The sequence below is a fragment of the Gastrolobium bilobum genome, unplaced genomic scaffold (genome assembly GCF_033153095.1).
Source record: "Gastrolobium bilobum isolate Gb01-03AN ecotype WA unplaced genomic scaffold, APGP_CSIRO_Gbil_v1 utg7917, whole genome shotgun sequence".
Classification (NCBI taxonomy): domain Eukaryota; kingdom Viridiplantae; phylum Streptophyta; class Magnoliopsida; order Fabales; family Fabaceae; genus Gastrolobium; species Gastrolobium bilobum.
Genome location: NW_026898898.1, coordinates 21,068 through 78,891, shown reverse-complemented (window position 1 = coordinate 78,891; position 57,824 = coordinate 21,068). Strand labels below are relative to the sequence as shown.

Genomic DNA, 57,824 nt, shown 5'->3' with positions numbered 1-57,824 from the left:
TTATCGATTCCGATTTTTAAGAAGATTGTAAGAAGATTGTAACAATAAGATATATCTTATCTTTTGCTTCCAGTAAAATCAAATGGGTTTGCAGTAACGGATTCAAATGTGCGAAGATTAATAAGCTTCAACAATAAAATTGGTTTTATATTGTTCCTATTATTATATTATTGAGTAGCATATCCACGTTGTATTTTAAATATACGCTGCATATATTATTTGAATGGGACACGTTACAGTGTTATATGCCTTCTTCATAAAGGTCCAGCCATAATTTCATGAATAGTTTAAGTCTTCAATTTATTATTACTGCAAGTTTCCCTAGTGGCTAGTTGGTTTATTGTTGTGTTTGATAAACTCAAGAGTACTTGATTCGAAATTTGTGTAAAGGCTTTTCTCAACCTGGATTTCAAGCCACGTGAATCGTGTAGATCATTAGTTTTTTTTTTTCTGTTGTTTTTCGAGCTGTTTCGTACAAACCGTTTACAATATATCAGTTCCGCTTTGTTAAGAATATATTGTTCCGATTTATTTTGTTTTTTATTTATTTATTTTCACGATTACAAGTGTATTTGTTATCGTGGGCACGATTTACAAATTTACCAGTTCCGTATTTTATTAAAAATATTTGTTATCGTGGGCAGATTTACTGTTTATTTGTTATCCAACAGAAATATTACTCAAAGAATATCAGTTCCGGTTTTTTAGTCAGTTCTGATTTATATAATAATTATTATTCAAATCGTTTCAGTTATATATCTCATAGATATATCTATTATTGTACCATGCGCTAATGGATGACAATTTTATTTTTTATCTTTTTGGTCAAACATGTTCTATTATTGACAATTTTTTTTAGTCAAACATGTTCTATTATTTTACAGCATTTTGTATTACGTGTATATATAATGGTTATATCCCACCATAACCATAGAGCAATGTTGGATACACTTGTAATGATTATAATTATTGACGTCCAGTATATATACACTGCTCTTGTTCTATTCATGTTCGCTATAAATGTTTGATTAAAAAATATATATTTCCTGTACTTACAACATGTATAAAGTCTAACAGAATGGGGCTTACATCCTCATGACCCACTATTTAGATATATATATATTTTTACAGTTTTTATTTATTTATTCAAAATCTGTAAAATATTATTTGGATACACAATTTTAATAATTGTAGTTGACAATGAGTGGAATTCTTCTTGATTGACAAATGCTATAATTTTTAGAAACACATGTTGAAGAAGTGTTTCATATTGTTTGAGCATGTTTGGTTCAGGAGTTATTATTACGGTTGAAAATCCTAGATTCCTAGTTGAAAATTTCAATATTGTTATTGAAAGATATTTAAAAATCATGGTTGCAGTTTCCATCTTTTACTGTTTAAATTTTGTTGTTGTTTAGATTCTTTATATTACATAGGCCTCCAATATTGTTACGATTTTGATATATCTAAAAAGATATTTTTGTGCTGGCCTTCAGTATTGTTACGATATTTTTTATTTTTTATGGGAAAAGATTTTTTTTGAGTTCATCTACCACCGATCTAATTAATTTGAGATAAAGATGTAATTGATGTTGATGTTATGAGTGTAAGTTATGGGTATACTATATCATCATACTTTATATTTAGAATCAAACCTTAATTTTGGGGGCTAAGTTCATCTTCTTTGTGGCCTTGATTTGTGCACAGATCTATAAGAATGTATGTTTCCTATGTGCAGTAATGTCAAAAATTGGCTTAGAATTTGAATACATTGTAACGATAGGAAAATGATAGAGTTTTAATCTATTCCTATCCAATATTTCTAATATTATAATATTACGCGATACATTCAATGTTAATATACATGTGGTATTATTACTTAAGTTGCTCTCGGTGCACAATTTTAAAGTTGTGTTTGATATTGAATGAGAATTTTTTTTGGATTATTTTAGAAACACATATTGGAAAAGTGTTTCATGTTGTTTGAGCATGTTTGGTTCATAAGATATTATTGTTGTTTAATAATTATTATATGTTAATTATCTGCCCAAAGGGGATTTTTAATATATAATAATAAATTACATGAAGATAAATATTATTGATGGGAATATCTAATTGAAAATTATTTATCTGTCCAAAGGGGATAAATTTTTTGAAAATTAAATATGATGCATTTATGTTGGAATTAAGGAGATATATAATTTATAAAATTTATCTGCCCAAAGGGGATAAATTTTAGACAATTGTATATAATTTTCTCCGTTGTTAAATCTTCATGTGATGAAAAATAATTATATATTATATACTCTGCCCAAAGGGGAGTCTATGATATTTAATTATTTTTGTTATTGCTCATGATTAATTTATTACATTATGTGTATAACTTTTGGTGATAAAGATTAACTTGTGTTAAATTCTATCAATTATGAATTTTATTTTATTTTTGGGTATATTTTGGTGCAAAATGTATTGAGAAATTAGCTCTCATTTGATATTGTTGTATAATTTTGTACTCTCAACCTGTGTTGCATGTTGTAATATTTTGTTTATTGGATTGTATGCTTTCGCTTGAATTGTTTACATACAAAAAAATTATTGAGGAGTGCTTCTAGTTATTTCATGCAATTTCCTGCCCAAAGGGGGTTATTGTGTGTTTTAATTGGAAGCTTAACTGTAATAAAATTATTGGAGGTGCATTGGTCTAGGTGATCTATCTGCCCAAAGGGGACAGATCTCTGAAGCCAGTGTATGCTCATTAATTGATTCATCTACATGAAAGTAAGTGGGAGTAAATATATTTTCTTAGTACTTTATGTAAATGACATTTTATTTGCTAGTAAGATGTTGATTTATTGAATAAAACAATAGCCTTTTATCTAAAAGCTTTGAAAAGAAAGACCTTAGAGTAGCTTCTTTTGTATATAGAACACGAGTTCTTTAGAATCTTTTGATTCCCTTAATTAGTGGGAGTAATACTCAATGCTTGCTTTTGAATATTTTAGATTTTTTTGATTCCTTTGGTTAGTGGGAGTCATATTTAGTTTGTTTCTTTTCTATGCAAACTGATAATTATTTTGTGATATTTGTTTGAATTTACGTAATTGATGATGATCATCATTATTATTATTTCTCCTGTCGACTAAGAAATATATGTATGGAATAATATCTTTAAGCATGATGTGAGCTTAAAGGTGATTGGATGTCACAAATTTTGAGATCTCATGTTGTACTATGACATACTGGCTTATTTAAGCAAAGCAATTTCATGTTGTTTAGAAATTGCGGTGATGCGATTTCATATTGTTGAGAAATCGTATCAAGAAGTGCAATTTCATGTTGTTTAGAAATTGTGGTAATGCAATTTCATGTTGTTGAGAAGTTGCATTACAGAGTGTAATTTCATGTTGCTTGGAAATTGCACTAATGTAATTTCATGTTGTTGAGAAATTACATTGAGGACCGATAAGAATTAGTGTGTCACATTGTTGATCACATTTTGGCACTAATTCTTACTACACTACTAGGCCTTGATTCATGAAGATATAATACTCATTGTATGTGAGTATGGAAGGTCATATGCTATGATATTTTCGGTATATTGATCGCCATATTCCTATGAGGAGATTATCTTGGATTGAATTGTGTTGAGATGCTGAAATTGGAATATTGTTTTTCAAAATTGTGGCCACGTAAAATTATTTTTTAGTTATTTACCCGATAGAGTCGTTTTCGAAATAAAATGATTTTCAAAATAATATTAAATTAATTAATATAGCCCAAGTGGGAGAATGTTAGAATTTTATTTTATGGGCAATATTAATTAATTAGTTTTGTATTTAAAATTAATCGGGTTAATGAATATTTCAATATTATTATTGTAACTAGCTCATTGTGATCACATTGAATTGAGCTTCTGGCATCTGTTGTTATTGGGCCTAGTTGGGCAGCAGTGTAGGCTTTAGTGTGACCCTGGTTTTCCATGATGGGTGGACCCAGTGGACACAGACTCTTTTGTTATTAGCTAGGTCCCCTCTCTAGCCTATAAATATTGGAGTTAAGCTCCATAAGCCATCATGCTCCCATCGCTGAGGCTGCCTTTATCGAAATAGGTGATAGAGAGGAAGATCTGGCATGTAGTCCCTTTTCTCTTTCGACTTTGTGATGATCCAATAAGGTACACACAATCTCAACTTTGATTTCATATTGTTTAAGTATTTTATAATCATATACATGATTCAGGGTTAAAATATTTCTATCATAATTTACATGGGTGTTGATCGGACCAATACAATATGTGCAAAATTTAGTTGAACTGGGGAATTGGGTGAAAGCTTGGAGTGATCAATTTCATTAAATCGACCCACTTTAAAGTGAACCGAAGAAGCCTCTGCAATATTCATAGACAATTTTTACCAAAGTGACATTTGGTTAGAAAATTGGAAAGGATATAGGGTAAGGTAAGAGCAAATGGGTTTCCATACACAGCTTCTTTTGCCTTCATTACCTTCAACATGCATGTTCTCCTCTGCCAACTTATACCTTCAAATGTTCGAGGTAACAACAAAAAATTAACACCTAATGGAACGTGCAGAAAACTGAACTCTATACTGTGCTAGCTTAAGAAGCACCGATACTCTTTAAAAATTTTTCCAACGTATCGAATACGCATGTATCGGAAACGTATCGGAAACGTATTGTATGGTAATCGACATCCTATATCATCGAAAACGTATCGAAAATGCCATATCGGTGCTTCATATGCTAGCTAATTATTTTTATACAAATAATTATATTTACCTCTCAGCAGACCATCTGTCAATTGAGATTTTTCGCTTGTTTTTGCTGTAAACAACGAGTTGCTGCTTCTTGGAATCATTCTTTGCTTTCTTAGATTTTTTTAACCCCACTGCTACTCTACTCACATTTTGATTATTTCTCTTACATTGACGACTCATCCACATCACATTAGTGCCTTGGCAGCTTCTGTTTCTTCTTCACCTTTTTTTCTCTTCTTCTCATTAAGTCCCTTCTCCGTGTTCAACATTAACCCCTTTTTCCTTATAAAGTTTCGGTAAAGATTCAACCTTTAGCTCCTCATGACGGCCAAGGAACCGAACTTGACGGCGTTGGCCCCACATAACCTCCATGATTTGCTCAAGTGCCTAGTGACAGTAACTAATTAATTTCAGCACAAAATTAAAGAAGCATCAACGAGTACGCTAAGACATATATAAACTTTCATATTAAGTAAGAACAAGCAAGCTTCACTGCATATCAAACTATCAGACCAAAACATATAAAGTACCTTTTATATATACTAAAAGGATACGGTGAATTTGAAACTATCAAGTTCTTAACATATATAGTGAAGAATTAAAAAGAGAGGTACAGAGAGAGCGAACATATGTTATGCGTGTAGCTTGCACAGTGAATCTTTTTCAATGTACGGAGGGGAAGCAAAAAGTGATTAAGATTCTCTCACACATTTGGTGTGAGACAAGGTTACTTGACCAAGTTCCTCTGAGTGGACCATTTCAAAAATGTAAACAACCAATAGGATCTTGACACATCATCAAATTTCTTCAAATAATGTTTTAATTATTGTAGTATCAAGATTCAGTGCATCCCACTAATAGGAGCATTACACATCAGAGGAGGGAGAAAAAATTTGACAGAGAAAAAAGAACTTTTACTGACATGTAATATTTCTATTAGTGGAATGTACTGAATCTTTCGTGCTAGAGTAGCACCAAAATTTATTCTAACAATTGATAGAGAGAATCATAATTACTTTTTGCTTCCCCTCCGTACATTGAAAAAGCTTCGCTGTGCAAGCTACACGCATAACATGTTTTAAACTTTGAGATTCATAATTTTAATTGTTTCGTAAATTATACACGTTTGTTTTTTTATGAAAGGAATATTATTACCCTATTTATGTTTATCTTTTGATTCTTATTGAGTGTTATTGTTGTATAACATATATATGCTGAGAATTTAGGAACAATAGCATTAAAATGTTAAAATAATGTAACCGGTATAAAAATAAAAAAATTTCAAATTACTGAAATATTGTAAAATTAGCTAAACATTTTGGATGAAAAATTATTATAAAGATATAATTAATTAATTCATTCTTTCTTAATAATAAAATACATCTATTAAATTATATCAGTCGAGTTGCTTCCTTTTAAGTCCTCTTGAGGGACTAATGTGATTCTTTATTGAATTTATGAGGGACCACGATTTCAACTAAATGGGTCCATTTTGAATTTCTTAGAAACCACGAATAGCCTTTTTATTTGCTAGGGACTAAAGCGGACATCGTGAAATTGGTTGAGGACCAAAAATGATATTTACTCTTACTGAAAAGTTTTACAACTCTTATTACTAAACTAATCATCACTGATTTTGATCAATTTAATTATTATAATTTATTGGGTAAATTTATTAATTAATTATTAATTTTTAATAAATTATAATAATTAGATTGACGAAAATCAGCGATAATTAATGTAAGGGTAAAGGATTTCTCCCGTCACTGGAGATAAAGTTATCTCCAGAGCTCAAAACGACGTCGTTTTGGGGCATAAATCAAGGTGTTTTTGTAATTGTAATATATTGCAGGGTTATATTAGTCTATGTCATTATAATTTTTTAATTTTATAACCAAAAAATAACATTGTTTTGAGCTCACTGAAAATAACTTTATCTCCAGTCATTTGGAAAAATACTTTTTCGTTAATGTAATAGTAAGAGTTATAAAACTTTATAAAATATGTGCAAATAGAAGTCCTGTGAATTGATCTGTGACGCCATGTGCCAAAATACGTGTTGTATTAATCTGCGGTTTCATTCCTAATAAAGAATTCAAAATTCAAAATTTTGTCATATCACCCATAAACGCATATGAAGTTGAAGTCGCAAAATTCTACCCAAAACTAGTTTTATCCACCCTGTTGTGGATCTTATTACTAAAGTCTTAAAATGATAACCAATTATCATTCTTAAATCTTAGGCTCCTTCCAGTTACAAAAAAAAAAAAAAAATCTTAGGCTCCTTCCCTAGAAGATTAGAGAAGTAAGGAATAATTGCACCCTAGGTAACCAAATCGACCTTAAAATTTTGTAAATGTCACACTTTTTTTTTTTAAGTTGTAGGTTAATATGTTAGACTTATAGGCTCATAGCATCTAGAATGAATTGGTTGATACGTATCTTCCTTCGGAGGCTTGGCAAAGTTGATCGAAACTTCAAGGTCTTGCCCACTAATAGTCTTTTCCATTTTCCACATGTTGGATGATTTATCTGTATTTTAGGGTGAATCAAGCTACAAAGTCAACGAGTCAGTTACTCTTTAATACTGTAACACCTCGTTCTAAAATCGATTTGTTATCATTGCTTTATGATTTTAAGCACAGTTACAATCACATTGGTTCAATTAAAAATCCGGATAAATTTTTCATTTTTTTTTTAAAACTTACTTATTTTTTCTATTTAACAACACCGAGTTTAAAATAACTAATTGAGTGACCATAACCTTATTACATTACGGAATAATCAAAACTAAGCTTAACATCATATTCTTATTCCGTTCAAGTTCAATGCTAAACTATCTTCACTTTTTATCAAATTGGGAATTATATACTTCCTTTATAGTTCTCATCTCACACTATGTTATACATCTCTCCGCTAGCTTCGTGTGGGTTCAAATCGCGCTCAAATCAGAGGTCTGTAGCTCGAGTATGCCAATTTTAGTAAACTAGGTTGGTGCTATTTTCGGGATTCGCGCTCGAGCACTAAACTAGGCGCTCGAGCGCCCAACGACAGCGAATTCTGCCATCTTCATGTTTTTCAACGCGCTTGGGCACGCACTAGCGCGCTTGAGCGCCCAGAGCCAGTGAATTTCACTATATTTCACGCATATAGCGCGCTTGAGCGCCCAAATCAGCGCTTGAGCGCCTAACACCTGTGACAAACTTGGTCTCCCCTGTTTTTGGTGAGTTTCTTGGGGAAACTTCATTCTCCTTTTATTCTTCAAGGGTTACCGCACCTAATTGACAAGGAAAGGCCAACCATGGTCACACACCATGTGGCACCTACATCCCATAAACACTTTACCAATTCATTATGCAAATCAAAATGAAAAACATAACTACATATTCATAAATATGTTAAAGTCTCAATTACATCAATTTTCTTCCAACTTTCATATACATGACAAAGGACTTAGCTACAAAATGAACATGATCAAAGCTATTAGCCATATACAACAAGGCATTCACCACCACAATGATCATGCACTAAGTCCCCCAAAATACATCATGTGTCTTCAAAATAAACATATACATGTGGCAATGTAAATGACATATACATCTAAAATCCTATATGAGATGCAATCCAAAATGACAGGCTATCAACATAAGACCATTTAGTCCAAATACGACCACTTGCCACCAGAGGCTCCTGCAGCATCTGTACCTGAAAGGTGGTTCCCACAACACGGAGTGAGATGTACGAATACATCTCAGTAAACCAGGGGTCCTTGGAGCATCTCTCCACCCTATAGTTCACTTCACAATATAATAGCAATAACTGTAAATAATACAGAAATACATATCCATACAGTGTGTAAAACATCTCCAGGAGACATCCCTCGAGCTCTTGTTGTCCTAGGGATACTCAGATGCAAATAGTCCTACTGATTAGATAATCTACAAAGTATGATTTACGCATCGTCATGCAACATACAAACATAGGGAAACACCATCTTATGCCACACCCAAAGCATACACATACGTATAACAAAGCATTAAACTACTTTATTGCATTTACATACACTATCAACGACCATTATCCATTCAGGGTTTGGTGGAACAATAAAGAGATTTACACCCAAGGTCCGAAGGCTTACCTCAATGCTCCAATTCAACCTTTGTTCACCAACAAGTTTGCAACCAATCAATCTTTGAATTCAAGCTACAACTTTGCAAAATACACACCTACAAGTTAATGAATATCAACATTCAACAAAGCAACAATTTCACACCACATCTTGGCATGAACTTACCTATCCAAATGAGCTAATCAAGCTCCATAGCTTGCTCCAATGTGTGGTCACTCAAAGTTGGTCCACTTGCCTCAATCATAGTAACACAAGGGACACAATCAATCACCCAACTCACTAATTGCTCAAAATGCTAGAACACTCACAAGCTCAAGCATGAATTTTCCAATATATTGGACATTAACCAAATGACTATCTAAACTCATTTCTACCGTTTATTCATCATTTCTAACAACTTTTACAAAGGGGTTAAGCTTAAATCAAACCCAACTCTACCACCCACAATGACATTATTCATCATCTTCCTCCATCTTACAATCTCCATGAAAACAAAGTTTAAGGAGTGGAAACTTACCACAAAAGGTCACACAACTAAGGAATGTTGATCTCTTAAGCTCCCATAGAAGGAAATACCTCAAAACTCCTCTAAACACCATGTAGGTCGAATTCTTGGGAATGAGATATCTCCATCCACAAAGCTTCCCACTCCAAACCAAGCTTGGATTCACAATGAGAAAAAGATTCCAAGTGATTTTAGCTTTGGAGTTGTTGGATTTGGTTAAGAAATGGAGTGGTTAGGGTTTTGTTCTCCAAAATGGTTTCTCCCTCCCCTTCCTCTGTTTTTGGTCGACGAAGGAGATGAAGAAATAAGGCTTTTTCTTGGTTTTTTCCAACTTAACATAGTAAAGTTCAATTCAATCGGGTAATAACTTATCTATCAATTTAACTCTGTTCTCTTTCAAACTTTATCCAATGGTCAGAAATATTTTTCTAGGAACATTTTTAATTTTAGTTTCATATTTTGGATACTTTTGCCTACATCCATTTTTACCTCATAATTTTCACTCACAGCACTTTTTTACCTCCAAAGTGACCCTAATTTATATAATTAGGCCTTAATTTAATTTTACCCACTAATACAAGATTAATTGTCTAATTACATGCAATTAATTAAATCTCATGGTAAGAGATATTATAAATACCTAGTTTCTTTTTCATTCTAAATCCTCTAAAGTTTCGTTATTAAATTTATTAAATGATGTTAACTATATTATTAAATAAAAGTATAATTTTTCACTTATACTGTTTATTTAATTTTTTTGGCAGAAATTTTGGTTTAATATTTAGTTATTAATATATATATATATATAATCCTTTATCATTCTAACATTTGTTAAAGAAAAAATAAATTATCAACTCTCTTCCTTGCATTTTTTTTATCCAGTATTTTTAAATTTAAGGGATTATTTTAATACATTTATATATTTCATTTTTTTTACTTTATTTTAAAAGTTAATACTTTTATAAATTAAAATAACCTTCTCAAGTTCAATTTTGGTGATATATTCATTGAATACAATGTTTATTTATTAGACGTCATCGAAAATTCTAATCTTTTAATATATATTTTTTTCGTAAATAAAAATTAAAATACATTAATTTTTTATATATATCGTTTTTCAAATTGCAAATTCATACATAAGAGTAAATTTAAACAAATAAAAAAAATATAGAGATATAAGAGTAAATGGCCTCTCAGCTTGTATAAATTAAGTGGCATGGTTAGAAAAAAGACACCTTTTATATATTCCCCCGATAAAGTCCCTTCCTTACTCAATCCAATCATTCTCTCTCTCTCTCTCTGGAATTGGAATTAGATCTCACTTTCTCTCTCTACAAACAAAACAAAACAAAGAATCCCAATTCATTTTCCTATTCCTGTTTCCATTTTTCTAAATGCACACATAATAATGCCTACTCTCCACAAATTCAAGCTCTTAGCCACACAATGCGCCGTCGCCGGCAGCCCCACCCGCAGCCCTACCACCAGCCCCGTCATCCACCTCCGCCGCCGCAGGACCCTCCGCATGTTCCTCGCTCGCCCCCTCGACCGCCGCCGTTTCCATCCCCCTCCCCAAGATCCGCCCGAAATCGCCGACAACGAGGTACGAGTCCGCCACAAACTCAAGGACCTCTTCGTCTCCTCTCCGCCGCCGCCGCCGCAAGACGACAAGAGCTTCCAAGAACATCAACAGCAACGGCAGGATCAGCAAGAAGAACTCTTCCCTGCCTCCACCATCGGCGTCCGGTTCCGGACAGGATCTCCGTTCCGTCGCAGCGCCGCCACCTCTCTCCGGCCGATATCGTCGGCGTTCCGGTACCGGTTACTGAGAAGAGCTTGGCGACCGGTACTGGTCACCATCCCTGAGTAGTAGTTTCTCTCTGCTGTGATAACTGTACGGATGAGTTAAGTTCCTAATTTTTTTTCTTTTGTTTTATTTATTTATTATTTTCACTTTTGGAGAAATAATAATAATAATAATAACAATAACAAATAACAATAATAATTTTATGTCATGGACGCTAACGTGCGCGGTGTGCGTTTCAGCATTTCTGGTAGAGAGGTAACGTAACTAACGTTTGGCGCGTTGCGAGTATGACGGAACAGTGATATACGTTATGATGCGACGTCGTTTTGTGAATTTTGTACGTTTTGATGATTGTTTTTAGTATGGCGATGGAATTGGGTTATTTGTTTTGTGAAGAGAAGAAAATGCACTGAGAATTATTAATGAAATAATTGGTAAATATAAAATGTAAAATAATGGTGTTTTGTGTTTTTAATTAGATTGTGGTGTGGATCAAAGAGGGACAGGGATGAGACATAAGTGGGTGTGAGATAACCATGATGTTTTTTTAGAAGTCTGTCTCTATTTGCAGTTTCCTTGTGTTTCTGTTCAGAGATGTCTTCTTATTATCTAAGTTCTTCTATTTTTGTCCTATCATGCGAGATCTAGAGATACTTTGTCACACTTAATCATTGCTTTATTTGGGTATTGATAGATAATGTGAAACTGGAAAATAATAAGGTTATCCTAATACATCAAGATTTTAATATAGTTTTTCATTTTTCATTTCATTTTTTTTTTTTTTGAAAATATTCCATCGGTTCATCGCTTCGCGATTAGTCCGATTCGGGGTGGGTCCAGGATTAAGGCTTTAAACCCTTCCCAAAGGTGGTACTGGAGAGGTTCAAACACATGCCCTCACCCCCACCTGCTTAGCTCTCATGCACCAACTGAGCTACCACTGTTTGGTTCTTTTTGCACTACTTAAAAGGGTAATAATACGTTACATTGGTATCGAAGTCACGGAACTATAGAATATTCTTTTGTACTTATGTATGCTTAAACTCTTGATATGGTAGCCCCCGATGTACGTATGTTGATTCAATGCGTAACGTGGGTTCTGTAACTGGTGTACTTTTAGAAACTTTATACTCAATTATCGGGTTCTTAAGTAATGATGTTGAGCACAATGTTGGCAAAAAATGATGCTAGCTACAGATTTGAGATCTGAGACTTGAGAAAGTGGCAAGCAAAGGTCTTCAAAAGGGAATAGAATAGGCGTGCCTAATTATCATTGTGTTTATTTTTAATTGGTAGTTTATCATTGTCTTTGTTGAACAGGGACAAAGTTAGATTCACGACCAAAGGAAAAATAACAATCTTATACTTGCCAAGAGAGAGAGTTTAGCAATATCTGTTCAAGCCTTCAAGGAATCTAATTGTCTATATGACCAAAATGTTCAGCCATTTTTGTATTGTCTTGTTGAAGTCACGTCAGAAGGGTGCATTGTTGTTGCTGTTGTGTTCTGTAATATCCGTTTAAGTATCTTCACAGGCCCACCACGTGCATCATTGAGATACCTTCTCTCTAATAAGCTTTTCTATTATATACACTTTTTGGGGGGTACAAGACAATGTTTTTTCTTTCGGGATACAAGACAAATTTAAACATCATAATTATGATCTTACAGAAGAATTGGATCCACCCAGATACTTAGAGCTCGTTTGGATGGATTTTTTTTTTCAAAAGCTATTTTTTTTAAGAAAAAAAAGCACTTCTCGAAAAAAGTCTGTTTAGATGTCTACTTTTAAAAAAGCAGAAGTCATAAAAAAAAAGCCAAAAATTTACTTTTTTCGAAAGTTAAAATTTTTAGCTTTTACAAAAAGCAGAAGTCAGAAGTCAAATATTTTTTTCAAAAATCAAATATTTTTAAAAAAATTTAAATAGCTGTAACTTTTATAGAAAGTACTTTTAAAATAAGGAAGAAGTGATAAAAAAGACTTTCTTCAAAAGTCAATACAAACGATCTCTTACTTCCAGGTATTGTCAATTAATTGAGAGATACAAATTACTATTTTTAAATATATAATGAAGTATAAAAGTCTTTCAGTTTATAGTAGTAAACTATATAAATAGATAGGAAGATTGTACTTACAACTTTTTTGTTTTACAACCTCTTACAATCATATCTTAATACTGTTGATTTTCGCCAATCAACGATCATAATTTTCACAAATTAAACTCATTAATTAATTATTAATTCACAATAAATAATAACTGTTGATTGACGAAAATCAACGATGTTAAGATATGATTGTAAGATGTTTTAAAAAAAAAGTTATAAGTATACTTTTTTTTTATAAACTTAAACTGGGATTTCTGTGCCTTACATTATAATATGTCGGCCTTTCTTAATAAAAGAATAACTCCTCAATAAATAACATTAAATTCTCTCGAGTTTTCAACAATTTTATCAAGTCAAATATGAGTAACAGACTTAACAGTTTGATTTATGCCGAACTTGTCTGTTAATGATTTTAATTGTAACTTTTTAATTTAATTTAAAATGTGACCCTTCTTATAAAAGACTATAATTTAATTTAAAATCTAACAGTTGTGTGTGTCTATTGAATTATTTTATTTGCAAAAAGAGAAACATGGAAATTGGTATATCGCTTTGCCTTCAACTTCAAGTCTACAATCGATGTGAAATCCTTTTGGACACGTTAGTAGGAATCTCTTTCCCTGCTGGACTAGATAGAAAAGGCAAATGACAATCGATGTTTTTTTCGTAACAAATTTTAGAGTTTTAAGTCTTTATCATAGTTCAGAATAAAAACACGAGGCAAAAGAAAGAACAATATAATATCATCATTGAATAGCTCTCTTACTCATGACTAATGGCTAATGCACATCGCATATGTGAATTTAATAGAAAACATTTACATTTACCAATTGTAAAAAACAAAAAAAAGGGTCTATACTATTGTTACAAATTTACGGAATAGAAATTTGTACTGTGTATATACATGCTAGCATGTATTACATTGTATTTTATGGGTGTAGTCATGTCATGACGTGCGTTATAAATTCTATCAAATATATAACACTATAGATAGGGCTTTATCTAACCATCACTCTCGACATAAGTAATAGTCTCACAATTATAATTGTAACCGAAAATGTAGCTTAATTGATTGACAAAACTGAAGAATGATAAGAATAATTAATTGGTATTGAAATTTGAAACAATGTTTCCATTTGAGATAAATCTCGCCTTCTTTCTGGTTGTTACAACTTATGATTACTTTTTACCTAATACTTTGACGAAACCCATCACAGTTCGAATACCTGGGACTGTCTTATTGATTGCCCGTTACTAGTTCCCACCTCCTATGATTGTTAATTACCGACATCAGAGTTTGATTTATTAAATCATCTTGCACTTCCTATAGCTAACAAAACATATATGTGGAGGGCAGTACTTCTTGAAAAACTGCATGAAGAAAAGTATTTAACGAAAATCAAGACAAGTAATGGATATTTATTTTTATTATTATATTTTATATCATTTTGTGTTTTTGTTGCCTTTGTATCATAAAGTTTTCTAACCAGAAAAGCCCAAATTAAGGAAATCTTTGTTTAGATCTCCATCACCCTGACAAAGTATATTGCGCAGGTGGCTTCAATTTTCTAATGAAATAATACATTTACGATTTGCCGACCCCACCATTTAAGAAGTTATTATGAATGAAAGATGTCGAGTGAGTCAACTATTAAGGATATTTAGTGTTTTGATAAAAAAATTTGTGTTTAGTGAAGGGAAGGGGCAAAGTGAAAGAACAAAAACTACACAGAAAAGTGACAGGCAACCTCTTTAAGTTTCTAACTTATAAACCATAAGAAAGCTAAAGAAAATCCTCCATCTTACTAGCAAGGCCAAGTCCATGCTTTAAAATTATCCTCTTATACCCCGTTTGGATGTGCTCCAAAAGCCGCTTTTTTTTTTCGAAAAAATAAAAGTACTTCTCACTTTAAGTTCGTTGGATATCTGCTTTTAAAAAAAGTAAAATTCACAAAAAATCAAAAATCTGCTTTTTTTAGAATCTAAAAATTTTAGCTTCTAAAAAAATCAAAGGTCAAAAGTCAATTTTTTTTCAAAAACTAAATATTTTTATAAAAATAAATAGCTTTAACTTTCATAAAAAACACTTCTAAAATAAGGAAGAGATAAAAGTTACTTTTTGTAAAAACCCAAACAAACGAGCTCTTCGGTAGGTCAAGGAAGCTCATGGCACTGATCATCATTAATGGGTTAAACTACTACACCAATAGTAGCAAATGGAACTGATATTATTTCTCAACTCAAAACCTTAAAATATTGAGTTTATGGGTTCTCTCACTTATATGAACTTCACTTAATTAGCTCATTACCAACCAATGTGAGATTATCACATATGAATATCTCAACAATATCTCTCTTAAGTGTGAAATCCCACATTAGTATGCTCCCTCTCAACGGAAGCATCTCTGAGTATTGTAGGTCCAAGTACTCAATTCACCTCTAACCAAACACTTGACTAGTTCGAACTCAATACGACTGTGTTACTACTGTCACGCAGGCTAGAGGAAGCCCATGGCCATGACAAGAGATCATCATTAATGAGTTAAGCTAAACCAATTATAACAACTAGCATACCCCAAAAGGGATTTAATCAAAAAAAAAATTCAAAAAAAATGCTTCCTTGTATTCGTTTGACATATTTTATTTCTATAAATGATGTTATTTAATTCTTATTCTTATTTCTTATTATCCAACAATAGTAAATAAACGTGACTCATTATTTCAATAAATAATGGATAAGAGATTATATAAAATTTATTAAACTTGTCATAATGCATGCATTTATATCCCAAAATGGATGAAGATGGCTGAAGACGCACATCAAAATATACGCAACACTGCAACAGGCATTAAGTTGCCTCAAATGCGCAACTGGTTGCAATACTTTCATGAATATTGTCAAATAGTTATATTTTCATATTTTTTTTTATTTAAATTACAATCATTAAATTTTTTTTTTCAATTGAAAGGTATTCTTTTAAGCAGGTTCATGGTTTCCAAGAAAAGATCATATAGGATTGGTACAAGACTTTTCTCGTGTCATATATAAAATTTTCACAGCTTGAATGTACGTACTTGTAAATTATCGTAACCCAAAAAAAAGACAATTTTTTTTCTTTGTGTGAAATGTTTTTTTTATTTAACATATTAGATTGATGCAATTTTAGATTTATCTCCTCTGTGTAAGTGGTCTTTTACAGGGTTCCTCCAATCGTCCATATGCAGCTTCAGGTACAAGGTTTTGGAGGCCAACCCAGATGAGCATCCGTTGAGAATCCCCTTGGTAGACTACTTGCAAGGCCAGCCTTGACACTGAGCTCTTTGTTTATGGGTCAGAGTCAGACTACAATAATCTTACCCTCTTCTATGTTATATATTTATTCCCATTCTACATATTTATGTTTAATATTTTTTTTTCTGTTTATTTTTTTTTTAAAATACATACCGATGTCCAGAGTCCTAATTAATCCTACACAAATATAGATATAGAATAAGAGCGAAAAATTAATGTTTAGGAATTATATATTTTTATTTCATTGAGCAATTAATACATGCTTCTCCAATTTGTCTTATTAAGTTAGAATCTAACAAAATTATTGTTGTTACATAATAATATAATGTTAACATTAAGCACTAAAACTTTTAAGTGATTTTAAAATATTATAAAGAATCAATTCAATGATTCAATCCAATAACTTAACTAGAAAATTAAATGAAAATTCATTAATAATTTTATATTATATTTCTCTAATAAATATGTTTGCGGTAGCTATAAAATTTTAAGAGTTTTATAAGAGTTATGTTGTAAGAAAAATGTTTGTATTATGTTATAGAGATTCGTTTTGCATGCCGTAATTTTTTTTTTTTTGTTCTTCAAAACATGCGGGTTTCACAAAATATTGTGTGTGTAGAAAACTTTTTGTGGTCATGTTAAATGATGAATACACACCCCAAATTTTAAATAGATGTAAAAAATAGAAAAATAATGAAGTTAATACCTGGTGTTAATTACCTCCTATTCAATTTTTCAAGAGACTTAAGAGTGGTCAGGTCAACGAAGGGCAACTTTTTTAGAAGCATACTTTTCCTAGAAACATCCCTGTGGAAATTGGTTACTCAATTCCCAATATAATCTTCTACAAATCGGTTCAACCTTGCACCCCATTCTTCTCCCACACTTGTCTTTTGCTTATTTTTTTCTTCCGTTGCAAGAATGAAACCTCTTCTTCTTCTTCACCAATCTTCCATTTTCATATTGTTGCTCATCACTTTCATCATATCATTCAATATTCCAACATCACTTCATGCGGATGATGATAGCAGGTATACAAACTGCAATAAAACTTTTAGTTGCGGAGACACCATCCCTCCAAATGTTAACCTTGGGTACCCTTTCTGGGGAGGAGAGAGACCACAATATTGTGGTGAGCCTAACTTTGAGCTCACATGCGACAACAACACTGTACCCTGTTGGGTATGGCTCATACTTCACATGATGATGTTGGCCCTAATTGTCGGGGTCAGCAGAAAGGCAACTGGGGTCCCGCTCCCAGGTGAGCGGGCGGGGGTCCGGGGGAGCCGCCCCGGCGGGGTCCGGGGGCAGCTCCCCCAGGCCCGTAGAGGCTAGGTAATGTTTAGGCCTCTGTTTCTATTGTAATTTTCTTAGCAGTTTGGGCTTGGACCCATGAATAGTGCTGTTAGGGTTTTTTTGTAATCCTATTTATATTTGCCCTGTAAACCGAGAGACTTGTAACGAGTGGCGGTGAGGTGAATATAGTACAGACAAGCTGGACGTAGCCTATATTGGGTGAACCAGGTAAATCATCGTGTCAATCTCTCTACTCTTATCTCTTGTTCTGTTTCCTCGATTCTGTGTGATTGTCGATTTCCAACATCCCAAGATCAACATCAGTTCTGTCACATACCGGATTCTTGCTTTGGACTTGGCTTCATGGAATCTCACTCTCGCGAGGGACGTTTTCCGAAATTATGATACTGATTCACCATCTACAATATCTTGTTCAAATGATTACAAGAACAACAGTACCTTTGATCCCTCTGTGTTTAAATACGCTGATGGGGTTGTTCACGCGTCGCTGTTATATGATTGCGGTACTGTTGTTCCAACAAATCCGGGTATGGTTCGAACCTGCAATAACGATATACTCTACTACGCTCCACAGTTTTCGTACTTGGGAGTTTGCAGCAGCGTTACTGTTCCCATGTTTAAAGAACAGGTGCAAGCTCTATCATCTGTAAATTCCAATACAAATCAGGCAGTATTAGATGCAGGTTTCGCGTTGCAATGGATCGATAATAATAATGAGTGCAGCACATGCTTGAGTTCTCAAGGGGAGTGTGGTTCTGATGGGGATCAATTCAAATGTTTTTGCAATGATGGAACAAATTCGTGTACAGACTCAGGTATATATAATATATGCACTCATGGTTGTTGATTTCTCTGAGTCCTTTTTCTTTTTTTACTGGTAGTAAACACTACTAAATGTGGTTTCTTTGTGATTGAATTAGAAGCCGTATTATATATAATTATAACAACAACTGTTTTGCTAACAAGGCAAGAGAAGAAGGTCGAATATCTGATCTCTGAATTGTCTTGATGGATTATTTTAACCTTTATCACTGCAAGCAAAGGGAGGTAGAGATGAACACGTTCTATGGAACAAAATTGGTGTGCTAGATGATTTTACAAAGCAAGCTTACCTGATGGCCGTCATGTGGCAGTGAAAGTAATAAGTGAGTCCAAGGGAAATGGAGAAGAGTTCATAAATGAAGTTGCCAGCATTAGCAGAACATCTCATGTGAACATTGTCTCACTTTTGGGTTTTTGTTCTGAGATGAATAAAAGAGCACTAATCTATGAATTGATGCCCAATGGCTCATTGGACAAGTTCATCTATAAAAGTGAATCTCCAAATGCTATTTGTAATTTGGACTGGAACACATTGCACCAAATTGCAATCGGCATTGCTCGAGGACTGGAATACTTGCATCGAGGATGTAGTGCCAGGATTCTGCATCTTGATATCAAACCCCAAAATATCCTCTTGGATGAAGATTTTTGCCCAAAAATCTCTGATTTCGGACTAGCTAAATTATGCCAAAAGAAGGAGAGTATCGTGCCCTTATCGGGCACAAGAGGAACTATAGGATACATTGCACCAGAAGTATTTAACCGAATGTATGGTGGAGTTTCTCACAAATCTGATGTATACAGTTATGGCATGTTGGTTCTTGAAATGATTGGAGGAAGAAAGAATTATGAGAGTGGAGGGTCACAAACCAGTGAAATGTACTTTCCCGACTGGATTTACAAGGATCTTGAGCAAGGCAATATTCCTGCAAGTTGTTTGGCCATCTCAGCCGAAGAAAATGATATGATAATGAAGATTACTTTGGTGAGTCTATGGTGCATTCAACCAAATCCATCAAATAGGCCATCAATGAGTAAAGTAGTAGAGATGTTAGAAGGTCCACTTGACTCAGTGCCATATCCTCCAAAGCCTGTCTTGTATTCTCCTGAATGGCCACCCTTACAAATTTTGGATATATCTTCCAGCAATATGCAAGGGACAAATTCAATAACCACGCAAAATGATGGGTCCATCGAATGAAATGACTTCATCAAAGACAAAAAGGTAAATGCGAATGTCATGTAACTTACGTTAATGGTTCTTCAACAAACTTAGCATGACTTTTTGTCAAACACTTCAAAACCTATAATATACATGTAGAAGGTAAATTGCGAGGAACTAATGCCTTTGTAGATCTCTGATTTTTCTTCGGGTCTTTAATCTTTAATGTAATGGATCTTTAATCTTTGAAATCAGCTTAAAATGGAATAATTGATGCTATTAATTTTTCTTTTATGTTAAAGGAACTAACAACATACCACGTTTGTTCTCCTATTGATGGATCCTATTAAAGGAACTAAAACAGACCTACAAATGTTAATGTTGGTTTTATTTGTGGAGATGGTTTCTTTGACTATGAATATAGCCAGTATAAATCTCTGGAGAACCTTTAGAGGTCAACTGATGATTGCATTCTGGGTAAACCACAATAGCATCCTTCTTACTCCAGACAACCAAGCCTCCAGTCTTTGTCTATTCACTCAGCAAATGAACACCAATGTAGCCATCAGATAACATGGAAGGATAATATAATGAAACGTATATAAAATGTAACAGTAACAATTATCTACAAGTCAAAGCGCTTTGGTTAACATAAGAAGATTCATACAACTAATACACATATTGCAGTATATCTGCTTTAGATAGCAGTAACAAGACACTCTAAAATATTAGATGCCAGTAATTAGTCAAACAGGCTCATATCAATTTTCAATATTCAACAACATCCATAAACATACTAGCAAAATCAGTGTGCTTTGAATACTTAGTTTTTAAAGTTGGAAATTCTATTAAACCATAACAAATGTTTAACTAGCCAAAAAATACTAGAGTATATGTTTAACATGGAAGAAAAACAAAATTCTACTTCAAGAAGCAACAGTTAAAATAAAATCTATACTTCCTTCACGAGAATACTAAAAATGACAACAATAGGGACAAGTCTAACCTCAATAATTTCTCGAGCTCTATCCATATTCAGGCATAAAGGGATATCAAATTTAACCATTGCAAGTTCATTTTTTTTCTCCCAAGTCCGTTTAATTTCATCCACAACAACTTGTGTAAAACCAGCTTTCTTAACCTTAACCCAATTTCTCATTGTTGCAGCCTCATCCCTCAACCTTCTCAGCAGCACCTTATCAAGCGTCAAATCCGCAGCTATAAAAGCCTTTTCCTTTTTCATCCTCAGAGAAACAACACTCTCATCCTTCTCCCACGGCATTCTCTCCCTACTTCTAACCTCCTCATTTTCCTTCAAACTTTCCAAACATCCCCCAAAGTTTTCAACTTTAGCAGAACCCATTTGAGTCTCAGCTAAATTCTGGGTCCTGTGAAGCTTTTCAACTATTTGAACAATTTTCTTCATGACCTTCTTCCCTCTGACCACTTTAGCTTTATCATTATCAGTAGGTTCGTGTTCGTGTTCGTGTTTTTCTACCTTATCAAGGCCCTTGTTGAATCTCTTGGGGTTGGAGAAGTGAAGAAGGTCATGGAGTTGGAGAAGAATAGGACCCTTCATCCATGGAGGTGTGGGGGCTTTGATGGCAACATTGCCATCAGAATGGACCTTGGGAATTGGGTTGGTATCTTTGTTGTTGTTGTTGTGGTTTGGGAGCAATGAAGAAGAAATGCGAATGTGAGAAAATGAAAACGGTGAAGAGTTAGGGGATAGAGGAGAAGGAAGGGAAAGGAACAGCAACATTGCTCACAGTAGCAGATGAAGGAACTCAACATTATTATTCACCATATACATATTCTTATTTATTTTTTTATTTTATTTTCTCCAACGCTTTCCTTTTATATTTTCTTAGATAAAAAGTAGATATAATGGGATTGATGTTTCTGATGTGATACATATAAAAAGTGTATAGGTTTCATGTGAGGCCATAGGAAGAGAGAAAAAATCGGTTTAACATATTTTTATATGTATTAGAGATATAATTATATTTTATAAATATATCTGCAGTAAGCCTAATACGACGTTGTTTTGAGATGAAAATTATAGTGTTTTTATAATTTTAATTTATTTCAGGGTCATTATAGTCTTTATAATTATAATTTTTTAATCTTTCAATTCAAAACAATATTGTTTTGGGAGTAAACACAGATAACTTATCTGCATTAACTGCAGAAATATTTTTCTGATATATATATGGCAAAAATATTTCTTAAATTGTTGAATGTTTCGCTAGTAATCTTAATCATTGATTCTCATTTATTCCCTACATTTAATAGTTTATCCACTTATATATGGTTATGACTCCTAACTGGATGTCAAACAACTTGAGAAATGATAACTTATATATATATATATATATATATATATATATATATATATATATATATATATATATATATGAGTTCGTTTTTTCTACCGTCAATGTAAATAACTTATTTACATTGAGACCAAAACGACGTCGTTTTGAGGCAGAAATCAATGTATTTTTGTAATTATAATTTATTTCAAGGTTATAATAGTCTTTTTCATTATAATTTTTTAATTTTTCAACTCAAAACGACGTCGTTTTGGAAACGAATGTAGATAACTTATCTACATTCATTGTAGAAACGTTAAAGCCTATATATATAGGTAAAACTAATCTTATGTTGCATAAGATAGTGTACCTCATGTTGTGAAACAAAATTAAGATGATCTCATCTTGATTTTTTTTCTTTTTATTTTTTAGTGGGTCCCACCTTGATTTTGTTTCACAACATAAGGTACATTATCTTATGCAACATAAGATTAGTTTTATCCTATATATATATTATCACAAAATTACGTCATTTTGCGAGTTAAAGGAATTAATAAATGGTGCTTTGATAAAATTCATCCAAATAAAATAACCTTCAATAATATTTATTCTTTTTGGAAACAACCTTCATCAATTTTTTTTATCTCCCTAAACAATATAGTTTTTAGATGACATGACATAAGTTTATTTCATATGATATGACAAATAATAAATCATATATAAATATATATTGAGTTTGACCAATTAAAATTATTTTTAAGAAAATTGTGTAGGGTAAGGTATAATAAGGCGAGGTTCGGTTGGGTTTTATGAAAAAATAAATAAAAGAAATTAGTCCAATGAGTTATGGTTTATAGAAAATATAAACCCCTTGTATTTTTCAAGTCAAAGTTTGAATATTATTTTGAGTTGCGTTGATTTGGTTTAATTTATTATTATTTTTAGAATTAATAGTAAATTATAAGACTAATTGATTTATATAATATTTATTTTACATAATACATTATATTTTTATATTGATATAACTTATTTTTAATACATATTATAAAATATATTTTTTCATTTTTTAAAATTATGACTTAGCAATATTATTATGTCTAGTTTTTTTTTTTTGAGATATTTCAATTGGTTCATCCCTTCACTGTTAGTCCGACTCGGGGTACGTCTCGAAATTAAGGCTTTAAACATTTTTCGAAGACGATATTGGAGAGTATCGAACGTATGCTCTCATCTTGACCTGCTGCTCAGTTCCTTAATGTCAACTCATCAGCTACTATCATTTAGTTAATATGCCTAGTTCTAGTTCGATCATTTGCTAGGTCATAATAAGGTTGTGTTAAGAATTAGAATAATGCCCGAACTAAATATTAAATTGGATTTGAGACAAGTTAAACCTAGCTCGAACAAACTTAAATATTTATTTTAAAGAAATCAAAATTTCCTGGTTCAATATTAAATATCAAAGATTGTCACTATTTAAATGTCATATATATCTTACAATATCAAAAGATTATCAAAGTTCTATTGGGTTTATTAAAAGTTTTGATCAAACATTTACGTGCTTTCTTAACAGTTTAGATTTTTGAAAAAATTGATACATGACACTTTATAAAAGCTTTTTCAACTAATTGATCAATGCATGTTTAAAATAGCTTTAAAAGATTTTCTATCTTTGCTTAATAAGCTTAAACTTTTAAAAACCCAAAGTGCCTTGCACATGGCAAGAAATTTAGTCTTTCATTTCAGGACAAAGCACGCAATATCATTTTATTTGTGAAGTGGTAGAAGATAGAAACATGAATATGCGAAAGATCCACACAAAAGAGAACCTAGCGGATGCACTAATAAAACCAATCAATATTAACAAATTTGTATGGTGCAAATCTTCATTTGACCTTGCAAAAACGTAGAAAACATGGAGATGTCAAGATGGAAAGAATTGCGTCGAGATTGATTGGTTTTCATCATTTCTCCAAGTGGGAGATTGTTAGAACTATAATCCCACATGAGTGGGTATAGTTTAAGACTTTGGGTGAGGTCAGGGGTGACAATATGGATTAAACCCGATGGGTCAACCCGTTAAAACGGGGCGGGTCGGGTTACATATTTCAACCCATCAACCCGCCTCGTTGGGTTGTGGGTCAAAACGGATTGGCGGCGGGTCGGGGCGGGTTGGCCTTTCGGGTCAATTTTTTTTTTTTTTACTATTAGGTAATGTTTTATTTGTTTTTAAGCTTTTGTGATATCCAATTTTTTGTTATCTTAGTACTCTCTAGAAAAAATATAGAAGAAAAACTTTATTTATTACAAAGATAATTTATGTATGGATATAAAAACAAGTTTGTAAAGAATATCTAACTAAATATTAGCATACATTTAGATTTAAGATTAAAAAAAACTAAGGGGAATGTGATATATATTATAATATTAATAAAATATAATTTATTTTTTATTTTTTATTTTTTAAACGGGTTGACCCGCCAACCCACCATAAAACGAGACGGGTTGGGGTTTTCAACCCAAATTCAAGATACGGGGCGGGGCGGGCCAACCCACTTTTGACGGGTTGGGAGCGGGTCGGGGCGGGGTGGGGCGAGCTGACCTGTTTTGCCACCCCTAGGTGAGGGGGCTATAATATAAATAAAGCCTCTCTCCAACCTTTGTATATTACACCAAATCTTCTTCTATTTCTTTATATATATTTCTTGAATAAATTTTGGGAAGAGTTCTTTTAATTTAAGACGGGATAAAATTGTTCTTTCTTTATAATTAAAGGGATATGGTAGTTTGGGGAAAGATATACTAATCACCAAAAAAGTTTATCATCTTTACAACCAATTTAATCACCGTTAGTTTTCGTCAATCTAACGGTTATAATTTATTGAAAATTATTGGTTGCATTTATTAATTAATTAATTATGAATTCTCATTAAATTATAACCGTTATATTGACGAAAAACAACGGTGTTTAGGTTGGTTGTAAAAGTGATAAAAAATTTTGGTTGTAAGTATATCATGTCCCTTGTAGTTTTAGTTCCCATAGTAAATTTTTTCTACAAGAGCATGTGTTTTTTTCATTTAATTTGTTTGAGGTTTTTCCACATTAAATCTCTGTTTCATTTATTGCTTTCAGTTTCCTTTATCTATTGTTATTGTTGGAAATAAGATGCAATTGATGTGAAATTCTTACGAGGAATCTCTTTCCGTTCTGGACTTACTAATTATAGAAAAGGCAAAAGACAACCAAAAAAATTCTGGCTGCTCTAAATACATTTGACCAAAGCAAGATGTTTCTTTCGTAACAAATTTTAGAATTTTAAGTCTTTATCATAGTTCAGAATAAAAACACGAGGCAAAAGAAAGAACAATATAATATCATGGAATTATTCTCTTACTCATGACTAATGGCTAATGCACATGTCAAATGTGAATTTATTAGAAAACATTTACATTTACCAATTGTAAAAAATAAAAATAAAATAAAAAGGTCTGTACTAATAATTGTTACAAGTTCATGGAATAGAAGTTTGTACTGCATATATACATGCTAGCATGTGTTACATTGTATTTTGTGGGCGTAGTCATGTCATGACGTGCGTTGTACATTCTATCAATTAGTCAAGTTAGACAAATTGATTAATGAAGAATGTAAGAAAATGAATGGCAATTACAAGGTACTCCTTTTAAGTAGGTTCATTGATTTCCGAAAAAAGATTAAATAGAGATTGGTATGAGACTTTTCTCTTGTCATATATCACTTTCACAGCTTAAGTGTGACATGTTCTTTCTTCACATAAAATTTTTATTTGGGAGTACCGTATTCTTTATTTCTCTTTTAAGAAAAGAGAAATATTCATCCTCATTTAAATCCATACCTTTATCTTTTTTCCATCTAAATCCTAATTTTTTTATCCTTTTTAGAAAGATGTATGGTATTATGGGAGTACCAAAGATTTGTTCCTTCACATACCTGTAAATTATCATAATAAAAAAAAAATTCTCTGTGTGAAATTTTTTTTATTTAACATATTAGGAGAAAAGTTATTGTAATCCCGGGACACTATTATTAGGTGTTCCTTTTTCCTAAATTGAAAAATTTGTATGATATTTTTATCCTTGTCATTTTGCTTATTTTCATCTATGTCCTACTTTTTTTCTACTTTTGGCCAAGGACCCGGTCCACTATATCTTTGATGACATTAGATTCATGGAATTTCATTTAAGATTGAGTAAACACCATTTTTGGTCCCTGACAATATCTACGAAATCCTTTTTAGTCACTGACAATAAAAAAGGACTAAATTGGTCCCTAAAATTATGAAAAAAGGGCCACATTAGTCCTTATGTCAACTCCTCCGTCACTAACGTGGTCCTTTTTTATTGTCAGGGACTAAAAAGAATTTCGTAGATATTACCAGGGACCAAAAAAGATATTTACCCTTTAAGATTTATCACCTTTGTGTAGGTGGGCTTTTACAGGGTTCGTCCACAGTACCCAGTAGATGTTGTGAGAAAACCGTCCACTCGTCCACATGCAGCTTCAGGTACCAGGTTTTGGAGGCCAACCCATATGAACATCCATTGAGAATCCCCTTGGTGGACTACTTGCAAGGCCAGTGGAGGAGAAATTGTTTTTATAAGAAAAATATAATTACCGAGGAAATGATAGGAAAATCAGTTTGATGAAAAAATTTAAAAAAAGATATTTGGTTGACGGAAATATTACCGAAAAAATTTATTTAAATTTGCAAAGTCTATGTTCGGGAGGAACTTCGCACTGTTTTTCCACTTCCCTAATTATCTCAAAATACCACATCTCAAGTAGTATTTTGTAACTGTGAATTTCATTCAAAAATCAACACCAAAATCGTTTCCCAGCCATCCTATTTGCCTAGTGTATTTTTTTTAAAACTTGAACCAAACATGGTATTTTTCAATACCCACCCACACTTCTTCATCAAATCCAAAATAAAACTTGTACCAAACTTAGCCTGAGCTTTTTGTTTGTGGGTCAGACTACAATAATCTTACCCTCTTCTATGCTATATATTTATTCCCATTCTACACATTTCTTTTTTATTCTTTTTTCCTCTTTTTTTTTTCCATAAAAAAAGAAGAAGGGATAGATTAAGAGTGAAAAATTAATGTTTAGGAATTACATTTTTTATTTCATTATGCCACTAACACATTGACCATTTCTAGCTTCTCCAATTTGTCTTGTCAATTAGAATCCAACAAAATTATTGTTGTTGCATAAAATATAAAGCACTAAAACTTTTAAGTGATTTAAAAATATATTCGTGCTAGTTATAAAATTTGTATTAAGATTTAAGAGACTAAGTATGGGTGGTCAACGAAGGTCCACTCTAAATGGAAATTTGCTGTTAGACTCAGGCTTCCTAGAAACATCCCAGTGGAAATTTGCATGCACTGAAAGTGAAACATGAACGCGCATTTTATTCATATTTCAGTCTATATCTTCCTTTTCCTCTCTGTTCCACATTTTTCTTATCATCACTTCTCCTCCTCCACCTTCTTTTCTACTAAGAATGAAACCTCTTCTTCTTCTTCACCAATCTTCCATTTTCATATTGTTGCTCACTTTCATCATATCATTCAATATTCCAACATCTCTTGGTGCGAATGATGATAGCAAGTATACAAACTGCACTAAAACTTTTAACTGCGGAGACACCATCCCTGCAAACCTCAGGTACCCTTTTTGGGGTGGAGAGAGACCACAGTATTGTGGTGAGCCTCACTATGAGCTCACATGCGACAACATTGTCCCCAAGATCACCATCAATTATGTCACATACAGGATTCTTGCTTTGGACTTGGCTTCACAGAATCTCACTCTCGCGAGGGACGTTTTCTGGAATGATACTGACTCACCCTCTACATCTTGTTCAAATGACTACATGAACAACAGCACCTTTGATCCCTCTGTGTTTATTAAATATGATGATGAGGTTGTTGAAGTGTCGCTGTTATACGATTGCAACACTGTTCCACCAAGTTCAGGTGTTGTTCGAACCTGCCTTGATGAAACTCTCTATTATGCTCCCCAGTTTGCCTACTTGGGAGTTTGCAAGATGATTATTGTTCCCGTGTCTGACGCTATAGCTGCTTATGACCCCAGTTCAATTCAGATACTATTAGATGAAGGTTTCAGGTTGCAATGGATCGAGAATAATAATTATGAGTGCGACACATGCTTGAGTTCTCAAGGGGAGTGTGGTAATGATGAAGGAGAATTCAAATGTTTCTGCAAGGATGGACCTCATAAAACTTCCTGTTCAGACTCAGGTACATATAATATATGCAGGCATGGTTGTTGATTTCCTTCTCTGAGTCCTTTTTTTATTGGTAATAAACACTAAACATGGCTTCTTTGTGATTGAAGAAGCCGTATTATATATAATTATAACAAGTTAAAAACAACTGTTTTGCTAACATGGTAAGAGAAGAAGGTGGAATATCTGATCTTTAAATTTGCCATGATAGATAATTTTAACCTTCATCACTGCAAGCCAAGGGAGGGAGAGATGAACACTTCTACGGAACAAAATTGGTGTGTTATATTATTTTAGTGCAGGTCACTTGGCTTGTCAATGGGGTTGATATGACTTAGCCATGCTACTTAACCGTTATTGATTCTTCCCTCCAATTCTGAATTAGCAACTGAAGAAGACCGGGTCTTGCAACAGAACAAAGTTCCTGGTACTATTGTTTGACTTTTGGGACACACTGCCTAGTTCTCCTATTGACCATTTCCTACGTTGTTTTCTCAAAACCACCTTAACAGCTTCTGTTTAACTCGGGGGGGAAGTAAAATATTTTTTTTTTTTTTTTGATAACATTAAGGGGCGAAGCCCCAAACAAAAAGTAAAATATTTTTCCAGTGGGCAACTGATGATGTATTATTAGCTGGTCCACTTTTATTTTGTATATTTTAAGGAGATTTACTGGTTATCACTTTCTCCTGTAACTTAATTTGCAGTAATGTGAAAGTTACAAGTTCACACATTCGGTTAAAGGAAGAAAATGAGGCTTGCTGACTACATTGTTTAACATCTCTTTTCTATCCTTATCTGATTCCATGTTTTCATATTTATTTATTTTTCAGGGAAGGCTTCAGGTAAAAGCAAGTGGAGCAATCTAGCTGTTGGACTAGGTAATGTTCAGCATTGTAAAATTCTTGTTACCTTTTTCGTTTTATTCTAAAGGTCTAAATTATTGTTTTTCACTGTTCTTCACTTCACTTCTTTGCAAACATAAAGGTGCATCTATTGCTGGAGTTGTAACATGTATTGGGTTTATTAGTATAGTGGAAAAGAGGAGAAAATTTCTTGACCACAATGTTGAGGATTTCTTAGAAAGTCATGATTTTTTGGCGCCAAAGCGATACAGTTATTCGGAAGTGAAAAGGATCACAAATTCATTCCGTGATAAATTAGGCCAAGGAGGATATGGTGTTGTGTACAAAGCAAGCTTACCTGATGGCCGTCATGTGGCAGTGAAAGTAATAAGTGAGTCCAAGGGAAATGGAGAAGAGTTCATAAATGAAGTTGCTAGCATTAGCAGAACATCTCATGTGAACATTGTCTCACTTTTGGGTTTTTGTTCTGAGATGAATAAAAGAGCACTAATCTATGAATTGATGCCCAATGGCTCATTGGACAAGTTCATCTACAAAAGTGATTCTCCAAATGCTATTTGTAATTTGGACTGGAACACGTTGCACCAAATTGCAATTGGCATTGCTCGAGGACTAGAATACTTGCATCGAGGATGCAGTGCAAGGATTCTGCATCTTGATATCAAACCCCAAAATATCCTCTTGGATGAAGATTTTTGCCCAAAAATTTCTGATTTTGGACTAGCTAAATTATGCCAAAAGAAGGACAGTATTGTGCCCTTATCAGGCACAAGAGGAACTATAGGGTACATTGCCCCAGAAGTATTTAGCCGACTATATGGAGGAGTTTCTCACAAATCTGATGTATACAGTTATGGCATGTTGGTTATTGAAATGATTGGAGGAAGAAAGAATTATGAGAGTGGAGGGTCACAAGCCAGTGAAATGTACTTTCCAGACTGGATTTATAAGGATCTTGAGCAAGGCAATATTCCTGCAAGTTGTTTGGCCATCTCAGAAGAAGAAAAAGATATGGTAAGGAAGATTACTTTGGTGAGTCTATGGTGCATTCAACCATATCCATCAAATAGGCCATCAATGAGTAAAGTAGTAGAGATGTTAGAAGGACCACTTGACTTAGTGCCATTTCCTCCAAAGCCTGGCTTGATTTCTCCTCAAAGGCCACCCTTACAAATTTCAGATATATCTTCTGGGACAAATTCAATGACTACATCAAAGGATGGGTTCATCGAATCAAATGTTTCCTCCTAAGACAAAAAGGTAAATGTGAATGTGATGTAACTTTCGTTAATGGTTCTTGAGCACCCTTTGCATGTCCTTTTTGTCAAACTTCAAAACCTGTAATATACATGTAGTCAGGTAAATTGCGAGGAACTAATAATGCCTTTGTAGATCTGAGAGTTTTCTTTGGGCCTTCGATTCACTATTTAATGTACAGGATCTTTAATCTTTAAAATCGGCAGGGAGTAATATATTACTCCTTTAAGTTTTCGGTCGCAGCTTTGGGAGTGTGTCTTACAAATCCAACAAATCTAGTAATGTTGTGATGCTTTTTTAAGTGGCTGGACAGAGAAATGGTGCTGTTATTGGAAAGTCTTGTACCACCAACGATGAATGCTTTAGTTCTATAATTAACAATACAGATTCATCTACATTGCCAGTTGTTACATAATAGAATGAATTCCAGAATGATGATAGTAAAAAAGAAAATATTGTTTAGGACCAAAATTTTCATCCAAAGATTTTAATTGATCTTTGCTAAATTACACAAGAAAATATCACATCATCATTGTCAGTTTCAAAAATCAAAAATCAAAAGTAGATCCACGGTGAACATAAAAGTTTTCAAAAATCTTTTTCCTGTAAAAGGAGAAAGAGGAGGGAAGATCAAGTGTACAGCTTGATAGAGTTACTACTGTACCGGCATATGGTGTGAAAGGACATCAAACAAGGCACCGGCAAATTCTAGACAAAAGCCATGATTAATGAAGCAGGTCAAGGTTCCTCACCCTTGTTTTGATGTTTTAAATAGGATTGATAGGAGATCAAACGGCATAAAACTTTTCCTTCTTGAGGACCTATGGTCAGCGTATCTTTTGATCCAGAAAGTGAAGAATAGGAACTACAAGTATTAATTTCCCTCACCTCCTTTAATAATAAGCTCATGAAAAAAGTCATAGTCAATGGTTGACATGTGATTAATTTTCTGGTATAGGAAGTAAATAATCATTTGGACAACTGAGCTCACACAAGAAATTTTATACAATAAATATATGTGAAAATCTTACCCGAAAAATATGTATATTTTGCTTGCCGATGCCTGTTGAATTTCTCATATGTCATATCTTGTCTACGGGTCAATGAGCAGACAACATAAAAGCAGTTGCAGCATGATACATGTCTTAGACATGCATGCATTAATTTTCAAATTCTCTCAGCTCAACTTCCTTTCTCTGCTGCAAGCTTGCCTAAAATTGCAAAAAGAATCCCAGTTATACAGTTCAACAAATAAAGTTATCATATAGAAGTCTAAGTTTTCTGGTCAAATGAAAAGACAGATTTGTCAATTGTTAATATTGTTATGCACGAATGCCAACTTCAACCACACATTATTGGGATTTACCAGTTTCAGCTTCAAATCAGATATTGTCTGCTGTCTCTGATGAGCAAAAAACTTCAGTGACTGAAACAACAGTAAGCAAATCAGTTCTGAATAGGAAATGAAATGTAATCAACGAAAAATACATATAAAGGAAAAGGATATGTATTTCCCAAGAAAAATAGGAGAACTATGGATGCAAAAGAAAGCACACACTTACTCCAATTCTTTGCATTTCAAGAGATCTACGCAATGCTTTTCTTTTGGTCAGGAGATTTTTTGATATTTTGTTTGAAGGTCGCCTATAGTTTTTTCCACGGTAAATAATAATAGCATGGCCCTCTTTTAGTTTATCAACCGAAACTATAACTCCACCACTCTCTGCCTCCAGAAATTTTGCAGTGTGGATGACCTGACTGAATCGTCTCTGCATCGTAATGACCTTCACTACTTCTCTGTGTTTCCAATGTTGATGTAAGCCTTCCAATACACCATCAAAGACTCCACGCCTGCCTGCATTGATAAGGGAGGAAAAAGTTTAAAGAAGCTTTTCCAGCTAAGAGTCATAAGTGAGTACTTATATATAATAGCAGCATTTGGGAAATATTAGTAATATGGAGAAATCCTTCTTGTTGCCCTTAAGCCCACTAAAATCAGTGTACTAATATGTACATCCACTCTTATGTTTCTAAAGTAAACTACATTCTCTCTCCCTTCAATCAAACAAAAGAGAATTAAAAGCAACTATTCTGTTGGAGAGGGTCCTACTAGCAACGTGGGATTTATTTGTGGAGATAATAAATTCACTCAGCTAAAATACTACTTTGGTTCCTATACCTAAGTTTCATCTGTCTTAACCTTTTTGCTTTTCGAATTCAATACATAAATTGTCCTTAATTAGAAGGCTCTTTACATCAGGGTTATGATTTATTTATTTATTTATCATAAAGCATGTATTATACAAAAATTGCAAAGTTGATTCATTCCAAAAAAGATACATCCGGAGTATTAATTATTGATCTATTACTTTATTATTTTGGTAACTTTGCTTATGTCACATGTACATTAAGCAATATTCAATTTATAATAACATTGACATTTATATAAAAATCAGTAAAATGTATATGAAATATAATTTATTTTGGTATGATCAATTGCTCATGGGCCGAGGCTTGTGATTATTTAAAGCCTTCCCCAAAGCGGTTACTCCAGGATTTGAACCCTTGACATTGTAGGTAAGGTTCACCTGAGGTTGCAATCCACTTCTATTGCGACCAACTACCAACACTATTGGTTATCCGATTCTGAAATATAATTTATTATCCAAGTGATTGTTTATAGTTAACATAGACAAAGAAACTACCTAAAAAAAACTTTGTCAATGTACAGGCTATTTAACTAAACGAAACTCTCTTATAGCCATGATATTCAATCACTCAGCAACAAAGCATTTGATTACAGTAAAGAACCAATTCAATCCAAAAGCTTAAGCTGTTGGATGAGGTTTCATTAATGGTTTTATATATCTCAACACGCCCCCTCACACGAGAGCCCACTGGGCTTGAAGAGTGGACAATGCACAGGCCCACCTACCTGTGCGAAGAAAGAAATTCCACTAGCAAGAAAGTGGGGGGCGATGAGAATTGAACCTGGGACATGAGGCTCTGATACCATGTAAAGAACCAATTCAACCCAAAAGCTTAAGCTGTTGGGTGAGGTTTCATTAATGGTTTTATAATCTCAACAATTACAGCTAAAACAAACAACAACAACAAATAAAAAACAAATCATACAGAGACACAGATAGAGAGTCCATAAAGCCAACTAAATTGAAGTGGAATTTCTTTACCAAGCACTAAGCAACTTCTCATCTTCAATCCTATCTTTCGGAAACATTCTCTCTCCTCATCTGTCATTATTTCCAGGTCTGTCTCATGCTCAGCAGGTGTCCATGCAGCATTTAATTTTGATAATTTCCCTGCTGATATCTCTATTTTCTTGTTAAGCTGCAGAATCCATAACAATTAATTCAAGAGAGTATTGGCATGTAACAAATGCAAAAGGGGAAAAGTCAATAAATCAAATCTCACAATGAAAGCTTTGCGCTGTTCCTCTTTCAATTCCCTCTCCAGTCTATATATTTCAGCCTCCAGTTGAATGTTTGAATCTACATTGACTTCTTTTATTTCCTCAAGCTTTGTTTGGATTTTCCTAAATTCTGTTAAAGTTCCACTAGTACTAGTGTCTTCCGGTGAATCATCAACAGAAGGAAAGGCTTCAATTGTTCTCGTCCGTGCAACTTCTTCATGAAGTTGGCAACTTCTATGCTCCAATTCTCTCTTTTCTACCAAAGCAGCAACTCTTCTTGGAAGGAAATCATTTCCCCTATAGAGTACTATGTAAAACTTGTTGCGCAACAACAGAACTCCTCCAGTGAGACACTACATTTTAGGAATCAAAGTCATTTACACCTGTTTCTACATACATAAACCAAAACCAGTGCAAGAACTAACATACAAGCTATAAAAGGGTGGACCAGTTTCCGATGACTATTAAACATAAAGCAAACATATACAAGTCAATACGGAAAAATATTGTTGGTGCAACAACTGATTTTAGCTTCCTGTAGGCATTCATCTTGAAATCTTTCCCGATCACTCAAAATTGAACCCCTACTACTATTATCATTTATACACCCATTCTTGTATCAGGCTACTTTTCAAGTGAGAAAAACCAAAGTGATAAGTTCTTACCAAAAAAGTGAGTCAGGACAATCATTTAATAAAATCCGATTCAATGATACATGCAGAGAGAACCTCACATACATAATATCATCAACTAAATCTACACCTAAGGTTTAGGGGGTCTTGCATCTCATACACATTGAATAGCAAATTTTCTATCAAACTTGCCTTCAGTTCATTGGCCATCATTTCATTGTTAGTATTTGGAACTCCATACTTGATAGCAATTTTTGCTATAAGACTCTTCTCCCACAACTTTAAGATAGCAGCAGCTAAGCCCTTAAGTCCTTTGTTCCTTCCTTCATAATAAAGAGACAAAATGAATTAATTAGCCTTATACATACAAGGATAAGCACAAAATTAGATCGGCTCAGCATTTTTTTCTGAAGCTATTATTAATATACAACCAATTGCGATTATCATATTTAAAGTTATTGATTGCATTCATCATTTTTCAAGAAATTACTACTAGATACAGATACTGCTTGGCCATGCATAAGTAGTAGACCAATATTGCTTCAAGAGCTCAGCTTATTCAGGTGTGCTTCTAAAGTGGTATCAATGAGGTCATGTGATAAATAAGTAACAACTAAAACAAATTGAGGCAACTGTACTGACTATTGAGAACTGAATATGAAGTTGTTTCCAATATATTTGATGAACATACTCTATCTTTGTATTCAGTCTCTAGGTATAAAATAATTCATAAAAATAAAACATGGCTCCTCATGCTTATAAAGAAATGTTGATTGATGTCTTATGCACAACAACAAAAAATGTTGACCATAAACTACTTATAAGCTACCTGTGTACAAAACTAAGCTTATCCCTATTATATGATAATTCCTCCACCATATTTGAGGAAAGAAGGATGATGGAATTCAATACCTGATGAGACAAAAAGTGTTGTTCAATTATGGATTACATGTGCCTAAATTCATTTTAAATTACTCAAAGCAAATATATACATGTTATTATTTGCATTTAACAAGAACATAACAGGTTACATACTACATCATGAATAACTAAAAGATATGCACATATAGTCATATACCCCAGACACAGAGACATGCAAACCTTACAAATACAAGGTTAGGAATCCAGAATGGATTCTGATTTTTTAGAGATGGAGGAGAGAAAAATAAAGAAAAGAAAAGAGAAAGAATACTCATGCAGTGTTTATTGAATTACAAACATTGACCTAAGGAGAGAATTCTCCTTCTAAGGGTTTCTCCTTTCCACAACAGAGCTAGTGCTCAGTTCCCGAAGGATGACAAATCAAAATGCCCATCCTCTACCCTCTCCTCCTATTTAAGCAAATTCCCTACCTCTACAACTTTAACCACCTAAATATTCTAATTAACTACTCATTGACCCTGTCATATGAACATTTATAGTGTGTGCTGCTGTGCATCTGGTACAAGAGAGGGCTCGATTGCCAATAGCCTGTGTCACAATGGTTCCCTTCGATGACAATGACATTCTATGGTATAAACAGTAAGTGGATATTATCTCATACAGTTCCTAATTTACAAAGTCAAACAAAACCTAAGTTGCCCCATTATAACCAGGCTTTCTTCTTTAAAGGAAGATCCTCATTAACAAAAAATGAAGAAGGTTATATTCTTGATATTATTTATTGCTACCATAAATTTATTGTAAAGAGATATGAACAGCTGAAGAGGTCTCTAGAAAATAATAATAATAATATTAAAGTAATGGCCAGAAAGCCCAGAAAACAAAACCAAAGCAGATAAAAGAGAAAACATATTTCTTTTTTTTTAGCCGATTTATCCTGGTAAATATTTTGTATAAAATGCACCATTTCATTGACATCAAGAGAAAACCAAGAATAAATATGCATTCTTATCCTGAAAAGAAATTGAAGGATTACATCAAGCAGAAGGGTACCAAGGACAAAATGAGTTGGTAAAGGTTTAGCAAGCCTCCTCAAGTACGTTAGCCATTTATCAGTTAGTTTTGCACTAGCATGAGGTGGACAAAGCCTAAATGGAGGCTTAAATCCAGGAACCACTTCTGGAAGTAAGTCAGCATCTACTGGAAGTGGCTTGTGCATCCACCAATCAATGAACCGAGGTCCTAAGCCATGCAATAATCTATCAGTTTCCCTCTCATACAATGATCCGCTGACTGGTTGGCTACTCATATCTTGGATGCCAATTGATATAGAATCCTTATGATCCGCATTCCAGCTCAGCATCTCACTTGTACTGCGGTTGAATTTAACCCAGTAACCATCTCCTTTGGTAGCTGACTCCACCCAATTCATTTCATAAGGATTTTTTCTTTGACTATGAATATAGCCAGTATAAATATTTGGAGAACCTTTAGAGGTCAACTGATGATTGCATCCTCGGTAAACCACAAGAGCATCCTTCTTACTCCAGACAACCAAGCCTCCAGTCTTTGTCTATTCACACAGGAAATGAACACCAATGTAGCCATCAGATAACAAGGAAGGATAATATAATGAAACATATATAACATGTAACAGTAACAATTATCAACAAGTCAAAGCGCTTTGATTAATATAAAAAGATTCATACAAGTAATACACATATAGCATTATATCTGCTTTATATAGCAGTAACAAGACACTCTAAAATATTAGATATCAGGAATTAGTCAAACAGGCTCATATCAATTTTCAATATTCAACAACATCCATAAACATACTAGCAAATTTAGTGTGCTTTGAATCCTTAGTTTCTAAAAGTTGGAAATTCTATTAAACAATAACAAATGTTTAACTAGCCAAAAAAATACTAGAATATATGTTTAACATGGAAGAAAAACAAAATTCTACTCAAGAAGCAACAGTTAAAATGAAATCTATACTCCCTTCACGAGAATACTAAAAAGGACAACAATAGGGACAAGTCTAACCTCAACAATTTCTCGAGCTCTATCCATATTCAGGCATAAAGGGATATCAAATTTAACCATGGCAAGTTCATTTCTCCTCCAAGTCCGTTTAATTTCATCCACAACAGCTTGTGTAACACCAGCTTTCTTAACCTTGACCCAAATTCTCATTGTTGCAGCCTCATCCCTCAACCTTGTCAGCAGCTCCTTATCAAGAGTCAAATCCGCAGCTGTTAAAGCCTTTTCCTTTTTCATTCTCAGAGGAACAACACTCTCATCCTTCTCCCACGGCATTCTCTCCCTACTTCTAACCTCCTCATTTTCCTTCAAACTTTCCAAACATACCCCAAAGTTTTCAACTTTAGCAGAACCCATTTGAGTCTCAGCTGAATTCTGGGTCCTGTGAAGATTTTCAACTCTTTGAACAATTTTCTTCATGACCTTCTTCCCTCTGACCACTTTAGCAGTCAAAGCTTTATCGTTATCAGTAGGTTCGTGTTCGTGTTTTTCTAGCTTATCAAGGCCCTTGTTGAATCTCTTGGGGTTGGAGAAGTGAAGAAGGTCATGGGGTTGGAGAAGAAGAGGACCCGTCATCCATGGAGGTGTGGGGGCTTTGATGGCAACATTGCCATCAGAATGAACCTTGGGAATTGAAAGCGAATTGGGTTGGTGATCATTATTGTTGTTGTTGTTGTTGTGGTTTGGGAGCAATGAAGAGGAAATGCGAATGTGAGAAAATGAAAATGGTGAAGAGTTAGGGGATAGAGGAGAAGGAAGGGACAGGAACAGCATCATTGCTCACAGTCACAGTAGCAGATGAAGGAACTCAGCATTATTATTCGCAATATACATATTCTTATTTATTTATTTTTTATATTTTCTCCAACGCTTTCCTTTTTTTTTTTAGATAATATTTAATTGAGTAAATATCTTTTTAGATCCCTAATAAAAAATACGGTCCTCACTTTAGTCTCTTATAAAAAAAATTAGTCAGTTGGTCCCTAACAAATTCAAAGTGGACCCATTTTAGTCCTTTTGAGGGACTAATATGGGTCTTTTTTAAAATTGTAAGGGATCGTGATTTCAACTAAATGAGTCTATTTGAATTTGTTTGGGACCAACTGACTAATTTTTTTTTGTAAGGGACTAAAGTGGGGACTGTATTTTTTGTTAGGGACCAAAAAAGATATTTACTCTATTTAATTATTGAATGAATTTTATGTTATTGGAGATAAAATTATCTCCTATGTATATATAATAATAACACGTGGGATTATGTGAAAAAAAAGAAGAAAAAAAATATAAATCTCATAAGAGATAATTTTATTTTTTATAATACGATAAATATCAAATCCTGAGTAAGTATAGGAGGATCAATGTTTTTGATGTATATGATATAATTGTATGTCTTATGTAAACACATAAAAAAATGTATATCAAGAACCATGTGAAGAAAAAAAAAAAGGCGCCTAATATATTTTTACATTTGTAAGAAATAAATTTTGTAACATGAGAAAACTATATATATATATATATATATATATATATAAAATTGAGTGTGACCAATTAAAATCATTCTTCAGAAAATTGTGTAGGGTAAGATATAATAACGCCAGGTTGGGTTGGGTTTTATGAAAATAAATCAAAGAAATTAGTTCAATGAGTTACGGTTTATAGAAAATATAAACCCGATGTATTTTTTCAAGTCAAAGTTTGAATAATATTTTGAGTTGCTTTAATTTGGTTTAATTTCATATTATTTTTTAGATTTAATAGTAAATTATAAGACTAATTGATTTATGGAAAAAAGTTTATCATTTTAAAGGATATAACTTTGTGTCATTTTAGATCTTAGCCGTTGAATATTTTTTTCCTTGATTTATATAATATCATTATATGTTTATATTGGTACAGCTTATTTTTAATACATATTGTGAAATCTTTTTTTTCATTTATAAAAAATTATGACTTATCAATATTAATATGCCCAATTCTAGTTCGGTCATTTGCTAGGTCGTAAGGTTGAGTTAAGATTTAAAATAATACCCGAACAAAATATTAAATTGGATTTGAGACAAATTAAACCTAGCTCGAACAAACTTAAATATTTATTTTTAAAAATATCAAATTTTCCGGTTCAATAATATTAAAAATTACCACTGTATAAATATCATATATATCTTATTTGGAATGAGTTGTTATACTTTTTTTACACTGTTATATAAGAATTTTAAGAGTAAAGAAAAATAATATAGATTAGTTGATGTTCTAATATAACAGTGACACAAAATAATAGGTAAGATAGATAATATAACTTATTCTATCTTACAATATCAAAATTTTATTAGGTTTATTAAGAGTTTTCATAAAATATTTACGGGCTTTCTTACTAGTTTAGTTTTTTGAAAATTTTGATTCAGTAATACAAAAAAAAAATAAAAAAAATTGATTCAAGGCACATTATAAAAGCTTTTTCAACTAATTGATCAACTGGTTAAAATAGTTTTAAATGGTTTTCTGTCTTAGTTTAATAAGCTTAAACTTTTAAAAATATTAGTTCATGATATTTATGCAATTATAATCAAAAACCAATAATTCCAAGAAATTTAATTTAATTTTTGTCGTTTAATAGCATGAAAACTTTAGAACATATTTTTTAGAATATATTTTTCTCAAGTGTCAAATGAGGAAATATATTTATAAAGACATGTCTACCAATATATTTCCTCCTTTGCAACTGGAAAAAAAGTATATCCTTCACTCTTCCAAAAATAGTTAGTTTAGTAAAAGGCCCAAGAGTAGTTAGTTTACTCTGTGCTCACCAAACAGCTCCTCTTATCTTATGCAGTAGAAGCACTTCCTTTTTATATTGTAACTACTTTACTTTAACTTAATACACTACTCTATGTGGGCTTTGCTCTGAAACATTGAACACAGACGCTCTTTATGTCCCCCCATCTGTGATGCCTCCAATTACAAACAACTAGTTTTAGAAGATGATTATTAAACACGATACAAGCAAAAGCAATAACTGAACACATTTATTGCAACCACCAAGTTAATCAATTACATTGCAATTGATACTATATAATATATATATATATATATATATATATGGTTGAGTTGCCAAAGACAAGGTTAGTTCTCCTTTAACTCCCATTTCTTTCACTGCCACAACACTCTTCCTGTAAAGGCTGCAGGATCAATTCGATGGAAGTAAGTTGATGAGCACAATCAAATATGGTATGGAGTTTTAACCACGTCCTCTGATGGAGGCTAACATGGTGAACTTGTGTATATGATGTTTAATTCATACTTATGTTTTGAGTTGGTGAAATCCTCTATGATCCATTATTTGACTTTGGAAATCTATTTCTTAGAACTTCGTTTGGAGTAGGTGCCGTTAACAAAGGAAATAGAAAAAGAAATAGTAATAATAATAATAATAAGGGAGATGATTTTCTCCCGTAGTAGTTGGGGGAGAAGTCATCTCCTGTTATCTCATGATGAATTTTTTTTTTTTAAGTTTTTTTTTGTTTTCACGAAAATGGTGGGATCCACCATAACAATATTTCTAAGACAAGAGAGAAAAAATTAGCTGTAACATAAGAAACGATTTCGCCTAATAATAATAGGACTCGTGCAGTTAGAGATAGGGTGGAGTCTTGACTGGAGTTAAAATTTGAAAATTAATCACATTTTAAACGTGACTAAATAATCACGACCAAGTTTTTAGATAAAATTTAATATTAGACTCCACCTAAAATTTTGTTGGCTCTAACTCCATGAATGGGCTAGCTCAGCCATCGATAGAAATAGTGAGTTGCAAACATTTTGCACAATATGCAGCTGCTTCAATTGCAGTAAAAGTAAAGAGCTATTGTAAGCGTAAAAGATATTATACATAGACATACACACACTCCTACTCCTAGTCTTCTTTCAGATTGCCTTTAGAAGCACCATCATTTTTAAGTCTTATCCACCCACAAGGTTTGGGATATATTCACATGATCTAGCTCCTCAAAACGCCCGTACAATGTGTCTACCAAAATCTAAAACCACTTGGCAAGGAAAGAAGAATTCTTGTGTCCTCTTGGAGCCGTTATTCATGTCACTATTTCCTCAATGTAATTTTCTTTCACTTTTTGCATTATAGTTCCTTATTGAGATTTAAATTCACCATGTTTATCTATATTTTCACTTTGCTTTTAAAATAAATTAAAACATATATACCAATTTCTTTTCTCGAAACAATATAGGTTAGTGCATGAATCATGCATCAAAAGCAATGTTGAGCCAAAAGTTGAAAGTTGCCAAAAACTTTCTTCAGCAAGGAAAACAATTTATATTAATTATATATATAATCTTCTAAATCTCTAGTTTCATAATCTGATGTTAGAGTATGTCCACTCTTTGAGATCAAAAACATTGGAAAAAGGATAAAGCTTTTATTGCCATGGACACCCAATTAAGGATGATGCTACATCAATTTACTTCGCCTGTTACTTAAGATCTATATATAAATAGCGAATTTTAAGATCTGTATTTAAGGCATCTTCTAGAGCCAATTGGTATGTTACTCTTTCTGATTGAACAAAGTCCAAGTTGATTGTTTTCCCACCACTGACATTTTTCTAAGTCCTGTTATAATGGGCTTTGGGGTAATTCGCATCAAGTCGTTGTAAATTTCTGGTGTTTTTTTGTAAAACTAGTCCAAGAGGAGAAACTCAAACATTTCAAAAGTCCCTCTCCTAAATTTTATTTTCAACGGTGCGATGTTCTCAGTTGTCATATTTTCGGTGTACCCACATTGGAACCAGCAAGTGTCTTGGCACTGGCTGATTTCTAAAATCAAAAGCCTTTTTTGATTTTCGGTGACCGTAAATGATTTGCTTCCTTCATAGCTGCTGATTTTGACACTAACTTTTTTCATAATTAGTTGATTTTTGGCACTAACTTTCCAATTTTTTTCTCCGCCACTGCATGTTTTGGCACTGCATAACATATAGTTTCTATATTTAGCTAGCAAGTACTGCATAACATATAGTAATTTCTATTCTGTAGTATATTAATTTCTTTAATTTCTGTTTACTTGAAGCAATGCAATGCCAGTGCACAACATGACAGAAATTGGCAACACTAATTATAATGACGGAGCAGTAAAAAACGACCATTACGCATGGATATGATTCAAATAAGGCCTAATTGACATCACTGAACACGTAACAATCACTATACTCGCTAAGGTTCTTAATTTAGTTGTTTAAATTTGAAAATTTGCTAATCAGTAGGTACCTTATTATGACTGACATGGTCGAAAGTTTAAGCAAAAAATAGTTGAAGCATATATATGTCCTAGTTGCCCTTAGAAAGGTCCATGTTTGTGGTATATATTTTTATAAGTGAATTAATATTGTTACAATTGTTGGAATTTGTATACACATTCTATGGGTTATGAATAAGAAGTGGGTCAAGGAAGAAAAGAAAAGAGAAAAGTTGTAAGAATGTATGGGTTATAAGAAGAAGTGTCATATTGGACAACTAATAAAAGGTGAGAGTATATAAGCTCCCACACTCCTAAATTGCCCCTCGGACACTATGATTTTGTAGAGCTGAGAGGAGTTAGGTGGCCTTTGATCCACCACACGTGCATTGCCAGTGGCTCGATTCCTCATGACCGGTCTTTTATCCATTCTCTATTTTTGACATATTGTTAGTGATAATAATTATCCCTCCCATTGTCTTCTAAACAACAACAATTTCCAAAAGATATGTTCATAACATGGTTAAATTGAATGGGAGGCTGAAAAGCATAGAGTATCATGTTTGTCATGTTGCTTATGACTTGTCATGCACATTGGATAATTATTATTTTGTACGTTCTATCTATCTCTATATTTTGCCCCCTCATTGGATAATTATTCTTACTATATTTTATGTAGTTTTTAAATCTGGTACCTGTCTATTTTGATAGTCTGCATGCGTCTGATTCTAGCAAAAGAAAAAAAAAAGAATAAAAGGAAGAAAATTTAATTCAAATATTAGTACAAAATAAAAAGGGAATCAACTTGAAATATTAGAGATAATAAAATAAAACAAAAAAGTAACAGGAATAGTTATTAGTTTCCAAACTAGATGCATGGTAAAAATTTCTATATCACTAAATCAATGATTGTTTCCATAAATAACAAAAAAAAATCTGCAATCAACAAAAAGGTAAGAATATCCAAAATAAGTCAAATCATATTATAATAACAAAAACAAGAGAAGTAATGCATGGTGTCAATTTTAAAGTATACATGCTGATATTTTGATCATCGTCAAATCAAATTGTCAATAGTTAAAATTGCTTCTTAATTGACATATAATTGGCAATCAATGAAGAGAAATACTTTATGGTAATTGCCTATAAATAGATGAACACAATACACCAAAAAGGCACCAACATTATGCCAACAAAGAGGCAGAACATTCTGAATATTTGTAGAGGCTGGGAAGAACATCAGCAATTTGAAACCATTGGGAATACAATACACTGTTGAGGAATAATCAAATCAGCTAAGGGGTGTTTGTTACGAAGATTTTGATAGAATTTTTGGGAAAGTGGGGTGAAAAAAATATGTATACCATATTTGGTATGAGATAAGTTGAAAAATATCGATATAAATTATTTCCAACGAAAATCTTTTTCAACTAGACATCGGCAAAAATAAATGACGTTTGAACGGTGGTATTTATTTTATCCTATCAATGCACAAAATTTTGCGAAGCATTAGGACCATCTACTAGGTCATATGTTCTTCTGCACCACACTGCAATGCACAAAATTTAGTATTCAATTTCATAAAAAAAAAAATTTGGAGCACAATCCTCATTAGAGAAGCTGTAATAGAAGTCCATTTGAGGATAATCACACATACCATAAAAAGAACGTTTACAACAAATATTCAAAAGATGGGTAATTTTGTAATTTCATTCAACATTCTCTTATATATTTCACAACCAACTAAACATAGAATTATAAAAATAACTCAACATTCCCGGCAAAAATTTTGACCTACTAAATATCTTTTTGTAACTTGTCTGAGATTAAAAAAAGCATGCCATATTCTCAGTATCTTTTTTTCTTGCTTAAAAATAATATCTCTCATATTAAAACGTCCTCTAAGATGACATTTTGACTTTGTGGAGGAGATGAAGAATTTTTTTGTTTGGTCAAGTATGCTGGTGGGCTTAAAAATAATGCACAAGGACCAAAACGAGTTGGTTTTACAATGTTTATATTTGAATCCCAATAGTGGAGTTTTTTAAGTATTTTGTTCAAAATTCTATAAAATTTATTTTTTTAAAAAAATTGGTGCCAGTTTGATACTGAATGAACCCAATTCAAGATTGATTTTCGGATTTTATACTGGGTCAAATATATAACCAATTAAATACCTAAATCAGACCGATTAAAGTCCAGTTTTGAAGTCAACTGGTCAGAGCAATTTATATAACAGTGGCTAATTAACATAGAATAGAGAGGGTATACTGGACATTCATTAGTTCTTACATTCTCTCTCCAACACCGAATTTATTTCAGCAAATTTTTATGGGAGTCTCAGCTTTTGGACGTGGCACACTAATAAAAACTTTCAGAAATGTGGCATTTAATAATTAATTGAAAATAATATCTCCATTAATAGTCTATTTCATATCTTATTTTGTCACTATTATCTTCAAAACTTAAATACCACATCAATACAAATACCAAACTTTAAAAATCAGGTTAACCACATAAAATTTGGGGAGAGGATTGAGGATTCAAATTATCAATCAATTAAACTCTTCACAATACTCTTGAATGCTACCATCGTTGGATCTTGCCATGCATGCTTATTTAGTCTAATTCCTCAAACAATATATATTTTTTAAAATGATAACAAAATGAATGTGAAACACATCCTCAATTTTATGATTAATGTGGTGAACTGAAATTTTATTTCGATTTTAAAAAAAAAATGGTTTTAGGAACTTTATTCTATCTTCATTTATATTTTTAGAATAAATTTTTGTTCTGCTATCTATTTTATAAAATAGTGTTTTAAAAAAATTAGAATTTTAATGTACCGTTTTCGAATAACATATTATGAGGTTTAAAATTATTTCATAGAGCAAGAGTTATTTATTTTTATTTTTTTTGTAAATAGAGCAAGAGTTATTTAGCCACCCATTCTTAATGTATTGTATTGTAGTCGTTTATCATTCTGTATAATATACAAGACAAAGTGAAACGCGTAAAATATAAAATAAAATTTTTAATAAAAAAATCTAATTAATTTTAACGGTAATATAAATTACTAATTAAGCTTCAACTCTTTGAACTTCCTATGAGATTAATGGGTCATAGATAAAAACATTTTTTTTTTGAGTTAACTTAACCTTAATTATCTTTTTGAGGCGAGTTGACTCCTCTGATATCCCCACAAGCTTCGACTCTTTGAGCCGGATGAGCCTAATCTAGAGTGCGAGGTTGATTAGGGATGAAGATATTTAAATCCCTCCTAAAGGTAACATGTGAGAATCGAACCAAGACCCTTTTCTTTTCATTTTTTACGTAATTTGTTTGCTACCAACTGAGCTACTACTATTTGGTAGGGATAAAAATATTTAAACTCCTTCCAAAAATAATATACGAGAATCGAACCGAAATCTTTTACTTTTCACTTACTTAAATTCTTATTATCAACTAAACTATTACCATGTTGAGATATATAATAAAACTATTAATGTATCCTCACCCAACAGCTTAAGCTTTTGGGTTGAATTGGTTTGGTATCAGAGTCTCGGTGTACCGGGTTCAATCCTCACCGCCCCCCACTTTCTTTCTAGTGGAATTTCTTTCTTCGCACAGGTAAGTGGGCATATGCATTGTCCACCCTTCAAGCCCAGTGTCGTGTGAGGGGACGTGTTGAGATATATAAAACCATTAATGTCTCCTCACTCAACAGCTTAAGCTTTTGGGTTGAATTGATTCTTTAGATACCATTTGCTTAATATTATAGAGTTCTGGCACATTCTCTCGTACTAATAACTCTTGTACTTGTGCTTTAAAATACAAATGTTTTTTCTGGTATCTAATCATTATTTAATTGAGGTAGGATCCTTTTGTCACATGCTTACAAATTAGAGTCGTTGACCTTTTTTTGATCTAATAACTATAAGATGAAATATCAAATTTCAAATTTGACACTGATATCAAAAGATTCTACCTCTATTTAAATCGAAGAAAACAATGGATAAAATTGATATCTTCTAAAGATTTTTAATTGCTTCCTCTGACGCGTCCCATTTTCAGGACGGTTGCAACAATTCATTGGGAATTGTGTCTTGTAATACACAGAGAAAGAATGCAATAATGAAGGTATTTGAGCATCCTAAAGTGATAAGATAAGTGCATATTGTGCTAAAAACAACCCAAGCAGTTTTGAACGCCATAAGGCTGCGGCCACTAAATGTTAAGTACCAAAGGGTGTTTTACTTTTTGTTTTGATCACTCATCATTGGTACGTGCCCTTTGCTTAATGAATTCTGACCATTTGTTTCAGCTTTTGCTATGTAAGTGGTGTGGTGGTGCTGGCATGTTTGGTAGCATGACGAGTCATATCCAGGGCGTATGATTTGTCACTTCAAGCTTCAATCTTTGATCCTAGATTGATCATGGTCTTCTAGTATTCTTCCACGTTAACTATAACAAAGGAGGAAGTATGGCCAAAAGCAAACAAAAGAAATAAGGAAAAGCTGTAATAATTGGATGATAGTGACATTGCTTTGAGATTCGTAGCCACTCCGTGGGTGCAAGGTGCATGTTGTTTTGATGTATTGTTCAATGGAATGTAAAATCATACCTCTTTTTATTGTTAGGAAAATATATAACTTGCACATACGTTATTTTCATAAACCACTCACAAATCTTAATCTTAATGTTATTTCTTTCTTAAATGATGCATATAAGTCTACCTTAAAATCTATAAAGAAAAATTGATGAGAAAAAAAATGTTTTAATGGATTATGTTTAATCTGCTTTAACATTCATCCATACTTTTAGACTCTTACTACTATCTGTTCATTTGTCTCCATTGCATATATATAGACTTGGATTTACATGGGTTTTATTTTATTGGGTTAAAGATTAACAAAAGTTCAACTTAACAATTGTTTTATAATTCTCACAAATAAATATATATGATTTTGTGGTGCAATATGCAAACTATCTAAGTTTCTCGTCACTCTCTTCAAATCTTAAGAAATTTTATATATATATATATATATATATATATATATATATATATATATATATATATTGAAAAATCAAATAAACTCGTTAACTTAATTATAAAAGTATTAATTTGCTGATTCACTCCTCGAGTGTAATTCCCTGATTCACGAGAATAGATTAGATTCTTATTCGTTTTTCATATTGAAAAACGAATAAGACGGTATCCGGGAAATAAGCATCGGCTAACTCATATTCATGCATTTACAATTCATGTGACGGTATTGATACTTTTTCCTTGATCAAAGCAGATCAGCTCGCCGCCGCGCTCTACCACTGAGCTAATAGCCCGTCGTGCGAAGGGAAAACACTGGCCAATTTCACACTTTCCGAAATCCAGAGGTTAAGCGTACTCTGGCAACTTTACGTAAGGCGAGTTTGGTTTTGATTTTCCTACCCCCAGAGGGAAGGGGAGGCTCATTACTTCAACTAGTCCCCATGTTCTTCGAATGGATCTCTTAGTTGTTGGGAGGGTTGCCCAAAAGCAGTATATAAGGCATACCCAGTAAAACTTACCAGTAAACCAGATATAGAGATGGCAACTAACTCAACGCCATTCTTCTTAAACAACTTGGAGTCGCCTGGACAATTAGACATCCAACCTGTAATCGCAACGACCCTCGCCCCTTTCATTCTGGGGTGACGGCAGGATCGTACCATTCGAGTCAGGCGCTACGACGCTGAAGTAACCCATGCCATACTCCCAGGAAAAGCTCGAACGACCGTATGCTTTGGAAGAAGCTTGTACAGTTTGGGGAGGGGTTTTTCAAACGATCTCCGAAAGCGTTTTCCTTCCCCCGCCGCATCTCACTCCCTTCGTGGGTGGGTTGATAACCCACAGCGGAAGGCATGCGACCAACCTTTCGAACTGCTACTGAATCCACGGGCAGACAAGAGACAACCATCCCGAAGTAATTGACGAATCAAAATTGTCTCCGCCACTGCAATGGCAGTTATTAATTTTTTATAACGTATTCCATTTTTCTTTATCATCCTATATTCTAAATTTAATAGGATAAACCTATTTGTTTGTACAATCATTTAGCTAGTTCATCTCTTATTTCCTCTATGAATTGTTTGGGTTTGCGTAGAGTCACTCATGTATTTCTCAAGAAGTGAAGTATATCAATTTAGAAGTACTCTTTAAAGCAATGGTTGAGACAAAGACTTAATTTAAGTTTTCCATGTGCAATAGGCAAGTATATGACAATGAAATGTGTGTAAATGACTTTGGTGACTCTATATTTTAGTAAAGTAACATATCATAAAAATGAATAGAATTCAATATGCCCCTTTTAATGTGAGAAGGGGATATTTCGAGATCGAGGATAAGTCTTTCTCAAACATAGGAGAGAGAATCCTAAAAGCTCTAATACTTAGTCAAACCTAATCTCCGAGACAAAATATGTTGCATCAACTATCAGTGTACAGTGAATAAACCTTTATGACTCATTATGAAATGTCTTCTAGAAAGTTCTAGATGTGAGCTATTAATATTGAGCCAACTTGTTGTGTCTAAAAGAACTGAACAAAACACTATATATTCAGCTTGCTTAAATTATTATTATTATTCTTCTTTTACAAAAAATTATCTAAATTTGTGTGTTTAAATAAGAATATCCCCCCAAAATAAGTATAAGCCAAAGCAATTATAGCTTCAGATAATTTATGGAGCGCCAAGATGTGAATGAAAGTGCATCCTAAAGTGGCCAAATAATTGGATACTAGGACTAGAAATAGCCAAACAATTTTCAACACCCTAAGAACGAAGCCAATCTATTAGCCGTGAGAATGATTATGCTCTCTTTTTTAGGTTTTGGTATTTTGCAGGGGCTGACCTAGGCCTACCATTTGTTGAACCCATTGGGAAAAGTTGAAAAAAAAAAAAACCATCCGTTCTCTTTCTTTAGTAATTACATTAATTATTTTAAAAATATAATTTTTGGGTCAAATTTTATATTTATGTTTTTGGGCCACAGCATATAAAACTTTAAACAAGAAGAATAAGGTTGATGCATTTTAAAAAACATACATCTCCCCCATTATATGAACTTACCTCCAATCCAACCACAATTACAAGGTATAAAGTGGATGCACGATGGGACCATTGCGTCATTACATATCAGACCACGATGATAAGATAAAGCTCATTTTCCCCTCTTGAGAGGTAAAAGATTTGGCCCATGTTCTGTTATTGCATGAAATTGTGCTGTGAAATGGACAAAAAATATAAATGTAACTTTATCATATCATAGTTATTAGCCATCAATTATACATGTAGCTTTCGTGGGTGTACAAATTGCATAAAGCAATAGGGAGTAATCTTTTCAAATTGCTTATCCATTAGTTAAAACATGCTTTCATTTCCAGTAATATAAACTCTGAAACTTCAATTTTGTGGCTGATAAATTGTCATTTCTCTTAAAGGATGAGTTTTATGGGTTCGACAACAGAAAAAACTAAGCAAACCTGGGATGGAGAACGTGAAAATTTACCAACCTTACCTGATGATAGGTTGGCTTTTTGGTTGATAATTTCTAAAGTGCTCTTAAAAGAGGGAGTTCAATGGGAAAAAAGATGGTGTACACGTGGTGCACAATCGTAGAAGACATCCAATATATATATATATATATATAAGCTAGCAAGGTTAGTTCAAACACTCATTCCGCACAAAAGGCCTTCCCCAAAGACATCACTAGCTAACAAATTAAACGCCTCTATCTCCAAAATGTTATCATTTTCAGATCATGAGTTGGTTTTGATCTTTGGTCTCCTAGGTATTCATTTGATTTATAGTACTATTCTCATTCCAACCACCATTTTATTTTCTAACTTGGGTGTCATGAAAAATATTTTAGTTACTCTTTCTATTTTTTTTATTCCAATGGGTCTGGCAAAAAGGTAACTTTTTCAATGTCATAATAGTAGCTTTCAATTTTTATTTTATTTTATTTTGGTTCTTCCCTAATGCTCTCTGTTTTCTTCTTGTCTGCAGGTAACATTGTATCATTTATGGTGTTCTTAGCGCCCTTGTAAGTCCTGCACAAAACAAAATAATATTATATTTTGGTATGAATATCACTATACCTTGAAATGCTAGAAAATTTTAATCTTTCTCTCTTGTCTCTTTGCAGACCAACCTTCTATACAATTTTCAAGAACAAATCATCAGAAGGGTTTCAGTCAATCCCATATGTGGTTGCACTTCTCAGCGCATTGTTACTACTATATTATGGTTTCCTAAAGGCACATGCCATTTTGATTATCACCATCAACTCCATTGGATGTGTTATAGAAGTTGCATACCTATTAATGTACATTACATATGCTCCAAAGAAGCAGAAGGTAAAACAAAGATGTCAATTTTTCCTTCTGAACTTTCTTCTCTCTTCCTTCTCCATTTTTCTCAAGATATGATGTGTTTAATAAATATTTTGATGGATTGCAGGTTTCCACTTTGGCAATGATTCTCATTGCCGATGTAGGAGGTTTTGGCTTGACCATGATAATCACCACCTTCGTTGTGAAGGGCTCCGCGCGTGTTCATGCTGTTGGATGGGTTTGCGCCATTTTTAACATTGCAGTGTTTGCTGCTCCATTAAGCATCATGGTACTTTCTTATTCATACGGGGATGGTTATTTTTACAAACTTTTTGTTTATAAACTCTTATAAATTACATTATAACTGGCCGGTAATACTATAGTTTATAAGTTTGTAAAAAAAAAGTTTGTCAATATAACTCTACTCTATTCATATAGGTCTTGCATAACAAGCAATCTGCATGTTGACCATCTTGATTAATTAGCATCTTCTTACATATATGAATGAATTAAGGTGTAAATTTCCAACATTAAATGCAGAGGAAGGTCATAAAAACCAAAAGTGTAGAGTTCATGCCATTTCCTTTGTCCTTGTTTCTTACCCTCTGCGCCACCATGTGGTTTTTCTACGGATTCTTCGACAAGGATCACTTCATTATGGTGAGGAATAACATATATATATGTATCTATTAATCATGCTATTAATTTTCTCTTGTATATATGCTTGAAAGAAAACTGATGAGTCTGTTGTTTTGAGCCATTTTCAGCTGCCAAATGTGCTAGGATTTCTGTTTGGCTTCTCTCAAATGATTTTATACATCATATACAAGAAAGCTAAGAAGAATTCAGAAACAAATGGTACAGAGCAGCAAGAATGGGGAGTCACAGTGAACTCTACACAGCATATCTGCAATGGCAATAGACTAGATTTCCCTTCAGTGGTGGAAATGAAAGAGGATCAAGTTTGATGTTGATAAGGAACTAAGAGGTCCTGCGTTGATGGAGGACTACATATAGACTTAGGATGAATGCTGAATATTAATGAATAATTATATATCTAGTTATAGTCTTGTATTAATAGGGAGTATTGCCACTTGGCATGTATTGACTATGTAATAGACTAATGACTACGTTTATGATTAAAGTAACAACCAGTATATGGTTTGGTTCTAATTGAAATTCCAGCGGGTCAAGTTCTGCATGTTTAAAGCAACACTTTAGAAGTGTAGCACCGATACGACACGCGACACGACACGACACTCCGACACATCAATCTTAAAAAATTATGGATTTCGACATGTTGGACACGTTTTAATATTAAATAATATTTTTAATATATATAGTGTATATTTCATTTAATATTTAATAATTTAACAAAAAAATGAAACTAAATTAATAATACCCATTAACACGTTATAAAGATGGAAGCTTTAATAAAAAAAATAAGAACTGAGATGAGAGAGAGATATAATATCAGATAGAGAGATCAAATCATATTAGAGAGAGATCAGATACAACAAGAGCGTAATAGGAATTGACAACAATGATGCAGAGAGAAAAAAAATAAAATTGATATGATCAGGTGGAAGCTTTATTAATATATTTTAACTTTAAAAAAAAAATTACAAAAATGTCATTTGACCGTGTCGGACACGGTCAAATTCGCGTGTCGGAATGGTCAACGTGTCGGAAAAAGTCAACCGCGTGTCCGACACCGTGTCGGAGCGTGTTGCCGTGTCGGACCCGACTCTTCCTGTTTTTACAAGTGTCTGTGCTTCCTTGAGTATAAGAGGGAGAAGGGAAGAAAGGGGTAGAAGAGAGAGAGATAAAAAAAAAACCTTCATGGCTTTTCTGTTATGCGCCCCAGACTATATATAATGAATGTCATTTACAATTGAATTAGATAATTATGTTAAAATACTATGATAAGAAAACTATAGTAAGATAATTTGAAATGTAGATAATGCAAGTAATTTGAATTCTAGAACTGAAATGTTAAGATAAACTAAATAGAATTAATTTATCTTGTTGTGAATAAGCCGAACAAGTGATCACTCAAATGGGTGGGTATTTTAGTGATCTTTTTCTCCCTAGGCCCATTAGGAGTGGGTGGGTTTGAATGTTGGGCCGCAACATTACTTCCCCTAGACAATCAGCTTGACTCCTCAACGGTTGTTGGTTTGGACGGTGGTGTCGTCCTGCACACGTGGCAACAACAAGATGTGCGATGATGTTATGGATCTTGGAGGAAGGTGGAAGCTTAAGGCGGTAATCCACGGATGTAGGGGTGTTCGCGATCTGGATTGGATCAGTTTTGGAAGCAAAAACTATTCGATCCAATTCCTTCGGTTTGATCATATAATCATCCATTCGATTTTTATTTTTTTTCAAATTCGATCCGATCCAATCCAATTTTTTTCGGTTTGGATTGGATCGGTTTTTGATTTTTTAAAAATCCTAAAATTTATTTCATGATTATTGTGCAAATAACATCTTTTGTATATATTGATTTTGTAAAAAAAAATTTGAAATACAAAAGCATTAGTAAACTATAATATAATTTTTTTAATTTTGGCAATGAGATATGAAGCTCTACAAAGATAAAATTTTGTTGATGAGATATGACTAGATTTTTTTTTGGGTTTAATTGATGGGTTAATGGGTCTTGGGTTCAGAAATTTTTAGGTTATGATTAGGAAAATACCCAAGTAGGTAGAGGAAAATTAATATATTGGATCGGTTTTCATCAACCCATCCAAAAACCGATCAATTCAATTAAAATTTGCGATTTTTAATCGCTTTTTGATTTTTCGATTTTCGATTTATTCAGTTATCGATTTTTCGGTTCGGTCACCACAGTTTGAATCGGTTGATGAACACCCCTAATTGAACCCATACTCTCGAACACTTCGAATGAGATACGTGGCATCGTAGGAAAAATAGGGTTTGGCTAGCGATGATGAAGTGATCGTGTTAATGTATTATTTTATCTGTTTGTTTGTGTTTGTGGTTAAAATGATAAAATCAACATAGCATATATAAATAAAGGGTTTTATAAGAGTTATGTTGTAGGAAAAGTGATTGTGTAATGTTATAGAGATTTGTTTTGCGTGCTTTAATTTTTTATTTATTTTTTTGTTTTAAAAAGTGTGGGCCCCACAAAATGTTGTGAGTATAGAAAAGTTTGTTGTGTTATGTTAAAAGATAAAACGAAAACCCATAAATAAATTCTTGTGTACGTCTCCATATTTTCATGTGAACCACTTGTAAAGTTTAATAAGGAGTGCAAAATGTACCTGTGATTGTGATTGTGAGTAGTGAAATTTCTTGTCTCAAGTTGGTTGGTGATTTTGCCTCCTCTTCTCGATTTTTTTTTTTCAGTAGCTCCAAGTACGCCAGAGTCAACAACCATTATGTACCCTGCTACCCTTTTCAAATCCCCTTTTATAACTTCCCAAAAAAAAAAAAAAAAAACATACAGAGGTAAGATTCTTTAATATTATTTTTAAATTTAAAATTTGACACTTCATTTGATAGTCGTTAAATAAAAAAAAAATTAATAGTGTCACATGCTTACAAATCATAGTCGTTGATCTTTTTTTGATCTAACAGCTCTCAAATAAAATTTCAAATTTAACAGTTATGTCAAATGATTTTACCTCATATATATATATATATATATATTAATGTTCTTCAAGAATGGTTGTTATCATATTTTCATTGGGGTGTTTGGTACGAGTATTTTGTTTGGAATGATAGGAAAGTGAGGTGGAGAATATTTTTTGATCATGTTGGGTATGAGAAAACTCAAAAAGTCTAAGCAAAATTATTTCTCCATCATTCTCATTTGTAACTACACACTTCAAAAAAAAAATCCGACTCCAGCCATAGTAATGTTTTTTTCCTGTGAACTCATAATCTTATTTTAACTTTTTTAGACAAAAATGTCCGGTTGTTTTATATAAGTTCAGAATCTCATTTCAAAATAATGGATACTTTAATAATTTCAGTTCATATTTTTATCAATATTTTAAAATTATCCAAACATAGCATATAACATCAGTAAAAATAACTTAATTGTTTTGGAAAAAATTTGACTTACCAAACACCTTTACATAATTTACCCGAGAACAAAAATTTCCCGCCATATTCCCGAAAATGTTTTTTTCCTGCTAAAAAAAAATTTCTCAAAAAACAAATGCCCGTCCGTTTCTGTTTCAATTCGTGGTTCCTTCACCATTTTTCAATTTTGCATTGTCCAATTTTATTGTGATGGCTATATCCATCCTTATTCAGAGTTCCATTGCAGCTGTCATGCCATTTTGATGCTTATTTCTTCAACCCATATTCTGTACACTTTAATGACTCTATTAGTCTTTTCATTTTTCTTAATGAGTTCTCTCCTGCATACTGTCTTCGACAGAGACAAAATTTGACTGGGAAAGAGTTGTCACCATAAATTTTGGTATCTACACTTCCTGTTAGTCAAAATAAAAACAGACGAAAGGAGAGAAATATAATAACAAAATAATGGCAAACAAGATTTGTCTAAACTAGAGTAGCTTAAAGTTTAATAATATTAATGCATCAAACCTCTTATAGGAATTTATTTTATTTTTACATCAGTGGGGACAAAACAGTCCTTCTATTCTAGATCCCCAAGAGAGTTGGTCATTGAAAGTAAGTTATGGTTGCAAATTTCAAGTTTCCACCTATGATTTATGATATGATGTTGACAAATCCCTGCTCCTTGTCATAATATTGTAAAGTATGATTATACATTGGTAAACGAAGATAATTGCTTACACGAAAAAAATTATCAAAAAAGAATTGCGAGATAATTTTTTTCATATATGAGAGCTTAATGGATTTCTAACTGCACAAACACAACAATCTAAACCCTGTAAGATCTAAGGACCAATACCATGCAACAAGGGAGACACTCGCAATAAAGGCTTCAATGTGCTTGGATGAAACTTCCTTGCAAAAAGGAAACATATGTTCGTAGTGTTCCCATTATAAACACATGTTGATCCATTACGAATTTGGTTCAAAAACTCATATGTAATATCACCTCGCCCATATCTTCGAGGATGAGGACCACCCCTTGACCAATCCACCCAAGTGAGGCTGCGATTAGAGTTCAATTCAGGGTACATCATATGCACAAAAGTTGCGAAATAATGCTCATCCCCATAGCATGGTGGAAGACAGTAATGTCTAAATATAGAGTAGTATTTGGTGTCAGATACAATGTGAATGGCTAGCTCACGATCCACTTCAAACCATTGAGACCCTTTTCTCCAATCGGTTATGTTAATTACAGGCCTCATTTTTGGATTGTATCTTCCTCTGCCAGCTTTTGTTGGGTCATCAAATGAGCCTAAGAAGCTAAGGCTTGAGTTCATGATATAGCCATATATGGTTTTGAAACCAAATAAGGGGATGCAGGCTTCTGAGAGCAGCACAAAACGTTGATTGGATAAGTCCATGAGTGCATTTGATAGAAGACGTTTTTCAGCATCTATCATTGATGATGTACCCCAAAACACTGGCTGCCATGGACAGAAAAGATTGATTGATTCATAATAATTCATCTATTGACAAAATGTGCTTATGATGGGATTGAAGAGAATTCAAGATAAGCATTAATAGCAAGCTAACCTGGCTAGGAACTTTTCTTCCATAGAATACAGAATCTTTAGGCAGAGTTTCATTGAAAGAAGGATGTTGGTGCAAGTAAATGGAATAAAAACCTTCATGGCCTTTGAAGAAGTTCTCCCACAAGGGTGCCAGGGGCAGTGCACCTTTTGCCAAAAACATGAAAGCCACTTTTGGAATGGCTTTGTTAGGGAAATCTTGAATTCCTGATTCCATAGATGCTTTGAGGAACAACTCTTGGTCTGTCATGTTGTGCATGAGAGATGTCCTTAATTCAGTACTGTTAGAGTTGGACTTTGTGATCAGTGATGAAGATGAAAATGTTAATGGGGGTGGTGGTGGAAGCAATGTTGTGAGTGGAGTCATCACAGGATATAGAAAAGCTTGTAAATTTAAAGATAGGCTATTATAGCATAAAGTTGCAACTATTCCTAGTGAAATACCAATAATAAAGAAGATCAAGTGATAAACACGGTTTATGTTCCCATATAAGTTACCAATGAATGGCTTAGAAACTAGCTGAGATGGATTATGCTCCATATGCTAATTATCAATAGACGCACAAAATGACAGAGCAAGAGATGGACAACAAGATTCTTCATTCAAAACTCAAAAGTCATGTATGAACACTTCTGAGTTTGAACTCAAGTTGTTGTATGTAGCTTTCATTCTCAGATTGCGTAGTGCATTGCACCTTTCACCTCCTTCTGTATTAGTTCTTGATGAAATTAGCAATTTGTAGCTATAAATAATTTGAGGCCTTAATTGAAGTATACCTTTATACTTATAAAATAATAGTAACGAGTTTTAAATGTAAAAGTACACCAAAACATGTAATTGAGGTGTGACTTTCACATCAAGCAGAATAATTGGTTTGTTTCTTCCGGATATTCATGATTTTTTT

General features: G+C 33.1%; 7 protein-coding genes across 8 annotated transcripts; 4 read left to right on the top strand and 3 right to left on the bottom strand.

The window, feature by feature from the left end:
* The first annotated feature begins 10,663 nt into the window (after positions 1-10,663).
* On the top strand, positions 10,664-11,536 carry LOC133285196 (uncharacterized). Its single transcript, XM_061482386.1, has one exon. It carries the CDS (start codon positions 10,818-10,820, stop codon positions 11,277-11,279), a length of 462 nt encoding a protein of 153 aa, XP_061338370.1. The 5' UTR covers positions 10,664-10,817; the 3' UTR covers positions 11,280-11,536.
* A 5,998-nt stretch (positions 11,537-17,534) lies between these two features.
* LOC133285139 (LEAF RUST 10 DISEASE-RESISTANCE LOCUS RECEPTOR-LIKE PROTEIN KINASE-like 2.5) lies at positions 17,535-20,031 on the top strand. Its single transcript, XM_061482314.1, has 3 exons — positions 17,535-17,795; positions 18,223-18,745; positions 19,025-20,031. The coding sequence occupies exons 1-3, from the start codon at positions 17,535-17,537 to the stop codon at positions 19,951-19,953; spliced, it is 1,713 nt and encodes a 570-aa protein (XP_061338298.1). The 3' UTR covers positions 19,954-20,031.
* A 270-nt stretch (positions 20,032-20,301) lies between these two features.
* LOC133285138 (chloroplastic group IIA intron splicing facilitator CRS1, chloroplastic-like) lies at positions 20,302-21,676 on the bottom strand. Its single transcript, XM_061482313.1, has 2 exons — positions 20,921-21,676; positions 20,302-20,445 (listed from the first exon to the last, which is right to left on the bottom strand). The coding sequence occupies exons 1-2, from the start codon at positions 21,674-21,676 to the stop codon at positions 20,302-20,304; spliced, it is 900 nt and encodes a 299-aa protein (XP_061338297.1).
* Positions 21,677-27,778: 6,102 nt separating this feature from the next.
* Positions 27,779-30,811, top strand: LOC133285137 (LEAF RUST 10 DISEASE-RESISTANCE LOCUS RECEPTOR-LIKE PROTEIN KINASE-like 2.4). Its single transcript, XM_061482312.1, has 3 exons — positions 27,779-28,538; positions 29,359-29,406; positions 29,513-30,811. The coding sequence occupies exons 1-3, from the start codon at positions 27,779-27,781 to the stop codon at positions 30,640-30,642; spliced, it is 1,938 nt and encodes a 645-aa protein (XP_061338296.1). The 3' UTR covers positions 30,643-30,811.
* On the bottom strand, positions 30,608-38,440 carry LOC133285162 (chloroplastic group IIA intron splicing facilitator CRS1, chloroplastic-like). Of its 2 annotated transcripts, XR_009747977.1 has the most exons (9): positions 37,642-38,440; positions 36,646-37,165; positions 34,903-35,033; positions 34,081-34,431; positions 33,840-33,996; positions 32,211-32,503; positions 32,015-32,074; positions 31,680-31,859; positions 30,608-30,729 (listed from the first exon to the last, which is right to left on the bottom strand). XR_009747977.1 is itself a non-coding variant. In XM_061482347.1 (8 exons), the coding sequence occupies exons 1-8, from the start codon at positions 38,413-38,415 to the stop codon at positions 31,809-31,811; spliced, it is 2,337 nt and encodes a 778-aa protein (XP_061338331.1). In that variant the 5' UTR covers positions 38,416-38,440; the 3' UTR covers positions 31,184-31,808. The 2 variants fall into 2 exon arrangements, 1 of the variants encoding a protein (XP_061338331.1); XM_061482347.1 differs by lacking the exon at positions 30,608-30,729 and having other exon boundaries at positions 31,184-31,859.
* A 12,224-nt stretch (positions 38,441-50,664) lies between these two features.
* Positions 50,665-52,227, top strand: LOC133285178 (bidirectional sugar transporter SWEET9-like). The gene is made up of 6 exons (XM_061482365.1): positions 50,665-50,715; positions 50,934-50,970; positions 51,073-51,283; positions 51,387-51,548; positions 51,800-51,919; positions 52,027-52,227. The coding sequence occupies exons 1-6, from the start codon at positions 50,667-50,669 to the stop codon at positions 52,225-52,227; spliced, it is 780 nt and encodes a 259-aa protein (XP_061338349.1). The 5' UTR covers positions 50,665-50,666.
* Positions 52,228-56,169: 3,942 nt separating this feature from the next.
* On the bottom strand, positions 56,170-57,460 carry LOC133285181 (glycosyltransferase BC10-like). Its single transcript, XM_061482368.1, has 2 exons — positions 56,924-57,460; positions 56,170-56,814 (listed from the first exon to the last, which is right to left on the bottom strand). The coding sequence occupies exons 1-2, from the start codon at positions 57,458-57,460 to the stop codon at positions 56,170-56,172; spliced, it is 1,182 nt and encodes a 393-aa protein (XP_061338352.1).
* Positions 57,461-57,824: the final 364 nt, after the last annotated feature.

Excerpts from the sequence above, each read along its gene's own strand:
- LOC133285139 (XM_061482314.1), top strand. The coding sequence starts at position 17,535 with ATGAAACCTCTTCTTCTTCTTCACCAATCTTCCATTTTCATATTGTTG. Across the intron at positions 17,796-18,222 it reads ACAACACTGTACCCTGTTGG|ATCAACATCAGTTCTGTCAC; the intron begins GTATGGCTCATA and ends CAACATCCCAAG. Across the intron at positions 18,746-19,024 it reads AAATTCGTGTACAGACTCAG|TTTACAAAGCAAGCTTACCT; the intron begins GTATATATAATA and ends GTGCTAGATGAT.
- LOC133285162 (XM_061482347.1), bottom strand. The coding sequence starts at position 38,415 with ATGATGCTGTTCCTGTCCCTTCCTTCTCCTCTATCCCCTAACTCTTCA. Across the intron at positions 37,166-37,641 it reads GAGCTCGAGAAATTGTTGAG|ACAAAGACTGGAGGCTTGGT; the intron begins GTTAGACTTGTC and ends CTGTGTGAATAG. Across the intron at positions 31,860-32,014 it reads CTGATTTGAAGCTGAAACTG|GCAAGCTTGCAGCAGAGAAA; the intron begins GTAAATCCCAAT and ends TTGCAATTTTAG.
- LOC133285137 (XM_061482312.1), top strand. The coding sequence starts at position 27,779 with ATGAAACCTCTTCTTCTTCTTCACCAATCTTCCATTTTCATATTGTTG. Across the intron at positions 28,539-29,358 it reads AACTTCCTGTTCAGACTCAG|GGAAGGCTTCAGGTAAAAGC; the intron begins GTACATATAATA and ends TTTATTTTTCAG. Across the intron at positions 29,407-29,512 it reads CAATCTAGCTGTTGGACTAG|GTGCATCTATTGCTGGAGTT; the intron begins GTAATGTTCAGC and ends GCAAACATAAAG.
- LOC133285138 (XM_061482313.1), bottom strand. The coding sequence starts at position 21,676 with ATGTTGCTGTTCCTTTCCCTTCCTTCTCCTCTATCCCCTAACTCTTCA. Across the intron at positions 20,446-20,920 it reads GAGCTCGAGAAATTATTGAG|ACAAAGACTGGAGGCTTGGT; the intron begins GTTAGACTTGTC and ends CTGAGTGAATAG.
- LOC133285178 (XM_061482365.1), top strand. The coding sequence starts at position 50,667 with ATGTTATCATTTTCAGATCATGAGTTGGTTTTGATCTTTGGTCTCCTA. Across the intron at positions 50,716-50,933 it reads TTTGATCTTTGGTCTCCTAG|GTAACATTGTATCATTTATG; the intron begins GTATTCATTTGA and ends TCTTGTCTGCAG. Across the intron at positions 51,920-52,026 it reads ACAAGGATCACTTCATTATG|CTGCCAAATGTGCTAGGATT; the intron begins GTGAGGAATAAC and ends AGCCATTTTCAG.
- LOC133285181 (XM_061482368.1), bottom strand. The coding sequence starts at position 57,460 with ATGGAGCATAATCCATCTCAGCTAGTTTCTAAGCCATTCATTGGTAAC. Across the intron at positions 56,815-56,923 it reads GAAGAAAAGTTCCTAGCCAG|CCAGTGTTTTGGGGTACATC; the intron begins GTTAGCTTGCTA and ends TGTCCATGGCAG.
- LOC133285196 (XM_061482386.1), top strand. The coding sequence starts at position 10,818 with ATGCCTACTCTCCACAAATTCAAGCTCTTAGCCACACAATGCGCCGTC.